Consider the following 72,089-nt stretch of genomic DNA (forward strand, 5'->3'; position numbering starts at 1 on the left):
GCTCTTGAATAAAAGATGATTTCCTCATGTTAAAGCAACATGAAATTGCATCTGTTTAAAAAGTGCTTCTGAGACCTAAATTTCTCCAGTCAATTCTCATGTCATTGCCCAAATGGTTCCTAAGGAAGCTGATGGCATGGACTTTTTCAATTAGAAACTGCTGCTGGTTGCTGGCTTCTTATCCATGGAAGGTTATGGCAAAATTCTGTAGACAATAAATGTTGATAATTTCTTCCTAACAACATCAAGAGACTGAAGTAATTGCATGCTATTGCATGCTTCCTTTCTTGTCTATTTAATTCAGAGGGAAACGTAGCAAGAGATTAATTATAATGCAGAGGAAAAGTTAAGGAAATGTGTTTACATATTAGATTTGGCCAGAAGAAATGCAAGTTCATTCCATTTATGTCAATATAACTATATTATTTCCTCAGATACGTTTCCTGACACACAACTCCCTGTGCCTTGGCTGAAGCCGAGAACTCACTCCAAACTTTTAAAGAAATAGTAATGGCCATGTCTCAGCCAATGCTGCCAATTAGAGTGGCATAAAGCAACTTGACATACAGAGAACGTCAATCCATCAATAGCATCACAAGCCACCCTCAATGGGAACCATCCTCTAGAGAGGCAAGCAGCAATGAGTTGATGAGGATGAAATATACAGAGTGAGAACTCTAGATGGCACAATCCAATAGGTCTAGCTAAATCTGACCTTGTGAGATCACTGTCACATGGTAGTTGATTGGTTATCTCCTGTATCGGTAGCCAGTGAGCTCGCTGCTCAATATTCAAATACCTGGTTTTTGTTTGCTGTAGCAGTTGGAAGCACACTTCACAAAACCCTCCACCTTCCCCAGTACCACCTTTGTAGATCTACTACAGAGTTATTGATGTGTGTTATATGTGCAGCAGCAGTATTTCTTACATGCTTATAGCAGCGTGTTGTGGATGTATTGGCAGTAGCAAATCTCAGTAAATGCTCTTTTGCAGCAGTGTAGCAGATCTATTCCGCCAAGACCAAATACATTAACATTGACATGTACATTACCATGCCAATCACTCTGAGAGTTGTCATGACAGAAATATAAAAAATTATCTTGCCAAACTAAGCTGTTCCTAACCCTAACCCTAACCTAACCCTGGTGAGTTTTGGTGAAACGATTCCCAAGGTATCTGTGGTGCAGCCTTATCCTTATCTACAGCTTATCCAGCTAACATGCCTGAGATACTGTGAGCAAGGCAATAAGCTGCTGCTCTAGAGAATATTATTATCTTTCTCTCCTTCTTACCATTACTACTTTACTCAAGGTTGTCTCACATATTTTAATTCAACCATCATAATAAAAGAAAATATGGACCTTATGTATACTGTTAAATTTCCAACGCCTGTGGAATGGCAAATAGTATTATTTTATCAGTAACAGTCATTTTAAATTTGATATAAAAAAAACAAATGTGGCAAAAATGTGTCAGGAAAAGAGCAAATATCATGCCTTATATTTCCAGCAACTAAATATTATATGGCACAGTTTTTGCTAAACTAAAAAGAACACCCAAGCTTCCCATTAGTCCCCTTGGAATAGGAGCCACACTCATTAGCTGCTTTTCTACTGTCGGGCCAGACCGAGCCAGTGCAGGGCTGGGTGGGTCTAATGGCCTCGGACCTGTAGCACCGAGGCCAATATCACGCTGCATTTCCACAGTTAGGCCACAAGCTCCTCTGTGCTTCACTAAAACCCTCCCTTCACATGCCTGTCAGGAACAACATCACGCAAACACCATAATTTCACCAAGTAATAGGTAATAAGTCACTGAAAATTGCGCGATGACAAAAAAAAAAAAAAAAAAAAACAAACACCAAAAGCAACCATTTGTTTGCATGCTTTGTTACAGATTTATATCCAAAAGCATTTTACAATAATAAGTGATACACTGATCATAATTAATTAATTTATCAGGATTGAAAATTAGTTTTACAGAAATAAAGCGGTATGAACGTAGCCTACTTATTCATTTGATTCTGTTTCTGTTTATTTGTAGTCAGAGTATATACATCCCATTTAGAAAGAATTATTCAACACACATTACCGTTCAAAGGCTTAAAATATGTTATATATATAATATAATATAATATAATATAATATAATATAATATAATATAATATAATATAATATAATATAATATAATAGAAATTATTTCTGGCCATGTAAAATATTTACAGTCACTTTTTATCCATTTCTTTCTTTCTTTCTTTCTTTCTTTCTTTCTTATCAATCAGTCAGTCAGTCAGTCAATCCGTCAATCAATCAATCAATCAATCTTACTGACCCTAAAATTTTGGACAATCTTGTAATGAATGAATGAATGAATGGTCTTAATGTTAAGGCTTTATTGCTTTTTTTCATTTAAAACATCTAAAATCATTTAACCTAGATATATTAACTTGAAACAAAAATGTAAGATTAATTAATTAAAATAAATTATAAAATATAAAAATATATATATTAAAGCATACCTAACAGAAAATATAGGTTTATTTTATAACAAGAAAACCTTATTTGGAAAATGTTGTTTGTCAAAAAAAAAAAAAAAAAAAAAAAAAAAAAAAAAACATAAATGAAGACAAGCCAATATTTTTTGTTTGTTTGTTTTGTTTTACTGTAAACAATTTACTTTCAAAACCTGCATCAAAGGAAAGATGTGGCTATTTTCTAGCAAAGCACACCTGTAAAGCCAGATCACTTCCACAGTGCTCTCCAACCAGAATAACTAAAACCTGCAATAATACATTGGCCGCCTGTATATGAGCCACATAGTTTGGGATACATAACAATTGACTTTCAAGAAATTTCAGGGTAAAAAAGTTCCCTCAGCAAGTGACTCAGGAGAGGTTGAATAAGTAAGCAGTCAGTGCCAGAAGGATTCAGCATTAATGAGTTTACAGTTTGACTGTGCTCACCCAAGAGCAGCCGTGCTCTGTGAAACAAAGAGCACCCTTATTCCTATGGAACTGCACATGCATTTATACCAAAAAATGTCCAACATGCTGAGCGTTGACTCACCTCTACGCATGGTAGTCAGTCCTCTGACAAACTAAACATAGTACATTTGTGCTATTTTTATGAATTTTGTCACAAACTATGTCACAAACTAACAACTGCAGAGCTGCTTTTTCATGTGCAATTACAAATAATGGTGCCAGTCCATAACTGTGATCGAATGCATAATCACTGTGTTTTTGCTTGTCTACTTTCTGTGAGCATGAGTTAGAGAGCCCTTGAGAAGATGATCTGTAGGGTAATAAATTCAAAAGCATAGTTTTCTCTTTTATTGTCACAAAAGCCATGAATAAATTGTATGCTAGACAGCATCGTGTACAAACACATTCATGTTTGACATGGCATATGTCTCCTTTCACCTCAAAGCACAAGTTTAAACATCAATCAAAGTCCTTGCCTATTTTTGTTAAATAAACTTTCTTCTCCCCTTTGTTCTGTTTTTTTTTTTCTTTTATCCTCTCTGCTAGGTGACAGCATCTCCGAAAGAATGATTCAAGAAAGGGACCTGCACATTTTGAAGAGGTGATCCCGGTCCAGTTCAAAACAAATTCTAGTATGCTTGAGAATTTCTGTGCAATGAATTTAAATCCAATTTCTGGTTCACTTGCAAAAAGGGCAGTGTGAAAGCGAACCAAAAAAAAAAAAAAAAAAAAAAAAAATCATCACTGTATTTGCTCCGGAAAAGAGCAAGTAAACTAGTGGACTTTCCTGGTGTGAATAAACCCTAATTGAACAGACAGGAACTTAAATACACAGGCAAATTAAGATAATTAACTAGACACAGGTGAACAGAATGAACTAATCAGACATGAGTGAGTTCTAGTTTAAAACAGCAAAACAAGAGGAAAGACAACAAACTAAAAGTCCATGATCCTGTTAGTAATCTACCCTCCGGCCAGGTGCAACTTTGCACCGTAACAAAAACAAATCTTTGATGGAAGGGACTTGGGAAAAAGGACAAAGTGGCGGGATGTTAACAGGGATGTTAACAGGGGGTGGCAAAAGGTAGGCAGGAAGGCAGGCAGATGACCAGGTGCCAATGACGGAGGGAACAGCCATGGAGGAATCAGGAGGAACCATGGTGAATCAGATGGATTAAGACGCCAGAATGGAAACACGAGGACTAGGAGCAGGAGGCGCCCAGGCAGGACCCAGACCGCAGCCAACATGACCTCCCATGGTGGAGCTGATGGAGAGAAGCCTGGAGCAGAGACGGAGAACCGACGAGCCAGGATGACAGGGAGGATCCAGAGGGTAAATGACTGACCAAGGCAGAGCCAGAGCGAAGAGGGAGCCTGGTAGAGCTGGTGGACTGGCTGACCATGGCAGAGAGCAGGGAGCTAGGATCCATAGTGGAGCCACTGGGTCAATAGTGCGAGGCAGAGTCTTGGGCTCTGAGTCGAGGGATCTTCCTGGCACAATGCCAATGGAGACTGGCAGACCCAAGGCGAACCCACATCACCGATGGAGGGTTGAGAGTGGGCAGAGGTGCTGACAGGGGACAGCGGAGGTGGTGGTGAGGACTGATGAAGAGGTGGTGGGAGAGGGAGGCTGGGTGGGAGTTTTGAGCAGTCTGGGGGTTGAGGAATGGCGTGTGCTGCCCACACACACCAGACAGCCAGTCCCAGCACTGGGAGCACCAGAGATAGGGGGATGACTTCCATGGTCAAGTCAGAACAGGCAGACTGTTCAGGGCAGATAGAAAGTTCAGACAGATCAGGGCAGACAAATAGTTTGAGCATGGCCTCCATGGTCGTGATGGGGCAGACAGACAGTTCAGAGCAGATGAACAGTTCATAAACAGCCTCCATGGCCATAACAAGACAGACAGAGATGTCAGATGATGATGAAAGACTGGGTAATTCTGAATAAACTCTATCAAATCCCCTGAGTCCTTCTTCAGCTAACCCTCAGCGGTGGGACAGTGGGTGGCGCTTTCCTCCACACCCTCGCTTTCCGCTGTACAATCCTCCATGGCGGACACACACCTAGTCAGATGTTCCATGAGGCTCTGGCTCCGGGTTGATTCTCAGCTCAGCTCAGGCAATGGCTCACTGGTCGCGGTAGGCTCTGGCGTGTGGTATTTTACTGGGCTCTGGGTCTTGATTGAGGCTGGTGAGTTCCTCATCAGCATGGCAGATGGTGAACTAGGATCCATTCATCACCAGCACCCACTCCACAAAGGTGGTAAAATTTTGAGGGCAAGTTCCCCCTGCTTCAGCAGGAGGAGGAATTCAGGGTGATCCATAAACATAAAATAAAGGGTTTCAAAACAAGATAACAAATGAGGAGAAACACGCCACTTAAATTCCTGTTGGGTCGGATCTTCTGTCAAACTCAGGAGCACTCAAAACACTCATGAAGATGATGAAGTTAAAATTATCTTTAATATTACACACAGAAGGTTAATCCACAAGAGGAAGGCTTAGCACATGAGAAAACATACTGAAGATGATATTCGACAAACACTAACATGAGACATGAGACATGAGAGAAAACTAGGCCAGAACAGGAATACAAGAGGAAAGACAACAAACTAAAAGTCCACAGTCATGACAAATTGGAGCTTGATCAAATAAAAACTTCTTCTGAGGAATTAGCATATTTCAATAAGTCTTTCAAAACTTTACAATAATACCACAAACGAGAACATTGGCCTCTGAAATTTATTAAATGATGAGATGAGAGGAGACAGTGGGTATTTGCTTCAACTTTTTAAAGTATAATTAATTAGTTGATATTGATTTCGAATTAAAATTTAAGCATGTAACAGATGTGTGGCAGTAGAACAAAAGATGGTCCTTGGTTCACCACTCATCATTTTATACGCCAGTGATTTTGCCTTAATGACTTGATATCACTAATCATATGCTTTAATTTTTCTGCAGATTGGAGAAAATTTATTCTGCTCCAAGATAGTTATGATATTTGAAGAACAATGACAGAAGTTACAATACTGAAGGCAGACACACAATGGGCATAATGTAGAAAATTAGATAATTTAAAAGATAAAGCATGAAAAGCCATCTTTATTTTTGATAGCATTCACTATCTTCCATTTACTGTGTGAGCAAATTCTGACCTCCACATTCCATACATTTCTCACAGAATTAAGCATAAGTGGCATACAGACTCCCATTAAGTTATATTTCAGATATTCCAGTTCAAACCCCTGCTGATTGATGCAGTCAGTGGCAGCTAATTAACACAAGCCAACGATCCAAAATATGGTTATGATTTTTATCCTGGAAGAGTTTGCTTCCCCAGTGATACAGAAGCCTTGGGCAAAGACTTGGGTCTCAGTGGAGGATGAAAGTTAAGGGTATGGGGGAGAGCCAGGTGGGGAGCCTTCCTGCCCTATTCCCTATTCTTTATTAGCATAGCCAGAAAGCTTTGATTGACATTTGTTGATTTTTTTCCCCCTTTAAAAGCAGCAAAGGCCGGGGGGGTTCTACCATCATAGCCTGACTTAGACTTATTGTGGACACTGATAATGATGATCCTATGATCCAGACATCCCCAGTGTGCACACCGAGCTCAGTCTTCATCATCACGCCTTGTCAGAATAGGTCTTTTCATATCTCTGCAAAAATTAAATGCATGAGAATTTCAGATGCATTCTGATCATTTGGTTGTGCAGAAGTTTTAATTTTTTTCTCTCAGTAATGTTTTAATTAGCATTTCTTTACAACATTTAACATTTCTAACACACACACAAAAAAAATATACATATAATATTTAAACTAAATATTTAGAATGAAATGTAGTGATTTATTAATGAGAATACGCTCTGTTTTTCATCTGATCACAATGAAAAGAAGAAAATCTTACTAGATAAAAAAAAAATCTGAAAAAAGAAGTTCATTAATAATAATAATAATAATAATAAAACTTTATTAATGCATTTAACACACTGATCTGACAGTGACTGTCTTTGTTGGGGATGTAGTATGTGAATTCCATGGCTCATGAATGAATCCTTCCATGATCAAAATATATTTCTGAAAAGTTCAGGAAAATGGTTGTCAATGCTAATGAGGCTAGAAAGAGTTACAAAACAATTGCTACTAAAGAGACTAAAACGAAGACATTCAATAATAGTCAAAAGCATGGGCATCGGAATGCATTCAACAATTATTCAACAATTCTTTTGTCATCAGTCTCCTCTGTATCTCTCCACAGCACTCAAACTGCCTATGATCTTCTGTGTCAGCCGCACCACAATGATGTGCTGTTTCTATGTGTATTTATACTTCGATTTGAAAGAAAACAGCACATACTTGAGCCATGGCTGACACAGAAGACAATAGGCAGATTCAGAGTGATGTAGAGGTGGACTATTCTGATAATGCTTTTCATACTTTTCTGGACCTTGACAGTGTAACTTACCTGGCAGTCTATGGGACAGTCTCAACCCTTCCAGTTTTCATCCAAAGTATCTTAAATTGTGTTCTGAAGACGAACAATACTTTTACAGGTCAATGACATCATAAATGCTGGCCACATGATGGACCCTTTTCACAAGCCTATGATGAAGCATTTCAACACGTTTTTTATTTTATTTTATGTATGTACATTTATAACACTATACCTTGTATTATATTACCTTTACATCAAATTACAACAATAAATTAATGAATAAATTGTTAACGCTAATGCAAAGGTGTTTCTGATACAGTGTCGAAGTGATGCTAAATTTGACACCGTTCTCTCTACTGAGTGCCATTATCAGTCTCTCTCTATTTTTTTTCCTTTTTTTTTTAAATTCATGAAAACACTCATGGAGTTTTTTTTTTTTTTTTTTTTTTTGAGCAAATGGGAATTAAATATATATAGGTAGTCTCTCCTTCACTTCTATAGTAGATTACACAACTATGACAACTTCTGCTGCTGAGAAACCCAAAAATGTGAAGAAGGTCTATTTCTTAGTTTGGCTGACGCATACTGTACCACAAGACCATCTACCACCATTGCTCACAAACAACCACAGAACAAAAATAAAACAAACTACTGAAAGTGTATAAAGTGTGTGTGTGTGTTCTGTTCGGGGATGAGGTTATTGCAGGAAGGGAACAGCAGTGTTTGTAATGTCCATGCACTCACAACATTTTGTGTGAAATGAATGGAGAATGTGGTGAGTATGAAAAACATGTGCTGCATATCCTCTAGGGACAGACTCCTCTGTCACAATTTCCATGTTGCTTGATTATCTAAGATATTAGTTGTGCAGACTGTAATCATTTGTGTAATAATTTGATGGGCTCTAATGCAATCTCCATTTCGGTTTACCACAAGCGATGCTTGATTCTTCAGCTTCATTTATTTTTGTCATTAATATTGTTTAAAATTCAGCTTTGCACAGTATACCATGATGATAGTCATCTCAGGTTTAAAGTCAAATTAATATGTGCTAGTAAAACGATCTGTCACCCACCACTATAGAAGTGGTTGAATATCTTGACAAATTCTGGAAGAAGAGAATCTCATGCCTCAATCCTGATGATGAAGATGATTACGCAATCTTGGCAAGTATGTTTCTTTTCACAGAATCTGTGTCAGAGGTACCTCTCCATTCCAGCCAATGCCAACCAAACAACTTTAAAGCCGGCTATCACCTGATAACAGATGACAGCTCAGAATTGGCATGCCTTGTAGAAGAAAATCAAAGAGCCAACCTTCTCAGACAGCATTTTAGTTTTTATCCCCCCAGCAGTTCACTTATGCAGTTTTAGGATTTTTTTTCCTGTTTTAGCATTTTGTCTTTAATCTGCATGGAACCAAGGTCAGTATGTTCCCATCACATTTCACTGAAATTCAAAATAAGTATTCACCTGAGTTTAGCTCCACTGTCAAGGTTAGAAAATTTCTTTTCAGAGTGTATTTTAAATTCAAATCTTTGTTTGTTTTACTTCTGCTTGAATGTTTTACTTCTGCTGGAGATAAATGAGGGAGCTGTAGGGACTCTTTGATTTAAATGCCTGCTTGCTTCGTAGATGCCCGTGTCTATCTGACTTTATTGTACCCAGTGAAATGGCAAATACCCACGTCACTAAACAATTTGTTTATGTTAAAGAAATGAATTCCATTAAACCCTGTTGCCCCCAGAAAGAACTGAGCGTACCACAAAAGGAACCAATTGACATTTCAGAAAGAGTGTAAAAAGGTTAAGCATTTTCCTTAACACGCCATACTGGCACTGTACAAGTTTTTAAAAGCCTGTCGAATGCTAAAAAGTACGATTTATATAAGCTGAGGCAGTTAAATGGATGACCGTTTTTAAATGTGATATGTTACACCTTTTGTATAATTTAAGAAAGCACATAAGTCATGACACTTAAAGGCTTCATTATATGTAAAACCATTCAGGACCAATAGGGCACTTACTCTGTACTGTACACTCATATCATTCATAATATATATTCAGCGGTGGTCTTGAACCAAACATGAATTTTCATTGATGCCAGAGTATTGCGGTGACATTAATGAAAAAGACAGGTGCTCCAGTTTAATAGATGTTTGTTTACTTTAAGTGGGAGCAACAGGAGATGAAACCCTAAGCTTCTGCCTGCGAAACAACACCCCAGTCCTTTTTAATATCTAAATGAAGGGAATCAGAAGTATTTTGTATGAATCTAATTTCAAAACCAGAAAAAAAAAAAAATATATATATATATATATATATATATATATATGAGTACTGTACTGACAGCCTCAAAATCTGTGTATAAAAGTGTTTTAAAAGTGGTACAAGGTCAGTATGATATCACCATCTTTCTAAAAACATTGTATTCATAAATCATGTAGTATCATGTTTACAAAATGTCATTCCAAATCTGGCTTGCATCCTAGTAATCTAACAACCCTCTATTTTTCATAATAAACATTCCATCCTTCGAATCTCGGGAAGAATATAGTCTCAACTTGATGCAATTGTGTGTTCTGTAAAGATAATAGCTATACTTTATCCTGCTATGACTGCCACTCTAGAATCTAGTCCTTAATCTATTTGGGTACAGTTCAGTTGAGTACCTCAGGACTCATGTTGATGTTTAGGTATTCGTCAAAGTGCCCTTTATAATTATTTAATGGTGCGTGCATTGAAGTTTTTGTTTGTTTGTTTGTTTGAGTAAAATAAGCACTTGTTTTAGCCTGAGGGATAACAGTTCTCTTTTAAAGCTAATCCGACCAAATTGTTTGGTTATAAAATAAATATTGGCCTCTTGTAAACACATGCACGTAACATGCAGATATTTCTGCCCATACTGAATATGCTCTGTGATGTCTGAAGGATGACTCTCAAAAAAAATATGTGATTTCAAACTTACAAGTGTGATTGATTATGCCTCAGAGAAATCAATATTGTGCAGTCCACAGTAAGAGGAAATGTGGACATTTTTCAGTTTTATTGCATAGCCACAGGTACCAACATATAACCAGACATACTGGAGGAACTTTTTTTATGTACTACAAAGTCGGCAAAACATATTGCACAGGCCTCTGATGTGTGCAACGGAATGAAGAACAAATTCATCTTGAAAATACATCAGCACATCTCTGATGAATTCCATAGATGATAACAAGAATGTTCAACATAGACTATTACCATACAGCTTGCATCTATCTCACATCAGGAAAAGCACATAAAAGAAAAAAATACAAATAAAATAAGGGAGAAAATCAAACCAGATTTTTTAAAAAATAGTTTAAATGTTGTTTGTGAGTTTTTCAATGATTGATGACCTTCACTATCTTGTTCTTCAGTGCAATTTAGCAGATATGGCATGCAAAGTCAAGTCAATTAAATGATTGGGTTTAGTGGTCAGTCAGACTGGAAGATTCCTAAAATATCCCTGTATCATTATATCCATGCTGCTTTTGTCACTCAACTGCCCTCTAATTATCTTTTCTTAGAACTAGCACTGATAAAGGTACTGACCAAAAAACACACACTGCTATCTCTCCTTTCAATGAACCTGATCATTTGATGAGGTTCAAAGAGAGTCTTGGTAGGAGTTGTTTTCTTTTCTTCAAGAACTCATGTATTTTGTTCTTACACTGGAATTGAATGGGCAAGAATTGAATTGAATATTGCAGCTATACCATAAAATAGGTTCGAAAATAGAGTTAGATACTGCCAAAAAAAAGATGTGATTAAGCAATAGTTTAGACTTAAATTCTTAAGATAAATAACAAGAAGTTTGTAAGGATGTTTGTAAGTACTGTTCTGAGTCGCTATCAACTCAATTGAGCACACAAACTATTTTCATCACAATTAAGAAAGGAGTTCAGCACTCAGTGTCATATTTTTTTAATGCACTGTGATAAGAAAAATGCAGTAGTGGTGTTTTTTTAACTAATCGTGGTTGAGTGAATGAGCAGTGACTCTTAGTAACAAAGTAACTTGGTTCATACCTGAATGAATCAGTGTTTTTGAATGAGCCAGTTGAATGAATGAGTTAATAATTCACAGATAATCACTTGTTGCTACCCACTGGCCTAACAATGTAAAATGCAGATTGAGTCAGTGAAAAGTAAAACACAGGCCACCATTCATTCACAGAATGACAGTGAAAAGGTCTGTGCTGTTGGTGTTAATATCAGTACTCTCAGCCAATTAAACTAAGGATCCGACTCTTTAAAACCAATGTGATCTCATGAGAATACGTGTGTATACCACACGTACATTTACTTACGTTTTCATGCACATTAAAACTTACAACTTAGACATATTTATAGCAGTAAAACGTACAAATACTTACGTGTTAGCAGCTAAAAAAACTTAAATAATCTAACGTAAAGTGTGAATTTATATGAATTCCCATGTATTAATATTAAAATCGTGGCTTCAATGATTTAAATCTGTTGTAATTAATTGTCATGTCAATAAATGTTTTTATTCAATTTATTGAAAGCAGTTTACTCATCTACTTAATAGGAAATAAGATTTCTATGGATGCTGCAAACCATAGATACACAAAAGACACAGCATAAAATTACAAATCACATCCATTTTATTTGTTTGCTGTACTCCATATCTTTAGAATCCAGATGTTTGCAAGGAACATATCCATATCAATCGATCTTCATCTTCATTCTCAGCAACAGCGCCCGTCACAGTCAAAACCCGCGCTTCTTATGATTCGATTTCGAATTTTAAAATAGCGCCAGTGCGCAACAGGAACGTTACAACATGGTTTACGGCACTGATATCGAACTCTCATTGGTTCTCACATAATTCGTCACAGATTGCGACATGTCGTGTTTCAGTTGATAGACATTTGAAATCAGCATAGACAGTAAAAGAAATGGACACAGCGACCCCATTGGAACTCAACTGAGACAAGTGAAGCCCATTTTTAGCGTTTTTTAGCACTTCCGTTTCTGACGCGCAGACTCAAACGAAGCTTGAAGACGTCACCAACCTGTCTGACAGATGTAAATGTTCTAGTAGCTGTGCGTGCAAACTGCCATCGTTAATCTTGCAGAGACGGCGAGCTTGAGCGGGGAGTTCTTTGGCGTGAGTGAGCAGGAGTAAGTATTCTGATTAATTATTTTGTATAGTATTTTAAAATGTAACGCCAGTACGCCATATTAAGTTAATTGCCTGCGAGCTTCTCCTCCTGTCTGTACGGTAATGCAACAGAGAGTTGAGTGGTTATGACGCAATCGTTAGCCTATTTTTTACAAAAACTGTTTCTACAGGGCCATAATGCAACATAGAAGGTAATGGAGCCCTTTATACATTGTCGTGTATCTTTAGAAATAAGTAATGGATAAACGGAGTCTTTAAACGCCTCAGATGTAAATTTATTCGCTGTCAAAGTGACACCAAAATGAATGGGAGTCAATGGGAATGCTAACGCAAGTGAAGTTCTGCTACAAGATGGCAGCCCGCAGCCGACTTCAACTTCCGGTCGACTGACTTCCTTGCCGCCTGGAAATCAGTACTGCGCCAGCAGTGCTATTTCACGGAGAGAAGACAGATTCATAATTTCATGGATTAATAAATTAAATTCTGTTCTGTACCCTATAAAAACTATTACCTACAGAGAGGACTGCGACTGGAACTCATTATCATTTGAACTACTTTTGGTACCACTTTTGATATTTTTTCGCAAAAAATAAATGAATAACATTATGTTTGTTGTCTGTTATTTGTTTATTAATAACAGTAACATTATGTAGTTTTAAGAAATGGTTATGGGTAGGTTTAGGGGTAGGTGTAAGATTAACGTTAGTGGCTCAAAATAACGTTTTAATGTTATATTTTTACTAAAATTTTGTTTTATTATGTTTTATTCTTTTAAGATTCTGTATAAAATGAGTAGGTTTAGGTTCGGGTGAGGTATAGGGATCTTACATTTATCAAAAAAAAAAAATATATATATATATATATATATATATAAAAAGGAAAATATACATAAATATATAAAAAAAAAAAAATAATAATCCGATACGCATTGAAAAGCAGCTTCATGAGCAAATTTTTATGGATAACTGACTGGTCAGAGAACACGTTCTATTTGTACATATTTGAGGTTGTTTTTTACGTAAATTTCGATACGTATAGAACCTGTAATTACGTCCAGATAATACGTAAATGACACTGTAAATACGTAAAGGCACATACGTATTGGACAGTTTTAATTTACGTCTATATATGTACGTTTTGATTGTGAGATCAGGCTGTTAAAACTTTGCACCATCAGGGCCACTTATAAAGCTTACAGAGCCAAAGAAGCTTAAATGTTCTTTGTAAATTTCAATTGTCTGAATGAAACATTTCTAAAGTATTCAATTCTGATGTATATATTAAGCTGCAAGGGTTATTAAAATACTGTAAGAGTGCTTGGTTTTTAGAGAAAGACTAACGACTATGCATATGAATCATTCATTAGTGAAGGAATCTTTAAAGGTGTATCACGCTGTGTGATCAAATTATAGGCTTGAGACTAATGATCTCAGTTGCATTGTCCCTGTTGTTGCAGAGTCTGACAGGTTGCATCTGACTAAGAATTGCAAATGCTATGATAAAAATCAATGAATATAAAATGCTTTCCCCACTAGATCTTCACAGTTATCACAGTTAAACGTTTAAAAAGATGACTCCAATTCCATTCCCACTATAGTATTTTATAACAACAGCCAAAGTTGTGGCTTTAATTTCACTCCTGACATAAGCTCTTCCATTTAAAGCGTCAAGCCTCAATCAGTGTCTTCACATGCCAGGATGCTGGAATTAATCACACAAATCAAAAAAAAAAAAAAAACACTGAGTAAAACTAAATTAGCAAAGCAGCCAGAGAGGCTAACACAGCCTGTCCCATTGACACAGAGGCACTGATGTCAAAATAAACATCTCTAGCGCATAATATTCCCTCTTTGGCAGACCAAGTATTCACAAGGCCGAGCATCTGGGTCTGTGTTAATTAACTTGGCATTATCCACGTTCATTTTGTTTAGCACCAGGCTCATGGATCTGTTTTAGAACTGTTAATTTAGGCCTGAGGAACATGGAGATAGCCATGCCTGATATGAGGAGAATGCAGTCACTCCTCCCAAGTGGCTTAGGCTCTCCTGGAATTTCACAGTAATTTAAAAGTGCTGTCAATCACGGTTTGCTCAATGTCCCTTCGTGTCTCTGCAGTAACAGGAAAAGACAATAACAGAGATGGGAAAGTGGAAACAATGATCATTTCTCACATTTTCTAGTAGAAGAACAGGTGTCTGCCTCCTAATGCCAACAAATTTCTAGCGAGTTGGATGGAATGCATTTGTATCCTGATGTGGTATTTTTTAAACACCAACATATTTAGAAAACTCATTTAGAGTGCTTATGTTGATTATGAAAACAAAAATGGAACCTATGTTTCTATATTACAGTTCCCAAACCAAGATATGCTAAAAATTACAATATTAAATAATTGATATGGAAATGTAAAGGCCAGTTATTTAGAAGCAAACAACCAATAATACACTGAATTGTGCTTGCCTCATAAAATATTCATGTAATATTCACACAAAATATTTTGTTTCAGTGCTTCAGGTGGAAAGATAGGAATTCATAAGAATTAGTTACCAGTTCACCAAAATGTAAAATGTACAAACTATCATGAAATTGAGGTGCAGCTGACTTATGTTTAAAGTTTGAAAAGAAAAGTCTATTCAGGATAAACTGCATCAGAAATACTAGCCCAACCGATGACAGCACATTAACCCCAGTTAAAGACTGAACCAATATATAGCATAGGATTCTTTTAACACAGGTTTTAGAATGACCCATCCAGGGGTTCATAATTTTAAAGCAATAGTTTTCTGTAATTTTCTGAAAATGTACTCACCCAAGATCTAAGCTGCAAATGAGTTGTTTCTTAATCGGAACACATAGCATTATATCACTTGCCCATCAGTGGATCATCTGCAGTGAATGGGTGCCGTCAGAATGAGAGTCCAAAAAGCTGATAGAAGCAACACAATAAGTAATCAAAATAACTCCAGTCCATCAATTAATATTGTAATGTGAAAATATGTTTGTTTATAAGAAACAAATCAAGTGTTAAAACAAAAGCCGTTTTAATTTTAAAATGTCACTTTGTGACGTCATCTACCCATCTACATCAAACTCATCAACTTGGATGGAATATTCTTTTAAGTGTAAAAAGCACTGAAATCCCAAACCTTTCAAGAACATTTTGAATGTTCAGGTAATAATGAATAGTAAACGTATTTCATCTTTTCAGCAAGCAGCATTTCCCAATCTATTATACTGCAAAGATGTACTTCAGAAGTCCTGGCATGTCAATGGCAGATCTCCCCCTTTCTTAGAGGCATGCATACTTTTGAATTTAAAGATGCAGCCTAGCTATTTTCAAAAATTTCACTTCAATTTCAACAGCTGACAACGCTGACCAGATCTCTATGCTGGAAGATCATTGTTAAGAAAGTTCACGCAGTGATGAGGTTAATAAATAGCCCCACAGCACTGAAATGCCATGTCAATTTGCAATTTCTGCCACATTTTGAACTTGGAAGGTGAGCAGCCTTCATATTGCTTGAAAGAACAAGCAATGCCTGAAACTGGCTGTAAATTGAATTTTAATGGCACCATATAATATGCTGAGCTATGGACTTTTTTTGCCAGCTCTCTTTTCAACGTTGTCACAAAGCAGTCATTTTTATGACCCTGAATTATACTCGTCATCACAGTCTTCAAAGATTTATCCAAACAACCTCTGAAGCACACAGCACTGGATTTCCATGTGCAATATGTGGACTGAGTTTTAATTTAGCAAATAATGTTGTGTCGGTCCTTGTCTGGGTAAAACTACTGCATCAGACACTTTAGTAGGAGGTGTGTTTTGACTGGATAAGAATAACATTGGTTTGTTCAATTGTTAGGTTACCACTCAGATTATTGATCATGTGCATCCTTGAGAAAAGGCAGTGAACTGTTATTTTTTTTGTCATATTTTTTTTTTTTTTTTTTTTTTTTATTATTATTGTTAACATATACATATTCTCTCTCTCTAAATCAAAGGCTTTTCACCTCCAGCTTAGAATTGCTGTAGCCGGCCAGGTTTCAAAATTGAACATAAAAATCAATAAGTAGATTTTATATTTTTGCTTTATGAAAAAATAAATCATTATTATTAGGGCCCGAGCACTGCAGTGTGAGGACCCTATTGGAATTGCTCCGTTTATATAATATTATTTTTTTGGACATCATCATGAGTTACAGAAAATGACAGCATACCTTTTTTTCCAGATGCATTAAAATTAGTTGGTACACTGATTTTGCTTGTGTTTCATGTTCTCACATTTTTAGCATACCTAACACACATCAAGGGGGCATCTTACAGTCATTAGCAGGGGTCTGAAAGCATTAAGTCAGTGTACAAGGAGATGAGCTTTTATGATGTTAAAGAAGAAGAAGAAGAAGAAAAAAAAAAAACTTTACAACTAAAGTGTCTGCAGATTTTTCTCAGCAAGGGCAACTCAATGCCAAAATCAATAGTAACATCTCCTTTGAGGTAATAATAAAAACAGTTTGAGTACATAAATGTAGGGAGACTAATAATTCTAAAAATAAATAATAAATACTAAAACCTTCTAAGTAATATGAACAGATAACATTGTGCTGTAATTCACAGTATGATATCATAATGACCAGAATGTGCTTTTCATTTCAATACTCTATCCAGTGTAGTAGATTAGTATCATAAAAGAAATAGCAGGTGTTAATCAGTGGTAGTCATTGTGTGTTTCTCATCAGCTCAGAATGTCCGGAATAATTCTGCCTGTTTAAATGTAGATAACAGCTCTGGATGGTGGTATTCTAGAAGATGATGAACCCGGATGAACAGACCTGGGGTGAAACAGCGCTTAGTCCAACAGAGCTAAATTCATTTTGCTAGCTCACGAAATGGAGTTATCTGAATCAACTGTCCTTTATATTCACTACAGGATATTGAGGAAGGCCAAGGTCAAATTACATCAGAATCTAAGAGCATTAGAATCCATTGCCAGGGAAAGTTTTCCAACTCAGTCAGAGATAATCTCAATCTCCAACTGTGCTCAACAGGGACTAAAAAGCTTAAGAACTGATAGGATCATCAGACCACGTAAAAATGGTGCTGGAAGCAAGAAAACCGATGATTTGATTAACCGAAGAAATCCAATGGGTTCAATGAGAGCCTCAAATAATTTGCTTTTAAGATGCGATGCCACGGCTGTCTGTAGTGTTTAGTGTCTGGAACATGCTGCTTACCTAAATAAGTTACTACCACCTTCTCATGAGCTCAATCAGTCATATTAAATTTTATTTTTGATGTCACCATAAAATGACCTTTTTCAGATTAACTGACAAACCAATTTACATTGCAACACTAACATTTCATGCTATTGTAGGAATAGTCCACCAAAAAATACGAAAATACCCCCCCCCCCCCCGCGCGCTTCACTAATGGAGTGAATGAGAGTTCAAACAGCTGACAAAAACAACACAGTAATCCATAAGTAATTAACGTCTTGTGAAGAAAAAAAACTGTGTTTGTAATAAAGTAGTCCATCAATAATGCATTTTTAAACTTCAAACCATTGCTTCTGGCAAAAATACAAGTCCTCTATCCATACTTTTGCTTTCTCCACTGAAAAAGTCTTGTCTTGCATCTGAATAATAAAAAAATGTGCACGGATAAAGCAAGACGAAACAGTTAGAAACAGTTCTAAGCAAACAACCTGGTGGTGGTTGATGTGAGGACGAGGAAGGTGGTGAAATCTTTCACTGGAGGAAGAGCTATTATGGATTTTTTTTTGTGTGTGATAATTTACTTAACCTCATGTTATTTCAAACCTGTGTACATTTCTTTCTTCAGAGAAAACACACAATATGTTGCCTTTTAATATAACAACATAACCTAAACAAATTTGGTTTTAATATGCAAGCAAACATAAGTGTCTGTGCACTAGTTTTACTGAGACTCAGCCAAGAAGACATATTTCAGCCAGTTGTGAACTAACTATTATTATTATTATTATTATTATTATTATTATTATTATTATTATTATTTGCACATTAGGATATCAAAGTTGTTACAATAGTTCAATCATTCTTGAGAAGCTATTTCCATTTGATTATGCTTAAAAATGAAAGAACACTACTAAAGAGTTTGGCCTTCGAATGATGTGTTTGGCAGACATATACATCACATCTGTTACATGCCTTCCAAAGAGCTATGACTCTAATTCTTAAGGTCCACACATGACTTTATGTGCGTAAACAATGATTGGGACAGTAGCAATGTATTATTATTTTTTTTTATTATTATTATCTAGGGTAATTATCTGTACATCTAGGCTAATTCAACTATATACACAATAAGGACTGAGTATGTCAAAGGCTACAGTGTACAGTTCAATGGCTCTGTAGCAGTTCAGGACCATGGACAGTTCCAGTGTAGCATTGCGTTCAGAGAATGTCCACGATGGACGTTGCCCATGTATCTAATCCATCACAATCAGTTTCCCGATAACACACACTGATGCGTGTTCCAGCAGATTGCCAGAAGATAAACAATCTCACTTTGCCAACCTCTGTAATAGATTTGTGCTGAACTTTTCCATGGTCAGAGAACCATTTTGACTGAAGTCAGAATTGGTTTAACACATTAATGCCAATAAAAAAGAAGTTATTCCTGGTCTGAAATCCTATCGGCTACACATCAAAGCATAACTGTAGTGAACTCCTGCTGCTTAAATGTCTCTTATCTTTTTATGATTTATACTTATAGTAAAATATGGATATTGATGCAACGTTCTGAAGTCAGAGATATTATTTTTATTAGCTGCCATTGCTGTCTGAATCACTCCTACTGCACAGATGTACAGAGGCTTAGGCCAGGGATAGAGACCTCAGCTCCCACACAGCACTGCTCACATTTCGGAATAAACTCAAATGAATCAAGTGATAAATTTAAATGCCACACTATAAAAATAATGCAATATAAATGCTATAGCAAAATCCTGTTAATTGTCTGACTGTTATCTTACCATAAATAGTAAATAATCATGTTATATTTTAAAATAAAATATATTTCATTATAATGTAAAATATTTGTAGAATGTACTTTTTTAGAAGGTATGCCATGCCTTACAAACTATATATAAAATGTATTGCATACAGCATATAGCATCACATATATTATTTAATATAGTCACCAAAATGTCATCTCATAATTATTGTAACATTGCCACTGTATTTTTATGACAAATGCAAACACATGTGGCACTTTTTAGCTGCTAATCTTACAAGAACATTTTACTGTGCATTAGAATTTATTCTGTTTGAAACAATTATTATAATAATAATTATATACTATTAATTTAAATAAATAAATAAATAAATAAATAAATAAATACAAAATTCAAATTAATTGAAGTGAAGTGAAGTGAAGTGGTAGTAACACACCGACACTGCTTGCACAAATAGCTACATTGACCAGTTGACATAAGCATTATTCTAAACTTATTCAGAAAAAAAAGAGGAAAGAATTTTCGGTAAGCACTTTCAGGGATCTAGATTTGGTAACATAGCCTGTTTATCATTCCACCCTCGTTTCGGGTTTTATGCATACCCTCCGAAATGCCATTACAGAGGGCTACTTGTGTTTTAAACATGTGACTTTGGTGAGAGAGGGCGCGCGCCTGCGTCTGCCAGCGTCTATCCATTGAAAGTCTCTCTCATACACATACACACGGACAACGATGCAGAGTAGGAGGGTCAAGCGGAGCTATGTGATGGCGCAGACTTTATAGAGGAATATCCACAGGCACTTCCAAAAGAGATTGAATAACCTCAATGTCGCACTCCGTTGGCGGATGTTAAACTGAACCAACTGATAGCACGGTCTGTTTCCAACTGTCTGTACTGCTAGAGGATTTATCTATTCAACATTGATTGACTTAAGGCGGTTATTTCTTCTTCAAGGAAAAATCCAGAGCACTACACGGATAACATTACCTTCGCTTTATAATGGGAGCGCAGTGTTTCCGAAGTTGGACTATCGTGAAGTAGCACCAAATTTACATATTTAGGTGCTTCCTGTGGGACCTTTCGTCCATTTTGTCTTTACGCCAAACAGTTTTCATTACTTCGGTGGGTTTTAAGCTGATGCCCGTTAAATACTCCTGTAAGGAAGAAGAAGAAAAAAAAACTGCATCAGTGAAGAATGGGACCTTATCGGATGAAGTTACAACATTGAGCTACGTTGAGGTTAGTTGTATTTTGTTCTTTTTGACATGGTTTAAGTTGTTGTCAGTTGACTGTGCTTTGCAAATATAACCGTTGCCTCTTGCTGCACCGGGACAACTTTGAACAAACGCAACCTGATCGCCACGTCGTTCTCATGAATGATATGCATGCATGCAGAAGCCCATCAAGACTACACAGCTCCTTACACGAATTACTACTAGTATCCCTCAAGACTATTAATCTGTTTATGCCATGTAGTGTTTGATACAGAGGCACATCTCTCTCTCTCTCTCTCTCTCTCTCTCTCTCTCTCTCTCTCTCTCTCTCTCTCTCTCTCCATCCCTCCCTCTCGTTGTTATTTCTGTGAAGCTGCTGAAATACTTTTCTTAATGTGTTTTTTAAAAGCATCCTTCAAAATAAATATATTTCAGAAGCATACTGTTTTTTAGAGAATATATCAAAAATTTAGATCTTCATTTTTTAGTCATAAATCGTTCTATTTTTGTCCCATTTATGCACAAAGCAAGAATAACATCTAATCCAAGATACATTCTCTGAAAACAAGTCTTAATATTATAAGGAGCTTTGCTTTTCAAGTAGGCCTAAATATATCTTACATTAAAGGTGTTTATATTTTACTGGGAAAGAAGACAAAAATATGATGATGTTGATGTTGATGATGATGTTTGCATTTGACCTGTATTTGAGGTTACAGGTCATGAGGGTTGTACTAATTTCACAATTAATTTTGTTCACATTAATGATTTGCATCCCGACTTTTACCCCCCCCCCCTCCATTTTCCCCCAAACAGTAAAAATTGTGGGATTCTAATATCACTCTGTTAAAGCAAGCTTTCTATATGGTACACAGCTGTATGCTTGCAGAAAAGCTATAAAATCAGGCATAAAAGTTTGCTGCCCATTGATTTAGCTGCTAATACATTAAGCTATAATTGGTGTCACAATATAAACTGTACCATCTGTTCATAAAATAGCTTATAACTTACTTGGAATTGCTTTAAAACCAAATTACATTTTATTATAGAAAAATCCAGTAACATAATGTGAGGAAAAATAAACAATTCAGCTCCTTATATTACACCAGTGAGGTAGTGAGGGCTCTGATGAAGAAATATTGTATGTATCGCTGGCCAGTGAAGAAAACACAGAAAAAGCCAGTGATTTTAGCAGAATAGTGTTACATGACTCTTCATTACCACCAACAATCATGCTGTGAATCATCTTTCTGATACAGCATGCATAGTAAATGTTTAGTGCTCTGCTCTATAGATAGTATTCTCATTTGTTCTAATGACTTTCTTCCGCAGAACACTAAAGAAAAAAGTTTATAACTAAACCACAGTTCTGGTGACCATGCACTGCCATTGTCAGGGCAAAAAAAATCACTCATACATTTATGATCCGCAAAAGAAGTCAAACAGGTTTGGAATGACAGTAGTGTAAGTAAATGATGGGGGGGGGGGGGGGGGGTCATTTTTGAGTGGACTTTGTGATATTTATGCATACATTTACTAAGCAGATAAATATAAGATTATGCATGTGTATTATTTTTAACTTAACTTTAACTGTCTAATTGCAGTGTCACTAGTGGAACTAAAGGGAATTGCATTATTTTCAGTCTTTTTTGTTTATTTGGTCAGACAGTAAACCTGTTATTGACCAGATATGTGACATTTGGAAACTACATTTCGTATTGTGGCTGACAGAAGCACATGTGTTAGTTACTGCAGAGTGTATTTTCTCTGTGTGATGCTGTTAGCCCTGCACAGTAGATGTCTTTGCAAAAGAGTAACTGGCACCTCAACACTGACAATCTGAATGCTACATTCACATTTCCTTATGTGAAGGGTCTAACTAAGTGTGTGTGTGCCTTTGTATCCCAGCTGTCTCTCATAATTGCTATCTGCTGGCACAGTTTTTGCCATTTTCCAAAATCACCATTTAGAGCTTTTGGCAGCCACATAAAAGACAAAAAGACCTTTTAGTGCAGGCACACAAAGACAATTACACAAATACTGTACATGCACTACTGGATCAGCATCCAGTAGTGTTGGAGCTCAATGGCTCATTCATCCTATGCTGATGTGGGATATAGCCATGGATGAGAGCCCAAGAGAGTCAGTGAAATACCTTTCCTAGTCTTGTGCATTTGCCTCAATGGGACCTTTTTTTTTTTTTTCAAATGGCTATCTGCAGGTAAAGTGGCTCCCTAACAAGTACTCAAATTAATGAATGACTCATGCGTGAAGGCCCTTCTGCAGCAATTCCAGCACATCAGAAATTGCACAGAGACGACTGATTGGTTGAACATGCAGCAAGCAGACAGGCCCGAGTTGGAGAGAAGCTTTATGATGGTGAGCCGTAGCCCATTATTTCATGATAATGAGCTGGATCACCGAATCCATCCTGATGCTGAGACTTCTGCAAGGCAAACGTGTGAAAAGACAGGCACAGGAACAATGACTTCTTGATTAGAGCTTGAAAACAGAGACCCTTGGGAGTATGCAGTTGAAAAGAAGGTAAAGATGTGACATGACACCTTTCAACTAGGCAAACAAAAACCTTGATGCATGTATGAAATGACAATCAGTAAGAGACATGCAAGAAAGTGATGCTTCTAAAAGGTTTCGGGTGTCATTTTTTGATACCTTGACGCTTAGAATTTGTTTAATTTTTCTTTAAAACCTCAATGTCACATTGTATCCTAACCAAAAGTGACACAATAGCATACTACTTCTGTAAAATCTGTTTTTGTTCTAACCAGCGACAGGACATTTTGTCAATCTGTTACTATTTCTGTGTCATCCATAATGACATTTCATTGGCCCAAAATCCTACAAAAGCAAATAATTCTTGTGCTCACAATGTATTTTCATTCTCAATGTGGACAGACAATCTTGTAGTTTTGAGGTTAGGACATTGATTTATCATAACTCGTAAGATGGTAACACTACTTTATCTATGAAGCAACATACAGATAATTGAAAGTCTTAATTTAATGGATTTAGAAAAGAAGACCATGGGTTGTTTTCTGTATTTAATTGATGCCCCCCGCCCCCCAATTGCATTAAACATTTCACTGATATGTGGCCAAATAACAATGTAAAAGTGAGAACTTTACGATCAAAAAGGCAACGAGTAAAGCAGCAATTAAATCAGCATCTTGTAAATTACCAATGGCTCTGTGCATAATTAATGTGACTTTTATTTCTAAGCTTTAATCAATTCTTTGTTTGGTTTTATCCATAACCAACAGACATTTTAATGGGACACAGCACTCTGTTTAATTGTCATGGTAATTGTCAACCGATTTACTATAAACCTTTACTCTTTGCATACATATCCTGACCTGAAAAGCATTATCTATTTAATCCAGAATACTATCCCAACCCATAAATTATAGTCCTTTTTTTCATGGATCATCCAAACAAATTATTATATTCATCATCAAACGAATGGCTCCCTTGTTGTCCATGCTTCCTCAAAGATCAAAGGCTTTATTAATATAGATTTGTATTGCGATCAGTCTTTTTATATATATAAAAAAGAACAATTATTGCACCCTAGAGACATGAACTGAGTGTTTTCAAACCCTCATATTAAAATGTGTGCCATGTCCATAGAGACATTATGCTCTCAGGAACATGTGATATTAAATGCGGCTACCAGAGTGTTGGTGAACAGACAACACCGCATCTATTCTTTTAATTCATTGTGTTCTTTTGTTGGCTTTTTCCACAATATTTTGGGTACTTCATTGTCCTTTAAATTAAGTAATGCTCTGACTAATGTGCTCTGAAATGCAAATTTATAAGATTGTCATTTTTGGATTTGGATGATCATAATGAACATTCGCTGTAATGTATTATGGGTATGTTTTTTTTTTTCTTTGAATATAGACACACAAAATTGTCAGTTGTATCAGAAATATTCTAAAATGTACATGAACTTTCACTGCAAATTGATATTATTTTGTTTGATGCTCAGTGTTTCATCTAGAATCAGACATTTCATCTAGAATCAAATATTTTAGTTTCATGGCTTGTCTGCTCCTAGAGGTCCATTTCTCAAAGTGACGGCAATATTAGAGGGAATATTTGATTTGCGTTTAACACTCAACACAATGACTGTCATTCCTTTTCCTACTTTTGGTCCCATGCACAGATATAAGCTAGTATTTCATATTTATTTTATTGCCCATCGGTTGGGATATTCTCTTTGATACATTACACACTGCAAATCTCTTTGTACACATCCTTTTGTTCTCAAACGAAACACGGATAAATAATTGTGACTTCCAGACACATTATTTCGCTAAGAAACCTTTCTACCCTCAGGCACACAATGAAAGCTGATGTTGATTGTCGTGGGTTAGAGAATAACATAGCTAATTAGGAGTAAAAGCTCATTAGTCAGCGGAGAGAGGAGGATGTGAAGTTTATCGGTTCCTGTTTTAGACTTTGAAAGTGGGTTTCAGGGATGACTTGAAGTCAAGTCTGAAAGAACCAGAATTACAAATAGAGGGATCCTACTGTAGAAATGGTAATACAACCCTGAAATCAACGTTCACCTAAGATGACGTTCACCACATTTATTTATTTTTTTCAAACAGTCAGACAACCCTCCATCCACCCGGCGGACACAAATTTAGAGCAGGAAATATCTCAGAGAATGTATCTTCATTTGCATGCTTCCAGCAGAGACAGCCAAAACTCATTGCAATTGCACAGGTCGTAAATGAAAGAACTGAACAGATGCCCTGAGTCCAAAGTGCACACTTGAGTCTATCCTGTGAACATGTTTGACTCAAATGCCATTGAGAACTTGAGTTTGAGAGATCCCAGATCTCATCATCTCAACCTTTCAAAAGTACTTTGATAATACTTCACTTTGAGCTTGGTTTTACTTTTAGTTCTTGTGCTTGATTGTAATTTAAGGTTACATGCACAGAGTTGTATGGAGTTGTAGATGACGGTGGAACATTATTATTATTATTATTTTTTTTTTTTTTTTTTAAGGAATATTCAGGGTTCAATATTGGCTTAAGAAGTTAATTTAGTCAGCAGCATTTGTGGCATAATATTGATTTGCACAGCAACAACAAAAAGTTATATGTTATATTATTATTATTATTATTATTTTTAATATAATTATAATTATTTTTTAGTTTTTTTTTGTGGTAATCAACAATCTGTGACAAAAACTGTCAACTGAGCTTAATTTATATGGTAATACTTTACAATAAGGATATATTTGTTAACATTAGTTAACCACATTAGTTAACATTAACTAACAATGAAAAATGCTTCGAAAGCATAAATGTTGATTCCAACATTCACTAATACATCATGATTAAAATTTAACGAAGAGTTATATTTAATGTTAATTGAACTCAGCAAACATGAAATAAAAATGAACAGCTGTATTATTATTATTAACTAATGTTAACAACGTTTATATAACTAATAAGTACTTTACAAATGTATTGCTGATTATTAGTTATAGTTAAATTATAGTTATTAATTATGCTATTAGTTAATGGAACCTTATTGCGAAATGTTACCACTCATATATTCCTTTAATAAGTTGTTTTTACCAAGCTAGGGTTACCTGTTTGTTGAACTGTAGAACTATGTCTGGATAAACAAAATTCGAAACAGATGAAAAAATGTGACAATGTCCTTTGTGATGCATAACTAATTATTTGTTGACTATTTAAAGTAAATGGGGTTCAAGCAGTGTTCAGAGTTGAATTCACGATTCAACAGGCAAATTCAGTTCATTTGAATTAATTGTCAGCTCTAGAGCAAAGAACAAGGAAACATGGTATATATTATATAGGAAATATCCTTTTCATTACTTAAAACAAGAATTTCTCTATTAATTTCTAGATATTGTTTGTAACATCTGTCTGGTTCGAGACAGTTATTTATTTAAAATCTGTCCACAATCACATTATAAGCATTAACTAAAATGACCGTGTCGCAATGCTACTTAATAAAAATAACTCAATGTGCTTAAGCAAAATGGTATACTGTTTAAAACAGATTGGCTTTTGTGTCATTCAGACAGCTATTTGTCTAGTCTGTTTCTCTCTTATAACCAGGCATCGCTGTAGTTTTAAAATGATTCGTGCCTCTAGGTGAACACACAGGACCTTGTCATAGTCACCATTTACATGACAAATTACAATATGAATCGTTTATATTGCTATTGCAGACCCTGCAGGTTATGATACAAAATACTCTTGCAACATCTAGTTTAAATGAAAAATTGCATGTCATGTAGCAAGGCTAAGACGATCGTGCAAACTATACATAATGTTCTCTCCATGAAGAGCTTAAAACTCCTCTTTATGAATTCTACGGTGGTATAACACAATTTTTAATCCAAGATAACTCAATAATTCTTTTCTCAGTTTCCCAGAAAACTAGCTAATGTTTTGATCTTCTCTCCCATCAGACTTTTGCTTAATTTGGCTCATGCAGATACTTATTTAATTTCTTAATTATCCTCATTTATATGTTTACAGTTTCTCCTCTGTCATTTATTTTTCTGTTCATCCCACACATTTTATACATCAGTTTTTCCCACTTGTCAAGTCAAGTCAATGGTATTGTGAAAGCACATTACCTATTGTTTCAGAGCCTCTACAGAAAAGTCAAGGTTTAATCAACATAAAGTTGTGTAGGAACCAACACAATTGACATTTTTATGACATTTCAGACCAGTCTGAGGATATTTCAAGCCCTTTTGGTGCTCAATTAAATTTAAGTGGCACCATTGGTGCTTTTCATGTTTCCACAGTTGATGATAAAAAATAAATTTCTCTCTCAGGCTAGATGTTTTATTTGTGATCTAAAAGTACACCTCGGCTCCTCTTTTAGGGTGGATCGGTTCAACAGCATTTGATGAAGTGTATTGTTTTTGTAACCACAGATATTTTCTAATGATGCCCCTTTAAACAGGGAATATTATTCCTGCAGATAATAACCAGAATCCTGTTACGGCACTGAGTGGGGGAGATAATGTGATTATAGCAGCAGATTGCTTCAAAATGAACTGTGCTCTCAATGAATACATGTTTACAGTGCAGGGACAGTTCTGAGCTGTTGACTGTTGACAGTTTTGAGGTTGCAGGTTTATCTCAAAGGACTGGAGAGTTACAAAGATCACAGCCGTGTTCTAAACATTTAACTACAAGTTGAGAATATTTAGCTTTTTTTTAAAGAGCTAAGCTGGAATAACTCATCAGTATGTTCAGAAGAGAACATTAGCCAGAAGCATCATCTATCTCAAAGCTGCTCTCTGCCTTTGTGACTTGTTTTACACATCTTTTTATTCATCTCTTTTTTTTATTTTCTCCACATTGCCACCTGCCAAGCAGAGCTACCATCCCCCCAAAAAAGAGGGGGAAAAAGAACTGGAACGCATATAATGATGCTTCGCTCTCGGGAGAAAAGTAAACAGTGATTTTTACACAAAGCAAAGCATTTGTTACTCAAGGCAGAACAATAGTAAGTCAAAAGAATTGCTGATGGAAATGTGGAGATTGCGGCATTTGAAATGGCCTTTTTCGTGTTGCACTGTGGCGCTGAAAGTGCAGCGCGTTGTAGGATCCCTACTTGAGTGGTTGCTGTGTTCCACCGAGACTTCCTCATCAATATGCATAGAGAAGTACGGATGTCTGCATTGAAGAATTAGATGTCATGCAGCAAAAGTCTTGCTTTTAAATCTGCTGTAATTACAGCAGAAAGCATTGTAGCCCAGATTGGGGCTGTACTCACACCATTATGGATGTGCTTATCAGTGTGCTACATACATTCTATAGTTCTGTGGGAGATGAGGGTGCAGATACATCATCCAAGAAAGTCCTCCCATAGGTTTTAATGCCAAAGGTGGACAACGTATGATTGTGATTTGAAATATTAAGCATAAAGATATTTAATGAACTGATATGCTATATATTTTTTTATCCCGTCTTTATCCGTTTTCCGTTTTTATCCGCGTAGAAGAGCGTCTGTTTTGATATGCACGTCTTTATAATTAGAGGTTGTACTAAGCAATGATTCACAAGCCAATGTGGTGCATTTATAATGCATGTTATCTCAAGGTCTGCATGATGATCTTTGAAAGTCACCCACACATATGGTCACATGGCACAAATGACTTGACAGACTGTCATCAGAATACAGTAATGAGACTCTTTTCCAACATCTGGTTTGGTCACGGCCATGAAGAATGATTGACAGCACTTGGTTGAAATATGGGAATAATAACAGGGTTAGAACAAGGGGCGGGACTGCGGGAGACACTGAGAACCAACTACTGAAAGAGATGTTGGAAATGTGCTCATGGCATCTGTTTACCATGGGATTGAATTAGAGTGCTTGGATTTAAACCGTATCTGGTGCTTTTGCCTTTTTATACAGTTTGCACTTGAAGCAAAAAGAGAGTTAAAAATAATTTGGATTAATATAAGCAGTTTTAGAGAGACCATCTCTATGTAATGTACTAGTGAACAGGAGGTTATTATCATTTCAGTTACATTCTTTTATTGTTAATTTGGTAATACTTTGCTCCTCTGAAGTACCAAAACACTCATTACCATGCAAAGATGTATATATATTCTCACTACTAAAAAAATAGTAAATCATTCCCACAAAGAATCATCATACTTTTCTGCCCTTTCTATGTTGAGAAGATCTCTCCGGAGTCCTAAATAGTTTTTGCCTCAAGGAAACATAATTTCCTGTTAATTGTCTGTATGTGTGCACTTTTCAGTGTTAGTGTTTACTAATGCATTGTTGTTCTTTATGTATGAATCTGTGTGCTGTGTGTGTGTACAGGCAAGCGTTTGTGGGACTGAAGCCATGCTGATCTTCTGTGCTGGGTGGTGGAGTGTGGTCTTGCACCAGAGCCTGTGCTGCTGAAGCCTTGTGCAGCTACCCCATGGCTTTATGGGAGCTGATGTTGCTGACTTTCGGCCTCCGCTGCTGGCTGACAAGCTCTGCCAGTTTAGCTGAAGAAGGCCCTGCAGGCCCCCTGGACTGGCTTCTTTCTGACAAGGGCCCTTTTCACCACACACAAGAGTACACTGAATTTGTGGAGAGGAACCGTCAGGGATTTTCCACGAGATACAAGATCTACAGGTTAGTTGTAACTGAACTAAGGCCTGCATGATTTTCATGCAGCATTTTTACTTGCCATGGTTTTTGATGGTACCAGTTGCCATATTTTGCCATGTAATATGATGAAGTTGTTGCTATGTAACTGATCAGCCAAGATGATTTTTTATATATATATATATATATATATATATATATATATTTTTTTTTTTTTCATTTATAAATAATAAATGAATTGGCTTGTGGTAAAACATGAATAATCTGGCATTTGAAACACTGCTGTTCAAAGTTTGGGGTCAGTTAGATTTTATTAAGAAAGAAAGAAAGAGATGAAAAGAAAAGAAAAGATGTATTTTTTTCGGCAGAGATGCATTTAACTAATTACATTGTCTCTCTCTCACACACACATATAACAACTATATATATATATATATATATATATATATATATATATATAGATAGATAGATAGATAGATAGATAGATAGATAGATAGATATAGATATAAACTCTGCATGCTCTACAAATGTTTTCAACATTGATAATTATAAGAACTATTTCTTGAGCAATTAAAACTAGCCTACCAAACCAGCTCCAAACGTTTGAAAGGTGATCTATTCAATTCAACGTGGCAGAAGTAACATAACACACATTTTTTGTTGTACTGCAGTTGGTAGAATTTTACGGAGCCTTGCACATGACATGCAAGAAAAAATGAATAAATCGTGCACAGTATTTACTAATTAGTTCCCTCAATTTGCTAAATCATGTGCACAATTTACTAATTCGTTCTCTTGATTTATATATCGTGTGCACAATTGAGCAAATCGAGGGAACTAAACAGTAAACTGTGTTCATGATATCCTACAATTTTTTTTTCCCTGCATGCCATGTGAGGGGCTCTGTAGAATTAAGGCTGGTAGAAGGTGAGCAGAAATTCCAACTCTTAAATGACTGGTGATAATTTCCATCATTGCAGGCACATTTATCAAATAGTCCTCTGTTCTTAGAAGCCACAGTTGACAACTTCTAATTTGTAGGATCTACTTCATGGGTGCTCTGATTGTCCCTTCATCAAAACATTGGAGATTTTTGCATCAGAGGCTCAGTGCTCACTCTGCAAGATTAATAATCTTATCATGTGTAACTGATTAGTGGGCTCTTAATTCTTATTACTCAGCATTATCACCTGTTCCCCTTGAGATGGTTACTGTCGGCAGAAAGGCTGTGCTAGGAGAAAATTGCATCCACTGCTTGATTAAAAAAGTGTGTTGTATCAAAATACTAACTGAAAAGGAGCAGCTTTTACATGCATCCCAGAATCTAGGTAAAACATTTAAATATAGCAATTTCTCATTAAACAGACAGACTGATTAAGATCCTAAAAAGTTTCAGGCATATTATATTATATTATATTATATTATATTATATTATATTATATTATATTATATTATATTATATTATATTATATTATATTATAATATATTATATTATATTATATTATATTATATTATATTATATTATATTATATTATATTATATCATATTATACATTTTAGGGCTGGGCAAGTTAATGCGTTATTATTGTGTTAACACATTAAGTTATTAATGCTGATAATTATTTTATCGCTCGTTAACAAAGTTTTTTTTTTTTTTTTTATTATTATTATTATGAAAGTCTGTTGCTCATTGTCTCTGAATACACATAGAAACAAATCATGGGTCACAGGAGGGGATGCTCCCGATCAAATTATTTAGGCTAACCATCAGCATTCGCAAACCACTGTCCACTGTTATTTTTAACAGAAAAGGAAGCAACAAGCTTATGAACCCTCTAAATCTTCACTCTGGTGACTAAATGATGTCTAATATTAGCCAGTGTTACATGTGTCTTTTTGATTAGATTTTTTATAAACGCAAGAACAGCTTTTATATTGCTAGTATTATTTCAAGATGAACATTAACTGGACTGAATCAACTTTGGTTTACTTCACACATATATCATTTTAGAACTACTGGTTTAAAATGTGAGTAACAAATATGATACATCAGGATTGAGTTATTACCTCCTTATGATAAAATGCCATATTTGTATTCCCTATTTCTAAGTAAATTGGTTTAAAAGCATCTGCTATTTAAATAAATGTAAATGTACTAAGATATCAATGTAAATGTACAATATGATACTACTATATGTGTAAAGATAATGCATGGAAAATCGGATAAATTCAGCTCATTGTCTCTATAAAATGTATCATATTGTGTTTGCGATATCCTTAGATCAGATCGCATCTTTTAATGCTAATGCAGATTCTTTCGTAATTTGTTGCACAGCCTGGAGCCTTTAACTCAAACAATCTCTTTTTCAGAGTATTTTCTTATTTTCAAAAACAATGTTTGCATGTAGGAGACATAGAGAGATTAAAAGTTGTAATAGTATATTGGGGATAGCTTTTTCTCCTTCAAGCGCAGCTTTGTTACATGGCTCAATTTAAATAATCTGCAATGACAGGTAGAAGATGAATTACCAGAAGTGGTTCTCCTCCTACTTACACTGGTGTGTAACAGTGTCGTCTGGGCAATGAAAGTGCACCATCTCATCCCTCCTTCAATTCTCCACATTCTTCCTGATTGAATTTGAAAGAATTTTAATGAGCTCTTTGTTGGAAATAGTTATTTTTCTTTATTCGGGAGATTTCACTTTGTAGAATATTGGGCAAATGCCATGTCATAATATTCAAAGACGGGGTCCAAATATACCACCTGCTTTACTGAACAATTGCCATGGGATAGTTTCCAGTGATGCTGATGTGTGCACAGACTAAGACTATCTTCTCTCTCTCTCTCTCTCTCTCTCTCTCTCTCTCTCTCTCTCTCTCTCTCACACACACACACACACACACACACACACAATCTTAATAATGTAAGTGAGAAAATCCGTTTGAATTTGCTTGTAATAAGTCATTTCATAAAATGCAGTATATCTTTGCATGATGACAGCTGCCCTTATTTAAAGTTCTCTCTTTTTAGGGCCACTTCCTTCTGTATGATATTCAAATAATCTTTTTAATACATATCTTAAAGGCAGAGATAAAAGCTTATGACACAAGCCTCGAGTTCTTTTTGTTCTGCAACAAAAAGCTGAGAAACAAAGCACAGAAAGAAGGATTCAGTGCACATTCAGAGTTGTAGTGAAGACTGATGATGACTACGGTCGTAATGAGGATTTCATATAGCACTGGAGAAGTCCCATATAGTGCTTCCTAGAGAAGCCTTTAAACTGCTCTCACACAATGCCTCACCTGATAAGACAATCCAAGCTTATCGTGCTCAGCTGTGACGGGGAAGAGAATGGCAGGGAGGATTTTCCGTCTTTCTTTTTTGTGGGGAACCTTTGAACTCCTGAAGGCTAGCTCATCACAGCTCCCAAAGAGCTGTCCAGTTTAAAAAGTGGCTTATCGTGGTGCCATGTGAAATTGAGATAGATCATCTAAATTCAAGTAAGCAGTCATCATCCCAGTTGCTGCTATAGCACATGCCAAATGCAGTATTACCGTGTTTTACAGCAGCTGAGGGTGTAGCTTATGAAATTACAAGAAATTATATTCTGACATAAATCCAACAACAGCTTCGACCATACATTAATAATGTGTGTTTTTGTGACATAATTTCAACATAATTCTATCACTTTTGCCCCTTATGAATTGCAAAACAGCAGATGGAATTAAGGGCGCTTGCTGGAATGAATCAATCAAACATCTGGGTCGGGAGGCCTCTGTCATTACTCCTGATTTAATATGATAGATCCCCTTTCAGAAGGCCACCCCAGCGCCATCCATCACCTGTGCATGAGGTTACTCACTATTTCTCGGCTAACTGAGAGGACAGGATCTTATAGAAGAGAGGCGTACAGTGATTGGAGGGTGTTTTGAGATGTATTGAGTGTGAGACTGTGCCAACGCCTTTTGTAGAAGTATGTGCCTATTTTAGAATATGCATAATTGCATAACACAGAGCTTAAAATAAAGACTGGGGGTTGAAAGAAGGCCTGAATACTTAATTGCCTGTAACTGCATGAATTAAATTTGTTATTTTTGTATGCATTGTGTGTTGCTGCTTTTGAGACAAAGAAGAGCATAAGTATTGACCTTTGCTTAAGAAACAAAATAGTTTCTGTCTTGGCTCATCAGCTACTCATCTTGCAATAAATGGCACAAATGCTTTTAGTACTTTACTCTAAGGAAGATCCATTGGTCTACTAGGCTGTGTTTATGTCAACTACTCAGTTTATTAGCCCACATGCTATTTTTCTAACAATGAATTTTAAATGTAAAAGTTGACTCTGTGCTCTAATGTATGCCTTTACATTAAAGATACCCAGAAAAAAAGTTTAAAAAAAATAAAAAAATAAATACGTTTAGAATTAGATCGCTCTTTCCGCAGGTAACTCATGAGTGGACTTTCCTCATCGACTTGCTATTTTATCAAATTTTTTCTCATTTTCACTAATTTCTCATTCTCGCGCTCAGTTCACAAAATCTGCCCATGTCTGATAAAAATAGCTTTGTAGGACTATATATTATTTGGACAAGTATTCAAAAAATTAAAAATAAAGGAAAAAAAATAAATAAATAATAATAAATAAATAAATAAAAACGAAACAGAAGTAATATATTGATATTTAATATTGATATATTTTCTGTCCCGTTTTATTGTGTAACTTTCAATGAAATTGTTATTTATTAATTTCTTTGTTTATTTTAATTCAGTATCATTAAAATCATTGAGTTACATTAAAAAGCCTTATAAAATTACTTTATATTATATAATAAAACAATAAATAATTATTGTTTTCGGCCAAGTGCATCCAGAATTTTTGGTTTGAGCCTGGAATTTTTATTTTTGTGTATCCCTACTAGAAGTGTAAACACACCCTAAAAATACATATTGGCACCTAATGTGTAGGGAACCTGCCCAGTGACAGTTTTGTACTTTTGTCTAAGAGTGCATTTAGACTTTCATATGTCAGCAGTTAATTTGTATATGATTGACTCATAAAAGTATAATTCTATTTAGAAACATTACATTTTTCATATGTATGATATATTTTCAACCATATGTCATGTGGTGCTGTGGAGGAAGCCTAGGAGGAGCACAAATTGCAAAAATGCATGAGTCACCAAAGCCTGGAGCATTGTTTCTCTGTTTTTAGCCTTGAAGGATTGCAGGGCTTTGTGGTGGTATTTATTATTATTTTATTTTATTTTTTCATTTAGCTTTCTTTCTCCTCCCCACTTTTATGAAAGGTATTGGTTGTCACCACAGGGCAGACTTCTATGAGTCTTTCTGTCAGGGCAGATTTCTGTCACAAAGTGTTTATTGAGCATAGCACTTGTCAGCTGCACATTCTGAGATGGCTCCCTATGCATAGTATCCATCCCCCAAATGAAACATGGTCTGAGAACCTGAGGCTAGAGATGTACCTTGGCAGGAGCATTGGTTGCCCCGCAGGCCTCCTTCTATCATGTCCAAAACAGTTGAGAAATGTTAATGAAAACAGATCATTAGGGACAGGCCTGTTTACTCTCTCTGTTTTTTTCTCATGCAGGGAATTTGGCCGGTGGAAAGTGAATAACTTGGCTGTAGAGCGACGGGATTTCCTGAACTCCCCTTTGCCTCTCACCCCGGAATTTATAAGGAACATTCGACTCCTGGGGCGAAGGCCCACTGCCCAGCAAATTACTGACAACCTGATCAAGAAATATGGCACCCATTTTCTACTGTCAGCTACACTAGGAGGTAGAAAAATATATTCCTGTGAAATATCCTGCATGGTGCTTTGTGCAAAGGTCATAATACCTACTGTGAGTGAACTTGGGAACAAACACGTGTTTTGTTTATGAAGAAGAAACACATTTAGATCTCATTTACATTTACATCTCAATTACTACTCATACACTATCAAGCCAAGGAAAAACAATTAAGACATGCTTTGCAGCATAATTTATTACTTGTTCCACTGTGTGGTTGTAAGAGGGAGGCAGGTCTCAACAGATGGTAACATGTCCAGGATGGGTTACTTTTCAGAAATCCACAAGCATTATTTCGCTCATTTCTTAAACTCGGAGCAGCCTGTGCTTACAAGTTACTTCACATAATGCAAAATTGGCTGTACAGAACTGATGTGGCCTTCACTGCTCTGGAAAACAAGCATTATTGTATAAGCTTAGAGCATGAAAATGGAGATGCAAGTCTAGGCTTTGCAGCAGACCTGCCTGAAATACAAACTGCCACATGCTTACAGAGCATTTACAGTATAACCATAAACTGTTGAGTCAAACTGATCTGCTTTACCTGATAAGGCTGGATCTTGATACAGATTTCCTGATAAATTTCTGCTTTACAAGCTCTTGATTCAATTTCAGTTTATTTATAATAATTATATTTTGATGCTGCTAACATTATCTGCTAATGCTGTAAATTGTGAAGGTCAGTGTTTAGTGGGGTAACTCTTCTTTTTGAACTATTCATTAAAATAACCAGCTGGTTATTAGGGCTGTCACTTTTAGTTCAAAAATCGATTGCACAATCGATCGGACCAACCAAAAAAGGTTTCGAAAATTAAAATAGGGAATCGATTTTAACCAAATATGTACACTATTAATTTTAAAATAATTCAACAATTACAAAAATATAGATGTAACAAAACTCACAAACAAGCAGAAAAAGAAAATAAAGAAATCCGAAAGTGGAGTATGCCTTCCGAGAGCTAGACAGAAAATAACAGCAATTTTACGCACCTATAAAGCTCTAGTGACGTCGAAAGCAACCTCTTATGCTGCGTTCACACCAAACGCGAATAGAGCGTCTGATGCGAATGATTTCAATGTTAGTCAATGTAAAGACGCGTTTACGCACGTCTGGAGGTCTCGCGGCGCAGTAGACGAGTTATGAGTTATGAAAAGGACCACTGCAAGCTGACAGCGACCGGCTTTGTTGGTGGAAAATTGGCAGTAATACCCCCACCTTGCACACCTGTACCTGAGTGTCCCTAACCCTAACCCTAATTCTTACTATAAAATATTTCTACATCAATAAGCATGGTTCCTTCTGTTTCCGCTAGGAGAGGAGGCTCTGACTATATTTGTGGACAAGAGGAAGTTGAGTAAGAAAGCAGAGGCGAGCGACTACCCCAGTAACAGCACAGCTGTGACTCTGGAGGCCCTGCACCAGCTGGCTGCCTCCTATTTCATAGACAGGGAGAGTACTCTGCGAAAACTACATCACATTCAGATTGCTTCCACTGCTATCAAGGTATGTCATTAGTCAAGTCAGAGCCCACAGCTTCCTCCTTTCAACTCCTCAAGAATAATCATGTGCAGTATAACAAAGTGATTTTTTTTTTCACTATCCCTGTTGCCGTGATCCTGCTGTGAAAAGTCCCATATGCTGTGAGTGTGAGATCTAGAGATATCCATTCACTGATATATATGAAAGGTTCTGCATTGTGAAAAAAATAAAACTAGCTCTGGTTGTACATGTTGTTCAAGAATGAGATTTATGAATGGCCTATTATGTTGAGTAATGCAAAAATGTGGCTGTTTATATATATATACAATAAAAGCTTAATTTTGGGAAGGATAAAAATCATGGTGTATCTCCACAATCTTGCTGTTTTGCATCTTGACAGCCTGATGTACTTTGGCCGAGAGAGCTCAATGCAATGCAAATGAAACAAAACCCATGCAAATACAAAATACACCACCAAATTAAGAAAATGTCTTCATCAGTTTGACAACATATGCGTTGCAAATACTTACAACACAATGAAAAACAGAAATGCAATGCAAAAATGCATAACACAACCAAATACAGAAACACTGCAAATATGCATAGCACAGCCACATACAGAAATGCACTGCTAATACGCATAACACAACCAATTACAGAAACGCATTGCAAATATGTATAACACAACCAAATACAGAAATGCACTGCAAATACGCATAACACAACCAAATACAGAAATGCACTGCAAATATGTACAGACCACATCGTAAATATGTAAGGGAAAAATCAACAAATGCTGAACCTGGTTGGGACACGCTTCAATGTTTACTCTGAAAGGTTATTTTATCTGTCTTAAGATGCTGGTATGAATCATATTATACCTTGACTTTTTTTAATTTATTTTTTTAGCCAAAATAAGCTGACGAAATACACAATTACTGTAACTTTGAAATGTTATGAAGCCCAAGCTGGTTAACTTACATTTACAACTTCCCTTATGAAAATTAACCATAGATTTCTACTAAAGATTTATAAATAAATAATCATCATAACTACACTTTTATTATAACAAAACCATGGTTAATTTTCATAAGGGTTGTTTGGGTACATACCCTTGGGGTTGTGTGTGTGTGTGTGTGTGTATCAGTGTTAATTTTGACACGAAATTTTAATTTAGTTTTAGTCTTAGTCTTTTGACTATAATTCTTTTTAGTTTTAGTCAAGTTTTAGTCATCTGATTTGTTTTAATTTTAGTCTTATTTTAGTCGACTAAAATTGCTTGGTATTTTAGTCGACTAAAATTGCTTGGTATTTTAGTCGACTAAAATTGCTTGGTATTTTAGTCGACTAAAATTGCTTGGTATTTTAGTCGACTAAAATAAGACTAAAATCAATAACAGATTTACTAGACAATTTTTTACAGCTGGTATAGGAAACAAACTTAACCAAAATATATAAAACACAAATTCAACTTTATTTCAACACAACTGTGTCTTTATTTTGATTCAAAAGCTTTTATGCAGCAACAAACACTGTCATGATAATGTAAACAATAACTAGCTGCCAACTGACCATCAATAAAAGAAAAATAACGTTAGGTCCAGGACCTTAAAGCTTACAGCTGAGCTGAACAATAAGTGCATACATTTAAAGTAAATATTTAATAAGTTGGGTGGATAAAAAAAGTAACAAGATTTTATAAGGTATTCATTTGTCTAGCAATATTGTATGTTTTAAATACTACAATATTGCTAGATTTGTATGTATAATGATAGGATGTGAACATTCATGTTTCACATGACTAATATAGAAATATTTGTGATATTGTCAACAAGTAGAACATTATAAAATATACTAAACATTAGTATTAATCAAATGTATTTATCATGATATTACGTATTAGTATTGTGCTCACATCTAATTTGAAGAAGGGGCTATTTTACAGTACTTTTCAGTTCGTAATATTTAATGCTACAACATCTACGCACTGCACTATTCCAATTTTGCTTAGCTCAATAAACAAAAGAACATCGTTGTGAAATTACATTTGAGAAAATGTCCGGGTGGCTCGTCTGTAAATGTCTTTTCAAATTGGTTGTGTTCTTGCCACGAATGAGCGCTCTGCGTGCTTTACACTTTGTTTTGTTTTGTTCGTCGTCAAACGTGAAGTGAGCTGTGGACATTTTGTCGCTCTTTTAGACAGTAGGGACTTTAAGCAACAGCTGCGAATGGAACGGCTACAGCGACCGGAAGTTTGCCGTCACACCGCTGTAGCCAAGAACGTAAAAGTCACTAAGCAACGGTAAAACAGAACAGCGCAACGCAGCATTAATTCATTTATTGAGATCCAAAAAAATATATAATTTAATTATATAATTCATAACATTTATTTACCTAACCTCTCACGTTGTAGCGACTCCGGCAAATCAGCTGTTCTCCCGTAGTAGACCGTTAAATTAGAACGTCACAAAGTAGCAGTTAAATTCGCGCAGGCACAATACAATGCCAGAATGGCGTTGCCGTTCCACCAGAGGTTGTTGCTTAAAGTCCCTATCACCTCTTCGAATGCCGACTTCCCGGGAGCTCATAAAAACTGAAAACCTTCGCTTCATGTCTCAATAAGTCAGGCTCTGATTGGTTCTCTTCTCTCATGCAGTCTGTTCTGTTTTGCCGGTTCTTTTGCTCATTCCTCGTATCTCTCCCGTCTGCTGATTTGATTTTCGTCACAGTCTATTTTCGTCTCGTCCTTTATTCGTTGACGATAATGTCAATCAATTTAGTCATAGTTTTAGTCTCCATCAGTGCCTTCTATTTTAGTTTTCGTTTCGTTTTCGTCGGCAAAAATATATTCGTGACGAAAATAATGACGAAAATATTTAGTCAACGAAATTAACACTGGTGTGTATGTGTGTGTGTGTGCGTGTGTGTGTGTGGGTGTGTGTGTGTTTAATCCTGGACCACAAAACCTGTCTAAATTCACTGGCGTATATTTGTAGCAATAGCCAAAAATAAATTGTATGGGTCAAAATTATCATTTTTTCTTTCATAGCAAATATCATTAGGATATTAAGTAAAGATCGTGTTCCATGAAGATATTTGGTACATTCCCTACTGTAAATATATTTTTGCAGATCTCCTGGATTTTTTTTTTTTTTTTCAATTAGTTGCATTGCTAAGAACTTAATTTGGGCAACTTTAAAGGTGATTCTCAATATTTAGATTTTTTTGCACCTCCAGATTCCAGATTTTCCAGATAGTTGTATCTCGTCCAAATATTGTCCAATCCTAACAAACCATACATCAATGTCAAAGCTTATTTATTCAGCTTTCTGATCATGCATGCATCCTAATTTTGAAAAAAAAAAAATACCATTATGACTGGTTTTGTGGTGCAGGGTCACATTTATATAGTATGTTTAATTTAATACCTAGCCAGATTACATTATCAATGTATTGTCCAAATAGTAATATTGCCCTTTTTTTCCATGAAAACTTATCATTTCAGTCATCAGTTCTGACAATGTCTAGTTACTGTATTTTGCCTATGCATAGCAGTATTTTTGCCTAATTAAAAAGTGAACACAGAACAAAACATCCCATTTTTAAAATAATGTTATAAAATAATGTTTTCCATATTCCATATATATCCTTATTTTTAATATTTTTCTTTAATCCTCACAGATCAACACAAACTAATTTAATAGCCAAAATGCTTTGTGCTTCATATTTGCCACAATTAGGTATTCAGTCAATGCACTATTTGAAATAGCTGTTGCACTTTTGCTGACAGCCATTGAAATTGGTCACACAAAGCTGTAAAACAGCTCCCCAAACAGATATTTACTCTGTCACAGCAGCACAGTTTGACACATGTATTCCAGTCCACACTTTGATGATCCCTCCCCATCCCATTATATACAACAGCGCTTTCCCTCTGCACACAACTGCTGTGGTGCTTAGATGGTTTTATTACAGTTGGGAGGGCAGATCTCAGGTGTCAAGGCTATGTGTGTCTATTGCTGGTGAGAAAAGCAAAAGCGCCTGTGAGTGACGGAAGCAGCCTGCCAGGCAGCACGGTGCAGCTCCACCAGCGCAAGAGAATGAATCGCAGAAGCAGCAGGGGCCTCTGACACGCGCATCATTTCCACAGGCCACTGACCCATGTCTACATTTCATGGGACAGACAGAGGCAAACGTTCCTCCATATGAATTCCAGATTAAAAAGAACTGGAGTACAGAATGAGGTTTCTAGCTCCCCCCACTGGGCACCTTGGAGGGTAAATTTAGCTATTTTCTTTCACAGGAAAAGCCTATTAGTGTGGCGGTGTGCTGGGATTTTGAGAGGAAAACACTGGATTGAAGCTCTTTATAAAGTCAGGCTGCATCCCACATTTGTGGTTCTGCTCAGGTTGTTTGTCTAATGCGTGAAAACGTCTCTAGGTTACGTATGTAACCCTAGTTCCTCGAGGGAACGAGACGCTGCGTCAAAAGCGCTTTGGGGAACGCGCCCAGCGTGCGCGACTCTGAATATCGTGTGAAATCAGACCAATGGAAGAGCGTGACGTCACCGGCGGAGTGACGTAAGCGACCAGGAAGCTATAAAAGCATGTGCCACGCAGCTGGCGTCAGCTTCGAGTACCAGCAAGCGCCGGCAGGGGTGCCGGGGGGTATGGCTCCGAGACGCAGCGTTTCGTTCCCTCGAGGAACTAGGGTTACATACGTAACCTAGAGACGTTCCTCTTCAGGAACTCGAGCTGCGTCAAAAGCGCTTTGGGGAACGAGTACCAACGCCGCCAGACTACCTAACCCCTGCCTAGTGTGTATCCGAAGAGCACAGCTTAGGTCAGGAGGACTGAAGCGCCTGGAGTGACTGGCATGTCTAGGCCATAGAATCTGACAAACGTGGAGGGCGTGGACCATCCCGCAGCGTTGCAGATGTCCAGCATGGATACACCTGCTAAGAAGGCCTTGGAGGCCGCCATACCCCGGGTAGAGTGAGCCTTGGCTCCCGACAGCGGGGGACGACCAGAGGACTCATAGGAAGCGTTGATAGCCTCGACTATCCAACGACTGATAGTCTGCTTAGAAGCAGGAAAACCCCTCTTGGGGGGACCGTAGCATACAAGCAATTGATCGGTCTTTCTCCACAGGGCAGCTCTGTGGACGTATGCGTCCAGCGCTCTAACTGGACACATACAATTTAGCTTCGCCTGGTCGGGCTCCCGAAAGGGAGGAGGACAGAAGGCCTGCAGTACGACAGGTTGTGGTGTAACAGAGGGAACCTTAGGAACATATCCCGCTCGAGGGTATATGAACGCTTTAGTCATGCCTGGTGCAAATTCAAGATAAGTAGGGGCCACAGAGAGGGCCTGAAGGTCTCCTACTCTCCGCAGAGAGGTGATAGCCAACAGAAAGGAGGTTTTAAGTGTAAGGTGTCTGTCTGAGATATCTTGAATAGGTTCAAAAGGGGGTCTGCACATTGCCTCTAACACCACCACCAGGTCCCACGGGGGAATACGGGACCGTACTGGAGGTTTCAGCCTCAGCGCACCGCGGAGGAAACGTGTAACTAAGGGGTGTCTTCCCAAAGACTGGCCATCGAGAAGGGCGTGGTAGGCCGCAATAGCCGCCACGTAAACCTTCAGCGTGGAGTGGGTCAACCCTGCAGAGAGCCTAGCCTGTAGAAACTCCAGAACTGTACCAATCGGGCAGTTTGCTGGGTCTAGCTGGCGGTCTCTGCACCATGAGGTGAAGAGTTTCCACCTCAGGGCGTACAGTTTCCTCGTTGAGGGAGCTCTGGATTGGAGAAGGGTCTCAACAACCTCGGTTGAGAGACCGGCTGCTAAAAGTTGTGCCCCCTCAGGGGCCACACCCACAGCCTCCACAACTCCGGGCGAGGGTGAATTATCGTACCCTGCGCCTGCGAGAGGAGGTCTGTCCTGATCGGTATCTCCCACGGAGAGCCGTCGAGGAGCGAGACTAGATCTGAGAACCATACTCGGCCCGGCCAGAACGGGGCTACTAACAACAGACGGACCCCGTCCCGGCGTACTCTCGCCAGAACTCCCGGGAGCAGAGCAATAGGGGGAAATGCGTACAGACGAAGCCTCGGCCAGGTCTGTACCATAGCGTCCAGTCCCAGAGGAGCTGGATGAACTAGAGAGAACCAAAGGGGGCATTGAGACGTCTCTTGAGATGCAAATAGGTCTACTTGAGCCCTGCCAAATATTCTCCATATCTGCTTCACTACTTGTGGGTGAAGTTTCCACTCCCCGGGCCTCGGCCCCTGCCTCGACAGTATGTCTGCTCCCACATTTTGTTTCCCAGGAATATATACTGCTCTTAGTGAGAGGAGTTTGCTCTGGGACCACACCAGGATCTGGTGCGCCAGCTTGTACAAAGGGCGCGAACGCAGACCTCCCTGGTGGTTGATATAGGAGACCACCGATGTGTTGTCGGTGCGCACCAACACATGGTGACCCCTTAGGTCTGGGAGGAAGTGCTTCAGTGCACGAAAAACTGCTAGCATTTCTAGACAATTGATATGCCATGTTCGATGGCGATCGCTCCACAGACCACGGGCAGGGTGGCCACTCATGACTGCACCCCAACCAGTGAGGGATGCATCTGTCGCTAGCGTTACACGGCGACAAAGAGCTCCCAGCACCGGGCCCTGTTTCAAGAACCAAGGTTTCTTCCATACATCTAAGGCACGTAGGCAGCGCCGCGTGACCTTGATAGTGCGGAGTAGATTGCCCCTCGGGGAGAATCCCTTGGTCTTGAGCCACCACTGCAGGGGCCTCATGTACAGCAGGCCAAGAGGTATCACGTTGGACGCAGCTGCCATCAGACCCAACAATCTCTGAAATTGTTTGACAGTGAGTGACTGGCCTTGTTTGACTCTCTCGACTGAGATGCGGATCGACTCGATACGAGCAGGGGACAATCGTGCCTGCATCGTGGTCGAATCCCATACTACGCCTAGATAGGTGGTTCTCTGAACCGGAGAAAGTACACTCTTCTTGGCGTTCAGTCTCAAACCCAGCTCCCCCATATGTGCGAGGACGACATCTCGATGCCGAATCGCAGCCTGCTCTGACTGAGCTAAGATCAACCAATCGTCGATATAGTTGAGAATGCGGATGCCCTGCATGCGCAGGGGGACCAGAGCCGCGTCTACACATTTTGTGAACGTGCGGGGTGAGAGTGCAAGGCCGAAGGGAAGTACTCGATATTGGTAAGCTTCGCCCCCGAAAGCGAACCTCAGAAACTTCCTGTGATGTGGAAGGATGGATATATGAAAATATGCGTCTTTGAGATCTATCGTGACAAACCAGTCCTGGGACCTGATCTGTGCTACAACTTGCTTGATTGTGAGCATTCTGAATTTTAGTCTCATAACTGAACGATTTAAGACCCTCAAGTCTATAATCGGACGCAGCCCCCCATCCTTCTTGGGAACTATGAAATACCGGCTGTAAAATCCGGACTCCCTGTCTTGAGGAGGGACCACCTCGATGGCCTCCTTCTCTAATAGGGTTTTCACCTCCTGTTCCATAACCAGACCCTGCCTGAGGCCGACTACTGTCTGAACGACCCCGTTGAATACTGGCGGCACGGAGCCGAACTGAATGCGGTAGCCTTTTTCTACTGTGTGCAGGACCCATCGAGATACATTTGGCAGTAGTTTCCACGCTGCTAAATAATCTACTAAGGGAATCAGTCTCTCGAGACTGATCTCTGGTGTAAGAGGCCCCCGCAGGGGCGGCGAGCGTCTCAGCCCCGCTACGCGCACGGGCGGAAGATACTGAGAGCGATGCTCGCTGGGACCTGCTGCGCCCTGGATCACTGGCAGGGTTAGCAGACCGGCCCCCAGAGGGCGCTGAGGGGAGACGGGCACCGTGTACTGCGGTGTGTACCGCTCTACCCCAGCAGAGGCTGCCCTCTGAAACCCTGGGTTGTTGGCGTCAGGGTTTCTTGGCCGAGGACTTCTTAGCTTCAATAACCGCCCTGAGATCTGGTTTGGGCTGGGAAGTCCTCGGCCGAGAGCGTCGTCGAGACTCTCGTTCCCGACGCGGAGGAGCATGAGAGGCGACGCTCTGCTTCTGGGCCTCGCGGTACGAGGAGCTAGGGAGCGGCTGGGGCATCTCCCGCCCAGATGCCCCGAGGGAGCGACGAGGGAGGAACTTATGGAACGCCGCCGCTTGCTTGCGGGCCTCCTGAAACCTGTCGACGACAGAATTGACTGCGTCGCCGAACAGGCCAGTCGGCTGGATCGGGGCGTCCATGAGGCAGACCCTGTCCCGCTCTTTCATATCAGACAGGGTCAACCATAAGTGCCTCTCCGCGGCCACCATAGCTGCCATGGACCGCCCAATCGCTCGAGCGGTCTCCTTGGTGGCGCGGAGGGAGAGATCAGCGGTCCTTCTTAGCTCAGAGATATCATGGGACTTGATCTCCTCTCCCTCATCTAGCTCCTTGAGCAGATCGGCTTGGTACGCCTGTAACACCGCCATGGTGTGCAGACACGCACCAGCCTGACCTGCTGCCGCATACCCTTTGCCCACCAAAGCCGAAGTTGTTCTTAGTGGCTTTGAGGGCAATGCCGGGGCCTTTAGAGACGACGCCGCACCGGGGGACAGATAGCTCGCGAGCGTCTGTTCCACCCGGGGCATCGCTCTATAACCGCGCTCTCCCATCCCCACTACGTTCCCATAGTAGTCTGACGAGGGGATGTAGAGGCGGGCCGAGAATGGGCGTTTCCACGACCTGGAGATCTCATCGTGCAGGTCGGGAAAGAATGGCAGGCCCCGGCTGGGAGGTGGCTGACTCGCGCGCAGGAAGCGTTCATCAAGCTTGCTTCTCTGCGGTTCAGCTGCTTTCTCGGTGGGCCAATCGATGCTTAACTTGGCCACCGCGCGAGTAACCACCTCCAAGAGCTCCTCGTACTGCGGCGAGTGGGGTGGCGAATCCCTGTCGAGCGACTCCACATCAACTTCCTCCTCGGAGGAAGAGATGCGAAGCGTCGACCCCTCTCCCTGAGTGGAAGGAACCGCTGAGCGTGCTTCCGACTCTAGGGATTGGGTGCCGGATCTGGCAGAAGTGGAAGGAGATAGGGATTGGCCCGTCTCCATTCCCTCCACCAGATCCACTTGCGAACCCCACGAGTGCAGCCGCCGTTCTGCCTCAGCAGAAGCGGGACCAGCACCACGGGGAACGCTGGCGAAGGCCCCCTCCTCGAAGAGGGCCCTCCGGGAACGAAGCATACGCACCGACATCCGCAAACAGTGCGGGCAGTCGGCCCCCTCGAGAGCCGACTCGGCGTGCTTCGCACCCAGGCAAACCACGCAAAGGTTGTGTGTATCCCCACCCGTTATATATCTCGGGCAGGGAGGAACACACAGCCTAAAACGCGATTGGAATCGCCAGAATGCTTAACTTTCGCCTTGCTTTTGGGCATTGTCTAGGAGCTCTTAAACTGGACAGACAACAGTAAATAAGACTCACAGACAAACAGTTTGACAATCACACACAGAGCGCTTGCTGAGAGACGCGAAGCTGACGCCAGCTGCGTGGCACGTGCTTTTATAGCTTCCTGGTCGCTTACGTCACTCCGCCGGTGACGTCACGCTCTTCCATTGGTCTGATTTCACACGATATTCAGAGTCGCGCACGCTGGGCGCGTTCCCCAAAGCGCTTTTGACGCAGCTCGAGTTCCTGAAGAGGAACCCGAGCTATTCTACAATCGGCGGGGATCATTTTGTTCATGATTTGACAATTTCTTCATAACAGATCAGCTCTAAGCCAAGCCAGAATTGAATTTACAGCCATGATACCATCGGAAACACACACAGCGTCAGAATTGTAACCACAGGGAGTCAACGCCAACTCTTTTTGGAGAGAATTGACTGTTGTGTTCGGTTATAAGTAACATTTTTCAAGCAAAACCCTCCATAGTCTCAGCTGACATGCCTTATTCTGTCCAGTTATTTGAGAACCCTGCACCAATATTTTGGTCTGCTTTTGTTTGTTTGAACATAGCATATTGGTCATTCAGTTAGGTGTTCTCTTTCTGACTTAGTGAGCTGTGCATAACCAAAGTAAACTGCACTAAGGACCAAAATTGTCTAGTGGTGCTTTCAGAAAGAAATGCTGAAGCTGAGGTATTTGTCCAGCTGTGAAATTGGAGAAAAGCTTCCAAACTCCGTGGCTAATATCGCCTGACAGAATATTGTTTTTAGGATATAATTGAGATATTTGACTGATCCATAATAGCTGCTCACTATGCCGAGTGAGAATCAACAGCAGACTGTTGATGTTTCCCATTAAGCCCAAACATCAGAGGATCACACAAGTCCAGGTGGCCTATAATTTGCAATTACAAGGTATTTTGTGACATGCAAGTATTTGCTTTGAATAACAGCTGTTGTCTGTAAATGAAATCTAACATCATGCTCCACTTGTTAATCAGTCAGTAGCCATTTAACATATGGCACATCATATGGTGTATTAAATAATAAAGCATATAGATGTATCATCTGATTGTATCAGGTATGATCGTTATGAAAAAATCAATTGCTGCTGAAGTAAGCTTAGTGTTTTATTGCAGTTCAAGCTTTTGCTCAAGCCAGGAATTCAGGCCATATATTCTCTGGTAACTGGCGATGGGTCAGGATGGAAAACGAATGGTCTATATATTTCTTTCTTCACACTTGCTTGCTCATTTGCTTTTTTTATTGTTTTATTTTATTTATTCGCTTGCTTATAACTCCATCTTGAAAAAAATAAATAAAAAATAAATACAAATGTAATTTAAATTATTATGCTCACCAAAAATACAATTGAAAACAGTAATACTGTAAAAAGTTTGTACAATTTTAAATAACTGCTTTCTAGTGTATCATATTTTAAAATGCAATAGAATGTGGCAAAACTGAATTTTCAGCAGGCATTACTCTAGTCTTCAGTATTAAATGATCCTTCAGAAATCATAAGATAAACACAAACCCACATCTTCATGCTGCAGAGTCGCTGTTACCAATGCTGGACTCTCCAGTGGGTTTGTGATGGAGTGGCAGAAGAGAACCTGGTCTTTCCTTGTCTAACTGTCTGCCTGGAAAAGATATTGTCTGACAGGCCGAATCGAAAGAGATCACTGAATTGATGAAGGTTCACTGGCACCATAAGAGAGAAAAGTGTGAATCAATTATGTGTGCTTCTCCATGTCATGAGGAGGGAAGGGTGTCTAGAAAAGGGAAGGAAAAATCAAGTGTGATCTCTGATTGCAAATGCGGATAATAGTGGGGATAGCTTGAAATAAAGGTCAATTGAGATGCCTGAGTCAATAATGCTATGCAGGCTCTGACCATCATTAAGAACTCTCTGCTAAGGTTAGACAACATTCTGCATTGTAGAGAGAAATAGACTTCTGTTTTCTTTGTGGGTGTGAAAGTATATGGAAGCTAATCAATTAAAAAAGTTTCATAACGGAGTAGAGGAAAAAACATTGTGCAACAGCCTGCTCTGCTCTTTCAATAAGATGAGAGGAACAGTAAGTGTTTATCTGTGAAATGACCTCCACTGCACGCGCATTAGCACCATGTCTGGGACTCACACCAAGCACAGGAAGTTCTTATAATGCATCTGTTCACAGCCAGGCTGCTTGTTATCCCTTATAACAAGGAAAATATGGGAAAAGAGTTTGTTATACACTGTTTTCCATGTAAAATATTATGGTACAGTAACCGTATGGGGAAACTAATCATTTTATCGTCTGAATTTTGTTCCCCAGGTAACTGAAACAAGGACTGGCCCTCTCGGCTGCAGTAACTATGACAACCTTGATTCGGTCAGTTCAGTGCTGGTTCAGAGTCCTGAGAACAAAGTCCATTTGCAAGGTATAAAATGTTTTTTGAATCTAGAATGTAAAGGTTTGATACTGTGACAGGCATTTATTTATTTTTTTATTCAGCGACTATTTGCACTAAGTGTAAATAGCAATAGAGGATATTTACACTAAGTGCAAAATTGCAGTAGATGCTATTTACACTAAGTGAAAAATTGCAATAGATGCTATTTACACTAAGTGAAAATTGCATATTTATTACTGATAGATGCTATATTAAGTGCAAATAGAATGGCAGCATTTTTAGTGTAAATAGCTTTAGCCAACAAGGCGGGCTATTTGCACTTAGTGTAAATAGACAATTTTTATTTTTTTATGTGAAACACAAAAGGCTCTTTTCCAAAAGCTAGAGAGCTCTGTTGGAAGGAGCATTTTAAGGCATCGCAGTCACGTTCTTGACATGAAGGCTGTTCCGAAAGGTTGGCAGCTTAATTATGTGGCTTCAGTAGATGACTTGTGGGAAAGGCAATCTCAGAACTCAACTCAGTGATAACTTTAAATCTAAGATGGCAGATGATTTAGGTGAAATGCAGGTTATAAAATTATTAATTCAATACTGAAATGTAAGATTTGCATCAGTATGTTTTTTGAATGTTTTTAAGAAGTTTATTGTACTCAACAAGGCATCATTTATTTGATTAAAAAAAATACATAATAACTATACATAATAATAAATAACTGTTTTCTAGTTGAATATATTTTTATATATATATATATATATATATATATATATATATATATATATATATATATATATATATATATATATATACACAGTATGATTTACTCCTTTGATGGCAAAGCTGACTGTTCAGCAGCCAGAACTCCAGTCTTCAGTGTCACATGATGCTTCAGAAATCATTCAAAAAATTTGATATCAAATTGCACATTCCTTTGACTTTGCATTTCTAAAGATAGTTGAGTCAAATCTGTCACAGGATAAATGAAAAGATAATTAATTTTGATCATGACCCTGTTTTGATTATTGTAACGGCAAAAGCACTTGTTAAGTAGTTTTAGCATGTGCTTCATTGTCATTTGTTGAACAGAAAATATGATAACTGCAGAAACACCGCATGTCACATATATGTGTCACTTTATTCAGGTAACCCAGTATTCTTATAGCAATCTTTCGTTTCTCTTTATCTGAAGGCTTACAGGTCATTTTGCCAGATTATCTCAGAGACACTTTCGTCCAAGCAGCTCTTAGTTACATTGCTTGCAATGGAGAGGGAACTTTTGTCTGTCGAGACAATGACTGCTGGTGCAAATGTGACCCTAAGTTCCCAGAATGCAACTGCCCCTACACGGATATTCAGGCCATGGAGGAAAGCCTTTTGCGAATCTCTGAATCATGGGCACTTACCTACAAAGAGTTTGAAGATTCGGGTAGGAGAGTGAATTCAATCATGTTTCCAATCATGTAAAAACACTTTTACTTTTTATTATTCATGTACCCTTCTAAAGAAACATGTCAATCACCATACATTTATAGCCTATTTTGGAATGTTATTGTATAATTATTATTAGTAATTATAGTGTTTAGAAAGTTATGTAGTTGTGTAGGTATTTAATACTGTTCATTCATTGCTGAAGATGGACAAACAAATCATTTATAAAAACCTTTTTTTAGTGGCCAGAAAACATCCAAAATACACATTTAAGTGCCTATTTTATTAAATCGTATCTATCTGGGAATGCAGATTTCATTTACAGTATTTACATGTCTTTAAAGGCCATTTTCTCAAAAATAGTTTTTTTTTTTTTCTTCCTTGTTTTTCTGCACTGAGCCAGAAACCTCCACTTCTCAAACGTCTTTACACAAAGATTGTTCATGTATCTTATATATATATATATATATATATATATATATATATATATATATATATATATATATATATATATTTATATATATACAAAATCCCCTGTGTATGAACCTTTACCTTTGACATGTCAACAAAAATTAAACAATAATTTTTAACCTGGCTTTATCAGAATATATATGTATGTATGTATTTATATATATATATATATATATATGTGTGTGTGTGTGTGTGTGTGTGTGTGTGTGTGTGCGTGCGTGTGTGTGTGCATGTGTTTAAGTTGTGGAAATCAATGCATATTATTCGATATTTAATTAGACATTGCATGATTTGCATATTTAAAAGTAACATTTCTGAAAACTTGTAATACACAAAAAAATGTACTTTGATTAATCAACTGGGGAATTATGATGATAACTATTAGTTAATATTATTACCCTGTTGGTGTCTTCTCTAATATAATTTTATCTAATGTACTTTGCCACACAAGTTAATCGTCTGAATACATATTAACACCATTCAGTGAATCCTGACATTCACCGAACAATGTCCTTCAGAGACAGTGTGGGATTAGAAGAAAAAGATCCTGCTCAACATATTGCCTTACAGTATGTTGAGCAGAATTAATCACCCATAAAATGCTTTATTGCCCATCCAGCATATTTCATCAAGCATATGAATGAGAGCACTTAGCCTAATGTTTAGGTACTGTATTACTGCCTGTCGAGGTCACCCACACTTACCATTAACGCATGGATCTGTTTTTTTTTTTTTTTTTTCACTGTCAATCAACCCCCCCCCCCCCCCTCCCAAAATATCCCAGAGTTAAATTACTTTCAAAGTTTATGTTATTAGAGCTATCAGGAAGTGACAGATATATACTCTCTCAGGTATCATTCAGCTTCTGTTCGTAGCATCAAAGGCATTCAGCCGTCTGCCCCATCAGCTAAAATGAAATGCTCTGTAGGAACTGCTTAAGAAAAAAAAAAAAAAAAAAAAAAAAGATTGTCTCTTCAGTGAAATGATTCCTTCTTACTGTCAAGGAGAGTAAAGTATAAAGGCATTGTGTTCAAGCATTTACCCACTGTTCATTCAAGTTTACATGACAACACTCCTATATCTGAGAGAACGTATTCTTTCTTCTACAGATGAGTTCAAAACATTTCTGATGCGGCTGCCACAGAATTTCTTCCTCAACGCCTCAATGATCCAACATTTGTGGTCACTGGATGGTGTATTTCAGCGGCGCTATGAGCAGCTGGAAAGCAGCATGAAAAGTCTCTTCAAGCGAGCTCAGCGAGTGGTTTACAAGCTCTTCAGCCTCAGCAAGAGGTGCCAAAAGCAGCCCCACATCAGCTTACCGCGTGAAAGGTGAGCACAACAGACTCATTATCTCCTAATTGTTGTGATGATAAATACTCTTATACTGAATTCCAAAATGGAATAAAGCCCCCAATCACTGTATCCAGAGAGGAAACTCTTCGTATAGTATTTATCATCATTATTACTTGTGTTTGTGACCGGCCAACATTTCAGACTCCACGGGCTTCCAACAGGAATGTTTGTCAGCACGCTTCAGAGTGAAAGGGAGCACTATAGTGTTCTTGTCTTCAGGGAGACAACTTTGTGTTTACCCACAATCAATAAGACTAAAGTTGGGAAAGTGGTTCTCAAATGGTTTTGCTTCAGGCCCTAGATTTTACATTGGCTACCAAGCACCAACAAAGTTTATTGTACAAATGTAAATAAAAAAAGCTCTTAAAATTAAACATTTTCAAACAGCATGTGAGTGAACTTTTATCTGTATCATATTTTCTTTTACAATGCATATATTTATTTTCGGTGCGGACGTTTGAAGGCAGCCTTTCTATGTCTTCATCCTTCTAATTTGCCTTATATACAGCCTTTGATATCAACAGCAACAGATATAGGAATTTTCTTCTCTTCTCTTCTCTTTTAGTTGGCAAACCAAATTATTGTATTATCCTATATAGACGATTATATGAAAAAAAAAGTGTATTAATTCAGTGAAAAATCACAGATCACACAAAAATTGCATATATAAATGATAAATGTGTGATATATACATTGAATATCCTAATTAATGTAGAATCATCCACAGAGGAGGTATAAATACATATTGTTAGAGTAAATGTGAGCACATAATACACAGGAAGTGGGGAAAAAATGGATGCTGCACTAATTTGCATTAATTCTATTTTTAACATGTCACATAGTTCATATTAATCAGAGAAATCAGCATATTATTTTACACAGCTCTAATTTTATGATTTATCAAAACAGACCTGCAACCCATTTTAGTGTCACAACCCACCAGTTGAGAACCAGCAGTTTGGACCAATTTTATATATGTTTATTTTTTGCTGTTGTACTTTTTGTACCTGAACATTCATCTGTTTGCTAAAATAAAACATGCAACAATTGCTAAGAAACAGTTATGACATATTTTAAACATTTACTGAATGGAACAATATATATATATATATACCTGTACTTTTTTGTACTTTTTTAGTTGACTTTTTGTGGAACAGAATTATGTTTGTGCAAGTTTTATTCTTGTCATCTGTCGCTGTACCCACGTTAGATACATGACAATTTAATCTCAGCAGTCATTGCTTAGGCAGTCTAACAGATATTACTGTTTATCTTTTCTTTCCTACAATATAGGCCACAGTCATACTGGCTGAATTACTTCCAGTCTTTATTATACTGCTCAGAGAACAACCAGCTAGGATCCTTCTCAGAAGAGCTGCACACCTGTATTTGTGCATATGACCATAGTTACTGCCAGGTACCCCCACCATGCTCTGTGGGTGATGATGCCGCCTGCGCGACTTGTGCCAGCGACAACCACACTCGCTGCGGCAGTTGCAACATCGGCTTCATGTTAAGTCAAGGGACCTGTCGACCAATGGTGGCAGATTCCACCGAGAACTACCTGGGCTTTGAGACTGATCTTCAAGATCTGGAGCTACGCTACCTCCTACAGAGAGCCGATCGACGCTTAGAGGTCCATGCTATCTTCATCAGCAATGACATGCGTTTGAATAGCTGGTTTGATCCTTCATGGAGGAAGAGGATGCTGCTTACGCTAAAGAGTAACAAATATAAATCCAACCTGGTCCATATGCTCTTAGGCGTCTCCCTTCAAATTTGCCTTACTAAAAACAGCACTCTGGAACCTGCGCTCACACTCTTCATCAATCCCTTCGGAGGGAGCCACTCAGATAGCTGGTTAATTCCTGTGGACGAGAACAATTTTCCAGACTGGAAGTCTGCTAAACTGGACCTTCCACTAGAATGCTTTAACTGGACCTTGACTTTGGGCAACAAGTGGAAGACCTTCTTTGAGACCATCCACATTTACTTGAGGAGCCGCATTAAAACTCCAGGCACTGGGGCCAATGACAGTGTTTACCTGGAGCCGTTGGAAATGGCTGACCCTACTAGAAATCTGGGGTATATGAAGATTAACAGCATTCAAGTGTTCGGTTACAGTATGCATTTCGACCCGGAAGCAATCCGGGACTTGATCCTGCAGCTGGACTATCCGTACACGCAGGGCTCGCAGGACTCAGCCTTGCTCCAGCTGCTGGAGATCCGAGACCGGGTCAACCGACTCTCTCCACCAGGCCAGCAACCTCTGGACCTGTTCTCCTGCTTATTACGACACCGTCTCAAACTGACAGCTAATGAGGTAGTGCGCATTCACACCTCGCTCCAGTCCTTTAATGTCCGTCTCCCCAATTCTGTGGATTATGAGACAACGAAACTCTGTAGCTAACGATTAAAGCATCATAGCAGATAGCAATAGAACAACTGTAAAATTGCAGAATAGACTGTTAAAATCAAAGCTGCAATGATTTTCAGTGATAGAGAAACACTTGGACATTGGTGACAGTTTTTTTGTGACTTTGCTTTCACTAGTAGGTCATCTTGTTCAAAAACAGATTCATTTTTATTGTATAGTGCACTGAGTTCAAAGCAGAGATTTAAAAAATATATAATTATATATATGAAGTGCTTGTAATTTTATATGTTTTTTTGTTGTTGTTTGTTTGTTTGTTTTGTTTTTGCTTTTGCTTCAGTGACAATGTGCTTTCCTCGGAAAGAATACAGTGATGTCAGTCAATTTTGTAGATAAATTGTTATTAAAACATTATGGTTAATGGAGTAATGGTTGCATTATTTATCAGCATATTTTTTATTGCTACAGAAAGTGAAAGTTTAGTTTATTGGAAAATGAAACACAATTTTATATTTGGAACTGAGTGCACTTAATGAGTAATTAAATACATTGAACATGATAAACAATTTTGACAGAAACAATAATGAAACAACATTTATTGACATTTGTATTATATGCTTGTTAGGTTAATGTTTATTTGTTTTTATTCACATTTCACTGGTAAATAGACTGTAGGTTTTTTTTTGTTTTTTTTTTTGGTACATTATCAAGTATTGTACATTATCAGTACATTGGAGTATTGTGATTTACTCATATTTCTATTATGATATTACATGTGTCCCCTGTATTAATGTCTATTCTGAACCCCACTGGCACAGTTACCCTAGGCTTATAAGCCACTTTTATCAAAAAGTTGAACAAAAAACATGTTATGCCATGTAATATAATTTTTTATTATATATATATATATATATATATATATATATATATATATATATATATATGAATTGAGCCAAATATATGCAATGTTTTGTGCTAAACGTTTTCTTTTGATATTCTGGATTAATGTAAACATTGTTTATTTTCAATGTTTAGAATTCAGGGTTTTATATATATATATATATATATATATATATATATATATATATATATATATATATATATACACAACCGTTAAATATGTATGATTAAAAATGAGCCTTATATTGGAATGTAACATTGAAACTAAAACGGGGCAGAGATTGTGGAATCCAGTGTGCCTTTGTGAATACAGTATACTGTGTTGCTTTTTTTTTCGTGCCTCTCAGAATATTATAATGCATTTTTTTCATTATTTATTTTTTGCTGTTCGTGCTTGCCAGAATTTTTTTCCCTCCCAGTTCAGCTATTTCTCACTTTTTTCTTGCATTACAGTACATTAATTGAGATGGTTTGAAATGTAATTAGTTAGAATCAAAACAAGATGACAGATTACGTTACTGCCCAAAAAATTATAAATTGCCTCTCATAATCTGTGTTTGCACCTTTTACCTAGAATTAGCACAATAAAATGAGCCTTACCTAACTCTTAGTTACATCCTCTTTTAAAGTTTACATATTTTATTTGTAGTTTAATAAAGTGTTTCAAGATGAAAAAAACACACACACACATATATATGTATATATATATTGCAAACAATATTTTTTAAACTTTCTAGGGAAAAAAAGAAAAAAAAGAGAGTTTTCCCTGCAATTACTGGGAAAGTCCAGATCAAAAAGCGGAGAGATGTTAACATTTAGGGTGCTTTCACACCTGCCTCATTTAGTTCGGTTGAATCTTACCAGAGTTTGTTTCCCCGTTTGGTGCGGTTCGTTTGGGCAGGTGAGAAAGCAGCAATCACACTCGGGTGCCCACCAAAAGCGGACCAAACAAGCGTACCGAGACCTGCTTGAAGAGATGCTCTCGGTACTCTTTCAAACGAACTCTGGAGTTCGTTTATGGTGAGAATGTGATCCAACCTCGAACAGACACAACTACAAAAAGTACTGATCATTTTTGGACTAAACCAGCTGCCGTAGTCAGCTGCGCTGTGCATTATGGGATGAGGAAGTGTTTGTTGACAGTTTGCACTCAGGCGGCAAGGAACTCGACTGGAAGTCGGGTGGGGGCTGCCATCTTTTAGCAGAACTTCACTTGCGTTAGCATTCCTATTGAATCCCATTCATTTTGGCGTCACTTTGACAGCGAATAACTTTACATCTGAGGCGTTTAAAGACTCCGTTTGTCCATTATTTATTTCTAAAGATACACGACAATGTATAAAGGGCTCCATTACCTTCTATTTTATATTATGGCCCCGTATAAACAGTTTTTGTAAAAAATAGGCTAACGATTGCGTCATAAACACTCGGCTCTCTGTCGCATTACCGTACAGACAGGAGGAGAAGCTCGCAGGCAATTAACTTAATATGGCGTACTGGCGTTACATTTTAAAATACTATACAAAATAATTAATCACAATACTTACTCCTGCTCACTCACGCCAAAGAACTCCCCGCTCAAGCTCGCCGTCTCTGCAAGATTAACGATGGCAGTTTGCACGCACAGCCACTTAGAAGATTTACATCTGGCAGACAGGTTGCTGACGTCGTCAAGCTTCGTTTGAGTCTGCGCGTCAGAAACGGAAGTGCTAAAAAAACGCTAAAAATGGGCTTCACTTGTCTCAATTGAGTTCCAATGGGGTCGCTGTGTCCATTTCTTTTACTGTCTATGTTTGCACTTTAGCATGGCAGCTCCTGGACTACTTGGAGTAGTGAGGAGGTGCGGAGCCTCATAGAAATTTGGTCAGATGACCATGAGCAGTTAAGAAGAATTTATACACGCCTCTGCTTGAAGTTAGAAGCGATTCCCGCTCGTCGTTTGCATTGCATTAGAACGTTGTTTTCAAGCCGCATCCACGCTTCATTATAGAAATGTATTTTTTCGCATATTGTGGTGTATACAAACAATGTAATAGATTATGGCCAGGGACAAAACTAGCCCGCGCTGTCATCTCTCCATTGTTGTGTTGTCTCCGTGTTGTTTGCTGGCTTTTCCTCTTATGTTGGAATTTTCCCGCACGTAAATTATGACCAATCGAAAAGCAGTTTAAGAAATACGTCATGGCCAATGAGTGATGTATATGTTGTCATGTGACTGCATTTTGGTTCGTTTCAACTGGTACAGACCAAAGCAATCAGTGTGGTGTGAAAAAGAACCAAAAAAGCTGAAAGATGCTACAATGTATAATTATTTGCCCTTGGTTCGGACCAAATGAATCAAACTAGAGATGTGAAAGCACCCTTAAACAGAATTGCAGGTAAAATGACGATGCTTTTCCAGATTGGTTTCTTTTCGTTCTAAGTATATTCTGAACGAGGCTGTTTTATGTCTGTAGAAAATCTACCTGTGATTCACACAGATTACATAATGTAAAGGTCAAAGAATTGTACGTCAAAGGAAACTGTACATGTTTAAAGAGACGTTGCACATAATAAGATATTAGAGACACCTTTAAAATCCCCAAATTCTCTGCATTTGTATTTCCGGAGAAAAGTTGCTTGTTAGAAGGAATATCACAACATTTATGTCTTCTTCGATAATCTATCTGCATTGTAGCTTCTGCAACATTTTCACATGTGAAACACCCCACGCTGTAGCAATTACTCTGCGAACACAAATGACCAAGGGAGCAGTTACTGCCAGAATGCATACACAAATCACCTGTCCGTGGCACTGAGAGCCTAGCCTGTAAAATGAGAGCTTGGCAGTTGTGCTGAAATTAGTTGACAAGTTGTTGTAATGACAAATATGGCAAAACATTACAGGCAATTGCTCTTTCTCGCAGCCTGACAAACAATTTATCATTCTGCTGTAATTGTACAGAAAGAGATGTGGAAAAAAGACTTGAGTATTGCATGATATTTACTGTACAGCTCCTCTGATGAAGATGAAAAACTCACCAGCACAGACAGAGATTAAAGAAAGAGTATACATCAACTTAGTAGGTTAGATCTTTATTCGCTAAGCACTCTAAGGCAGTACGCCAGCACTTGATCAATAGTGTCTGTTTTGCCTCTTTGATCTCCTCATTGTAAGCAGTGTTATGTTCTTGTGATTCACGATGAAGATGCATTGCTAACTTGACACTAACTTTATTTTGGACTTCACTGTAGGTTTCTGGAGGGTCAGATACTGAAGTGAACAGGAGGCAGGCAAAAGGTAGCTGTCTACTGCCAATAAATCAATGTGCAGCTTTATTACCTGAGAGAACAAAAGGATCCGCAGGGAGATCAATGCCATTCAAGAACCACTGACTCACAAACCAGTGGCATTTTGTTGTCCAGGGCCAGGACTGTATCAACATCATTTTATACTCAGAGTCCTTTCCGCTTGATGTGGTTTGTATGAGCACAAATCAGTCACAATTTTACATCCAGTTAGAATTTACAATTGAATTGCAAAAATTGGATTCTCTGCAGTGAATGGGTGCTGTCAAAATGAGTTTAAACGTCTGATAAAAAAATATCACAATAATCAATTAATCAGCACAACTTCATTAATTGTCATCTTGTGAAATGAAAAGATGTTTTTCACATCAAAAAATGTGTCTTGTCTGAATCAGGAGACATTCTACATTCACAGATCAAGCACCGTTTACAATCATATAGAGTCCAAAATAGATGAAAGTGATGGTTTAAAGTTAAAACGCCTTACTGATGGATTTGTTTCTTATAAACACAAAGCTTTTCACTTTAGAGAACTTTAACTGATGGACTGGAGTCATGTGGCTTACTTGTGAATTCTGACGGCACACATTCACTGCAGAGGATCCATTGTGATGTGATTCTAAATTTCCCCAAATCTATTCCAATGCATAAACAAACTCATCTGGCAGCCACGTCACCCTGAAATATACAGCCTCTAATTTCTATGTGAAGGAATCAGGACAGTTTTGCTGGGAAAATCCCAAGAAAATTATCATAACAATGTGTATTTTTAATGAACTTCATTTGTTGACATGATGTCAGTGAATCACATTGGCCGTCGCTCGCTCACTCGCTTTACTATGGAGTGTGTGCAAGAGCATGAGCAATAAGTTGTTGGCCACAGTTCACTTAATGGCCACTGAAGAATGGTTGAGTAAATTATGTTATTTTTGTTTTCTTTGTGCAAAAAAAAAAAAAAAAATCTTGTAGCATTGAAAAAGCTGAAGTTGAGCCTCTGATGTCACGTTTCTGTACCTGGGAACATTTCAGTTGCATTGCTGTCTTTGGAGGGTCAGATAGCACCACGATTTCATCAAAAATATCTTAATTTGTGTTCTGAGGATGAATGAAGGTCTTATGGGTTTGGAACGGCATGAGGGTGAGTAATTAATTACATCATTTCCATTTTGGGGTGAACTTACCTTTAAAGAAAGAGTTGCTGAAACATCCCCATGACAATCATGAAATCTGAAAGCATGTCTTGAAGTATATATTTTAGACATAAATGTGTTCTGTTAAAGGTTAGTCAACTAGGAGTAGCAACAAACTCCTACTTACAGTGGATTTGATTTATTATAAAATATAAGTATATTGTCCAGCTATGTCTGTGTTACATTTGTTGTGTTATTTGTGGTAGATTTTCACATAACAAAGATTCAAATATATATGTACACGATTAATTCAAATATCAAATGCAAAATACTTGAAGTCAATAAACAAGACATTCTTCAGAATCCAAGGACAGAGAAAAACTAAAGCTTATAAGCACATAAGGTTATGGAAATGAATTATAGAGGTCACCGATCTTAGATAAACTGAATAGATGTATTGCCTCCAAAAACAGCCCTTGTGGGAATCCAGGGCACTCTGCTGGCTAACATAAACAAGTTCAAAAAATCGAGGAGGACACTGCTGTGCTAAAAGCTGTATGTGGTCTGCTGGACTTGAGAAAATAAGTGACTCTGACAACCTTCCTGCTTTCAACATTCAAATCCTGCTACATACACCCTTTCAGCTCCAAATAGATAAAACTATTCCCAACTTGCACAATTTTTTTTCTTTAAACTATCCTCACTAGTTTCTCTACAGAAAAGCTAAAATGTCCCACTACTGAAAAATTATATAGTCCTACATTATCCCTTTTGGTCACTACAAGTGGGAGCATTACCTTAGGGGAAGGCGTACACCTGTTTCAAACTGAACTGTTTGATGAGCTTTGCTGTAATGAGGAGTAGAATTCAAAAATGTGCCTCCAGGTCCCAGAATGCTACTACTTCACAAATGAATTTAGAATGACCTACTGATCCAGGCATACTGCTTTTACTTAACATATATTAATGCACTCAACAAGTTGCTTTATGGATTTATCCAGCATGGTTTAAAGAAATCTGCACTTCAACTTCAGGAAAGCTTGCACATGTATTTGCTTTTTCATTTATTTGAGTTCTCCTTTTACTAGGGCTATGATCTCACCTCATAAAGCCAGACAAATTTGAGGGTGCAAAGGCACAGGAGATTGATGTATGATCCATTATGTTGATATCAGCGTCTTGATCTCCTGGTTCTTGTATCTGACGAGATGATTATAAGACACGTTCAACCTGACAGAAACGAATAGAACCCAATCAGTCCCAGCTCTCAAGAACCAATTTATGCCGCATTTTAAAATTGCCAAACAAATTGCTTTTGTGGATCCCTTAGCTGGGTTCTAAATGCATATCTTATTAGATAATCCCCTTATACAGAAAATACTCATCCGGGATTTTTAGTGGTCAGAGCAAAACTCGTGTATGAGCTAAAAGGATTAAAACCACATTCTACAAAACATTTTTTTCTCATTTTTTTTTTTTTTTTTTTTTTTTTTTTTGATCAGGATGCCTGTTTGAGACTTCTGTGTCATTGTGCATGTGCATTAGTATATCAAAATGGGATTCAATGAAGAACTTTGGTTGAGCCGTGAAAGAAAATCGACTTTAAAAAGCAAATCCATTAGTTCGACCAAGCATATTATATTTGTGCATATTTTAATAGTGGGTTGGAACAATAAATGCAAAACACAATATGTTGATGGCTTTATAAATTCAGTGAAACATCAGCAGAGTCTGTTTGAATAATACAGATGAACAGACAAGTAAATGCTATTAAAGAACAAAATGTTCTTGAATTTCTGTGACTCACACTCACCACAGAAAGAAATACAAAAGGTCTAAATTGATAGTGTGACATTGAGTCAGATATTTTCGGATCCATATGCAGTGGTTTAATAAAGAGAATGGTCAGACAGGCAGTAATCAGCGCACAGCGTCAAGTATGTCAGGAATATCCAGAATCGGTAACAAGCAGAGGTCGGGGCAGGCAGCAGAGAATTACAGTCGGTATAAACAATCCAAAATCAGACAAGGAAGGAATAAATACAGGGAAACCGCTCGGAAATGCCAGACAGAACTAAACAAGACTTCGCAATGTGAGTGTGGATGAGTACAACCTTTATAGTGTCACTGATAGGAAACAGGTGTGGTTCAATAATGAGTTCCTGGGCAGGGGTTTATGGGAAATAAAGTCCAGGGTGTAGCTACTGTGTAGTGTGAAAGTATGTGTGGTGAATAAACGGATGTGCAGTGACTGGATCATGACAGATAGCTGATTGTGTTCCCAAATATAACATCATTTGATAACGACACCACAGGCGCTTTGGCACAATAAGCGCATTATTGTTCATTTCACTGATATTCAGACTGCAGGCTGAATGACATTTAAAAAAGATATGTGTTCATTTGTTATACAAGAAGCACATTGACTTACATTCAACTTTTTATGGGCTGCTTCAGAGGCATTTAAAATCAAGTAAAGGATCATATTTTGTGAAAAGATTATTTAATTAGGTGTGAACAGAAAATATTATAAAAGGAAATTATGAACCAAAAGGCCTTTGAAAGATTTTGTGAAAATACTGTTCAGATTACTGATATTACAAATGTTTCAAAGATGCCAACAATCATGTTCAAAACTCAAAACTCAAAACTTAACAAATGCAGTCAAATTTTTTATTTATTTAGTTATTTATTGTAAACACCATCATGTTTAATTTATCATTATGAATGTTTTTATTTGTTTCTGTGTGATTAAAAACCAATCCATGCTCCATGTCCACAAACACACACACAAGTCCCTTATGAGAATGCATTCATTTATCAGAGAGAAAGACATTATTTCTAGACAATTTATTCAAAGTTGTTTTCAAACTTTCCAAATGTGGACAGTGATTTCTCATGTTATACACAACTGCTTCATGACTCTTTAAAACATTTCAAATCCCTGGTTCAAAACATAAATTAAATTTGTCATGTCATGTAATCTCAACAAATGACTCTTTGTTGTGATGTTTGTGAAGCTAGTGGTTGCAAATTAAATGATTCAAAAAGATATTTTCCTCCAATGATTAAATATAACATTTCCCTAACAAGTTCAACATTGGTTAAGTAGTGCACACTAATAAAACAATAAATTATAAATAAACAATTGAAATAGAGCAACAGAAAAGAAGTTAATATGTTGACAAACTAACATTGGGTCAAATAAATCAACTAAGGTACAACTGGCTCTCTTTAGCATGATGGTAATCCCCCAAATGCCAAAAATAATAGAACATTACCAGGTTTCCTGCCATTTCATCTTGCTCAAATCCCATAAAATAATACCTAATTTTAACAATTCCTCTTCTCATCCAGTTGTATGCAAAGCATGCTGGAGACTATAAATCTCTTGTTCAGTTTAAAATGTAACTTTGTATGTCTATAGTAAATGTAATGAGGACGTCCCCACCAAAGCTGAGACCAAACCTATGCCCATGCTTTCACTTAAGACATAACCGATTTTTATTTTTATTATTAGTAGGCTATATTAGCATAACAAATTGAGTGTCTAGTAGAACTAAACAATGTACATGCTGCAAACCATACAGTTTATACCCACTAGTCACGCTACCCTGCATGATGTGAGAATCTACAGAGCATCATTAGCTTCAGTGAAAGCAATGATATCTCATGTCTGTACAAAGAAGTTAACAAACTCCATGTCACAAATATGTTCATTTGGTTAGTGACATAGAAATATTGCCTATCAAAAACTCTTATTGATAACATTTGTTTGTTTTCAGTGTTTCAGTAAACTCAAACCTCACTATTCAGTATGATCTTACCAGTTGGCTCACTTTGGCTAATTAAACAACATGAGTATCTCTGCGTGATATTGATTTGATGAGAAAAATACACAAGGAAAGTGTTCTATTTCATGTAGAGAACAAAAAGTCTTGAGGCTTTACAGGCTTCTTAGATTGTTCAAAACATACTTTTATTTTTGTAAATCGAATTGTAACTATTCTTCATGTGTAATTCTTCATCAAGTCTCCATGTACACATTCACAATTATATCTTGAGACTGTTTCATAAAATGTAAAATTTTAATGGCTTTGTTTTTGTTCTTGCTGTCACAGCCCACATTTCATGTTGATGTTCTACAGCCTGTGCTGAATATGGAAATTCTGTTTTTTTTTTCTTTTTTATTGATGAGACAGACTATGATTCAGGTTTCCTTGAATGCAGTGCACAAACATTCATCATCCGGGTTCTGATTTAACATTCACTTTGAATGTCTCTATATGTGTGACACATACTCTCTCTTGAGAGCATTGCAATAGCTGCTATGTTGAGTCCAAATGGAGGAGATGGCGTGATATTCCCTGGTGAGTTCAGCAATATGACATCTCAGTATGTAGGACAATATACTAAGGACTATTACATAATAAATTAAAGCAGTGAAACGCTAATATATTCAGAGTCTGGTGCTAAATTATGCCAATGAGAATACTTATTATAGGTGTAGCCCATAATTTTCTCTCGAATAGTCAGTGAGAACAAATTATTAAAAGATTCTGTCAGAAGTGCTGAAATTGTGGGTGTTATGTTTGTAGAAGAGACAGAATGAGACAAATCTATTTTCAATGGGGGAAAAAAATGGTCTGATACAGTAAATCTGCTAAAAGACATGCATCCATGACAGCAAGTGCCAACTATAATGACGGGGAGTTAAAGCTTGAGAAAAACAGATCTTGCAAATCTGTCTGCCATTGTTTGATAAAAATGTTTAGCTGGTTAGCATAGCCTGTTTAGTTCTGCTGTTAACTGCACCACGTAATATCAAGAAATGCATCTGTTTTGATGGACATTTAAACTTTTATGTGTATTTTGATGTAATACATATCTTTTGATGCAAAGGATCCCAAAATATGATAATGATGAATAATGAATACAAAATATAAAATATAGAGTACATTTTTAAAGGGTTTTGACAGTTCTGTACCTTTTTTTTTTTTTTTTTTTTTGAGAGTGTGCACTTTAGCTTCCGCAAGGCCAGACATATACTCCCACCCTGAATTTATGCAATTGGTTGTGGGAAAAGTTGCCATTTGTGACCACTCAAACTAACAAGCAATGCTGGGAAATTGAGGCAGTGTCCAAAAAAAACCTGGAGACCTGGAGCCTCCATGGACAACCTCAACAGTTCACATTACTCTCTGATAAGACCATATCTTGAGTATGAAAATTTGCTTTTAGAGGGCTTAAAAAAAAAAAAAAACCTTTAGACACATTTAAGAGGGTACAAAAGGCAGAAGGGAGCCTTGAAAATAATCAAGATGAACACAGTATATATATATATATATATATATATATATATATATATATATATATATATATATATATATATATATATATATAGTGTGTGTGTGTGTGTGTGTGCTCTTGTTTTTGTGACATATCAGGACACAACTCTGTATAATGACATGGGTATGACACAGGTATTACAAGGAGAAGGTGACTTATGAGAACATATGTCCCCACTTTCCAAAACGCTTATAAATCATACAGAATGAGTTTGTTCTGAGAAAGTAAAAATGCACAAAGTTTCCTGGGAGTGTTAGGTTTAGGGGTAGGGTTGGTAAAGGGCGATAGAATATACAGTTTCTACAGTATAAAAATCATTACGCCTATGGGATGTCCCCACTTTTCACAAAAACAAATGTGTGTGTGTGTGTGATGATGATTTAAGACAGTTTTTGTATTTTCTGTTAATTCCGTCACAAAGAAGATTAACATATTCAGCGACTAAATGTGGCCTTCGAATGGTTTAGTTGTCTCTGCAAATTGACACTGAAGAAAATTCTTTACCATCTGCAAAATTACAGACATCAAATTTAATCTCAATGAAAATTAATGCACCTTAACAAAACAGTGAAGCTGCGGGTAAATGGCAACCAAACAATGCCCTGCTAAATCACCCAGCATGATGATTGATTGGAAAGTGGAATAGTTCAGACTTCACCCCCACCCCCAAATAAAAATAGTCTTTGATGTGCATACCCGGGTTATCAATGTCTGTGTGCTATGAATTTCATCACTGGATGATAAATGCTTCCTGTACATGATCTGGGTCCAGAGTCAGGTTTCACAAAGTGATCTAAAGGGAACTGTAAATACATACTGACTCTAAAAGAGTTAAAAGGGGTTATTGAGTGTAAGAGGGTTGGCTGATTTCCGTTGGCTCCAAACATAGTGATGCATACACAATTATCTTTAATGTCAAGTGCTTGTGACCCTTAAGACAAATGATGCTCTCAGCTGAGCTGAATAATATGAGGTTTACACTGCAGAAGTATAGCAGCCATTGGCCTGCAACTCAGAAAGACCCCCCAATCATCATTACTTTAACCTCTACTTCAGAATTATTTGGTGGCTATCCTTTGTGTACTCTCATAGCCATTAGTAACCTGCAAGCATTAATTATAGGTCCATTAAATAAATAATAATAATATATATATATATATATATATATATATATATATATATATATATATATATATATATATATATATATATATATATATATATATATTAAATGTAGTCATTATCCTTCTGCTGTCATATTTAGTATGTAAGGGGTTTAACAACCATTATGCCTTCATGTTCGAAGAACACAAATTCCATCTGTTTATACAAACTTTACATACTTGCAGTATTTTCTTGTGCCAATGCAGATTGCATCTGAATCACAGGATAGGATAATTAGCATGCAATGTGTGTTTTCTTTGAATGAAGATTACCTGAAGGAGTTAAAATCTTCTTTATGGCAAGTCTGCATATGCACTTCGATCTTTTTGCTTAAATAGATTTGTTTGTAGTATATTTAAAAACTAAATGTGAATGATGCAATAAGATTTATCTTACATTTGTGTCTTTGTGCCTGATGCAATTTAGGATTGGGATTGTGTTTGACACATTCTAAAAAAGCACAAATGCCTTTTTTTGACAGGCAAACTTTCGGCTTAGGCCCAACCATTACTTTGTCCATAATAAACTCAGCCCTAAGCATGTATAAGGTTGTTCTGAATGTGCAATTTAAGCAGACTTGCTTTTCCAGGCTTCCTTTGATATGTGTGGCAAAGCAGTTTTCACAAAACACATATTTGCATCGTTAAACCTGTGTTTTCTTGAAGTTGAGCTTAATGCAGAATCCTTAACACTTCATACAGAAGAGCTGTTAGAGTCGTGGTTTAAAGTTATAGATTTGTTCAAGGACAAGTCCATATTAGACGCTATTAACACATTACCTTTGATTAAAGTTTTTGAATAGGCTTTTAACCAGTAAGTCAAATGTAAGCCACTTGACCTTTAAGACTGTTAACATTGCTTTTAAATGGATAATCTCTGTATTTAAGATGTATTCTTCTTCATGCTCTGACCTTTTTTTTGGTACAATAGACCAAAGGGATTAAAGGTATAAAGACCCCGATGGTATCGGCATTTATCACAGCCAAAGGCCTTGGTGTCAGCTTTTATGAGCACATTCAAAGGCTTACAATACTTAACTTGCTCTCTGATTATAATTAAAGTTAGGCTTTTCATGTTTAAAAATCACACTTTGAAATTAAGTTTTTTTTTTTCTTTTTTCTTTTTTTTTTTACTTAAATCACTGAATTTATGCATACAGTAATATCATATATGGCATATTTGAACGAAGAATAACCCTGAAGGGCAGAGGCCTTGATGTTTTCTTTTATTTAAAAGCTCATATATTGTCAGCTTTTGATATTGTGATTCTATGTGTACAGTAATAAACATATTAGTTAATGTTACAAGTCGAGTGAGTCACTTCATGTTGTTCTTTGACATGAATCTGATAAATATACAAATCAATAAATAAATCTAAAATACACATAGAGTCTGAATTAATAATACGAACAGCTTGTTATGTTCAAACAATTCATAGAATCCAGAACGGTTTATCATTACAGCACCTCTTTGTGGTAAAACTCTTGTATAACAAGGTTGTGGAGCTGTTTTTTAGACCTGAATGAACCCCTCTGACCCATTTCAGCATAAACCACTTGCCCTTCATCCCCCCTCTTCAAATGTTAATAGCTGCAACCTACAATCTATATATCTACTCAAGTGTATCTTATATATAGCAGTTCAATGTGGTTAAGAAGAAAAGAGAAGGAATTGTTGCTTCTATTTTATCGATTGTGTTATCACAATGAGGGAGGAAGCTTTTAAGCTGACAGGCCAACTCGCGGCGGAAGTGTTGGCGTGTTAGGAACTCTTAGCAAGGAGGAAGATGGATTTGACATTTCTGAGGTGAGCTGAAAATGACATCCCATTAAAAAAAAAAAAAAAAAAGGAACACTACCTTTACCACACAAAAGCACACTGCTGTTGAAGATTTTTATCTAAATTGTGAATACTAAAATTCCATCCAGAGAAAGAAGCCTGTCATTTCTTCCCTTTCCACCAAGGACATTTATTAAAATAAATGCATCCCATCAAGGTCGTTCTCAACATATTAATTGGTGGCAAATTTTATGCTGCTCATACCCCATAATAGAGAGAATTCTGAGGGTGGTCATTCCAGGCCTTCTGTGGTGAGAGAGTGTCTGGCTACATTTTTGGACTCATTAGTTGCACACCTTTGCAGAGCCATGAACTCTCACTCGAGAGGGTCAAGATGAAAAAAGGGTGCAATAGATTTTCCTGCAAAGGGAAAAAGAATAGAGATTGTGGTTGTGTATGACACATGTATTGAATTCTGTGTTGCAGAGCTAGTGAGATATGACATTTCTGTCTTTTATATTAGCTGATGAATAAAATACCTACTCTAACCCAGCTAACCCAAGGAACGTTCTTAAAACATGGGCTAATGTTCCTAACAAGTTATGAACACACTTTCTTCCAGAAACGTTAATAGAATGTTCATTCAAAGTTACAATCTTAAATATTTATACATTGTTTTTTTTCTGAAACATTTTAATTGGACATTCATCTAAGAGATCATTCAAAAATAAACTCCAATAATGCTTTCAAAATATCAAAATGGAATTTTCCCCTTAACATTTTAAACCTTCACATAACCAAGAAAATACATCTTCTTATATATATATATATATATATATATATATATATATATCACTAGACATTTCTAAAACTGGACATTCTGGATAAACAAAATAATGTTTTCATCACATTTAATGGGAATGTTAGCAAAACGTTCTTAGAACATTATTAATTAGTTTTTTTTTTTTTTTTTTTTTCAGTTGGGGAATATGACATCGCATTTGATTTTTTTGATTTAGGACATGTTTGAATTTCCTGATACTATAGTATTTTAGCAAGCCATTTGTCTTTTTTTTTTTTTTGACATTTTCGAATCCTACCATCCACAGTGAGTGACAATATGTATCCTGAACTGATTAATGAGGCCATTGAATAGTGTGTCTCTGCATTTGCATTGAGTGATGTAGGCATGTTTGTGACTGATGAAGCCCCGTACGTCAACCCAGTGCATTCTGGGAGATCGCTTTTAATCTCAAGAGTTGAGATATTGCATTGACCTATGCAGTCTGCAACCCAAGATTACCTTGACATCTGCTGTGTGGGTCTCAGAAGGCTAATTAATCCCTGCTGACCTAAGTTTTCGAGGGACTGTTCCAAAAGTGTCCAACCTCTGACTTCTTCAATTCCCTCTGACTCCGAAAACCACTCCTCTGAAGCCTAAAATGTATCAGAATGACGTAAATCTAATGGATCTCATCTATAAAATCATCTAGTTACGAATGCAATGCACAAATTACCATTCGTTGATGTGTGAAATGCATTACAAGTAGGATAAATGGTTCACTATTAAGGATAATTAGAGGAATAATGACTTTCATGACTTATTAATGGTTCAAAATCACAAACATGCATTTAAGTATACAACACCTACTAGGAAAGTGTTTCCTGTACTACTATTTAGCTGCACCACTACATCACATAGTCTGATTCATCTACTAACAACTCTTATGAGCCAGATTTTTTTTATTCAAAAACACCAGCTGAGTGATTATGCATCTGATTCACTTTATTTCAGCTCAAAATTTACCCCAAAATGTTAAGTTTTAGCATTATGTTGTCAAGGCTTGTGAGACTGTGTAGTAACTAAATATTCAAAGATTCATAATATAATTAGTGGTCATGTATATAAATGTTTTTTTGTAATCAGTAATCATTTATAAGAAAGAAAGAAAGAAAATAATTTCTGGCAAATGAATGAATGTATAACTAAATAAATAAATAAACAAGAAATGCCATAAGATTAGCATACATATATATATATATATATATATATATATATATATATATATATATATATATATATATATATATTATTATTTTTTTTTTTCTGCCAACACATTTATCTTCCTCAAACGTGTGGACAATCATTAGTGTAACTGTTAAAGAACCAAAACCATAATGTGGAATCATTACATTTTTAATCATTCCCATCCTTAATTGCAAATCTCTCATTTTGTTCAAATTAAATTATTAATAGCAAAGTGGCAAAATTAAGAAAATATAAAATATGCACACTGTTCTCACAATGTCACCCTTAATGAAGCTCATGATTTGTCTTGCTTGGCATTTCAATTGTTATTATAGGGCAAACATCGAATCTCAACAATATTTTTCAGGGATACTAGTAGAATGTCTCAACTCCCGAGGTTATAGATTTATTGTAGGTTTTTGAAAAGTGTGACTATTGAAGGTATTTGCTCATTTTTTTCTCATGATCCCTGTTGTAAGCTGTTCAGAAGGGACCAAAAGCCCCTTCTCACTTGTCATTTTGCACATGTGTTCAGCTGTTCTGTCTAGGGAAATCATCTGAAAGTTGTCTACATACAAAATGCACCTTCTGAAGAGAGAGTGTGTGATCTGCAGGCAAACATTTATCCGGCAATCTTTTGCTTTGGAATTGGTTTCATCAAACCAAGAAGAAAAGGTGGGGACCTGGGTCAGGGACAAAATAATGCCCAAAACAGCATCTTTGTGGGGTAAAGGTGTCATTTATTGAAGGTTTTGTTGTTGTGTGTTCATTTGACAGAATGGTTTGTCTTAAAGGAAAACAACTATATTGTTGCAAAAATTTCAGATGTAACCCTTTAAAACATGTCACATTCAGATTCAAGTGACTAATTTTAGACACGGTATTGCAAGTTAATTTATCTATTTTTGTTCCACTGACAAAAATATGTCCAAACAAAGTCAAAGCAGAATGGACACATTTTAGTACCTGTGATAGCACATTTATGCAATGATTAATCATAAATTAAAATTAATACATTCAAGAAAGAAGAAGAAGAATGTACATTTATAACACTACATTTTGTGTAATATGTGGGGTTTTTAATATAGCTGTTGAAGGATTGACTGTAAAGATGACATCTCCTCACTTTAAATATTGCTCCATAAGTTAACCTTAGTTATTACATGGCTCTGTGGAATACTTGATTCTGATTGGCCAGTCGCAACATTCCGAGGTATGTTATCCCTCAATAACAACCAGTAAAAACTAATAATACAGGCTCATCCGTGTAACTAAAGTCGGCTCTATACTCTTGCTTTGAGTTGTTTAGCTAATAAAATATAAAAACACGAAATTGGATTCAATTATTTAATTTTGTCACCCTGGTACCGTGGACACACTCTCATTTTATACAAACGCAGCTGCTGCCATTTTTTACAATTTCTTTGTTCGCTGTTATTGAAGATAACTAACAAACTGGTAAGATTTAAAATAATCGTTGACTTAAATATTTTACTATAATTATTTGTGTGGTGAAATGTTGTGTAATAATTGGAATGTACAGTAAGCACAGTATCCCTTAAATGTCTGTCTAGTTTGAACTTGCCACTTGCTTTCAACTGCTGTCTTCACAAAAGTTTTTGTTCAAATATTTCAACTCAACCAAATTTTTGTGTATAAATATTTACTTATGTAGCAAGTAGCTGGGTAATAAGCAGGATAATGAA

The 72,089-nt window shown here is 37.3% G+C and overlaps 1 protein-coding gene across 1 annotated transcript; it reads left to right on the top strand.

Annotated features, from left to right (window-relative positions):
• The first annotated feature begins 20,293 nt into the window (after positions 1-20,293).
• Positions 20,294-54,974, top strand: LOC113050552 (BMP/retinoic acid-inducible neural-specific protein 3-like). The gene is made up of 8 exons (XM_026213598.1): positions 20,294-20,832; positions 29,682-29,984; positions 35,566-35,756; positions 37,081-37,271; positions 49,039-49,144; positions 50,305-50,541; positions 52,124-52,346; positions 53,664-54,974. Exons 2-8 carry the CDS (start codon positions 29,785-29,787, stop codon positions 54,778-54,780), a joined length of 2,265 nt encoding a protein of 754 aa, XP_026069383.1. The 5' UTR covers positions 20,294-20,832; positions 29,682-29,784; the 3' UTR covers positions 54,781-54,974.
• The last annotated feature ends 17,115 nt before the right edge of the window (positions 54,975-72,089 follow it).

The sequence above is a fragment of the Carassius auratus genome, chromosome 31 (assembly GCF_003368295.1).
Source record: "Carassius auratus strain Wakin chromosome 31, ASM336829v1, whole genome shotgun sequence".
NCBI lineage: Eukaryota > Metazoa > Chordata > Actinopteri > Cypriniformes > Cyprinidae > Carassius > Carassius auratus.

Bases quoted from the DNA above. Each gene is read 5' to 3' on its own strand.
- LOC113050552 (XM_026213598.1), top strand. From the start codon at position 29,785: ATGGCTTTATGGGAGCTGATGTTGCTGACTTTCGGCCTCCGCTGCTGG. The intron at 37,272-49,038 runs GTATGTCATTAG...TTTGTTCCCCAG, and splicing joins TTGCTTCCACTGCTATCAAG to GTAACTGAAACAAGGACTGG. The intron at 50,542-52,123 runs GTAGGAGAGTGA...TTTCTTCTACAG, and splicing joins CAAAGAGTTTGAAGATTCGG to ATGAGTTCAAAACATTTCTG.